This window comes from Telmatherina bonti (assembly GCF_933228915.1).
Source record: "Telmatherina bonti genome assembly, chromosome: 9".
NCBI classification, from domain to species: Eukaryota; Metazoa; Chordata; class Actinopteri; order Atheriniformes; family Telmatherinidae; genus Telmatherina; species Telmatherina bonti.
The window spans coordinates 10,595,618-10,667,706 of record NC_136627.1 but is presented as its reverse complement, the minus strand read 5'-3'; the positions used below and the strand labels follow the sequence as shown (position 1 = coordinate 10,667,706).

The 72,089-nt window shown below is 42.1% G+C and overlaps 1 protein-coding gene across 1 annotated transcript; it reads right to left on the bottom strand.

Annotated features, from left to right (window-relative positions):
- Nucleotides 1–12,240: 12,240 nt before the first annotated feature.
- LOC306760325 (SPRY domain-containing SOCS box protein 4-like) lies at nt 12,241–69,159 on the bottom strand. The gene is made up of 4 exons (XM_079246131.1): nt 69,008–69,159; nt 49,070–49,158; nt 25,608–26,495; nt 12,241–12,374 (listed from the first exon to the last, which is right to left on the bottom strand). Exons 3-4 carry the CDS (start codon nt 26,314–26,316, stop codon nt 12,247–12,249), a joined length of 837 nt encoding a protein of 278 aa, XP_079102257.1. The 5' UTR covers nt 26,317–26,495; nt 49,070–49,158; nt 69,008–69,159; the 3' UTR covers nt 12,241–12,246.
- Between the last annotated feature and the right edge of the window lie 2,930 nt (nt 69,160–72,089).

The following is a 72,089-nucleotide window of genomic DNA, read 5'->3' as shown; positions in this document are numbered from 1 at the left end:
TTTGATTGACAGGTACCCAATATCCCGCTTCAAGGAGGAGGAATGTAGAACAACCCTGGTTTTTAGCTGGTTAACAGTGTAATTTAACCCGCCAATCTCCGTTAGCTGGTTAGCTCCTGTCATTTCCAGGTTAGCTTGGTTAGCTCTTTGCTACAGGCATGTCTGAGTTTGATAGATGTCAATCATCCACCCCCACACTCACAGGCCCCCGCTCTTTGCTCCTTTTTGTATTTTGAGAGACACTGCCAAGATGACGATAGTAGGAACATCCAATGAACTTCAATTTAGCTCTTCGGAAACCTAGAGGTGGCTCAGAAACCACAGAGTCTCCGTCCATCTTTTATATAGTCTATGGTGCAGATGTGGGCAGCTTTCACATCTGTGAAGTTCCATCCCTGCTAAAAAAGCAACATCTGCTCCCATCCAGACGACGTCTCTTTCAGGGAAGACCTTGCAGATTTAAGCAAGACGATGCTGAACCACATTCTGCATCCATCACAGCAGCATGGTGGACCAGGAGAGCTGGTCTGCCTGCAGTCCAGACCTTTCACCAGTACAAAACATATTGAGCATCATTGAAGCAGAAATCCAGCAACAAAAATCTGTAGAGCTGCTGGAATCCTGCATCAGACCAGAACGGGGCAACAGACCAGAAGCTGGTCCCGTCCCTTCCCAGAATGTTTACAGACAGATGTTAGAAGCAGAGATGCTACACGTTGATCAACATCCCACTGGAAGTCCTTTTTAGATGTGTTGCTGCTAATAAAATCCGCTCATGCATTCCACACAACAGTCAAATGTCTCGGTTTCATCATCCGATATGTTCTTCATCTTCTATTAGGAATAAAATGAGTTGGGAAGTTGTATGAAATGTAAATCATAGACTGGTATATCTCAACCTTTTTTGGATTGGGGTTGTAAAAACTAAAGACGATGACGCTGCAGTGTCCTTCCCTCAGTGAAAACCGCCATCAGGTTGGACTCAGTATCAGCAGAAAAAAAAAGACATAACAGCTAAAAAAAAAAAAAACATCCATTTTTTTTTTTTTTTAGCTCTCTCCATCCATCCACTTCTCTCCTTCCTGCTGTTACCTGTCCTCCCTGAACTCACCTCGTCCTCCGGCTCATCATTAATCTCCTCTCTCCTCTGGTTATCTGCGCTGTGTTCCAGCTGGAGGAACACGCTGTTCAGGTAGCGTGTGACGACTCTTCTGAGCTCCGTGCTGATAGCTGATTTTAGAGCGCCGTCACCGAAGTAGAGCTGCTGCAAACACTGAACTCCAAGCTCGATGTGATGCTGAAGCACTTCCTGGTAATCCATCAAAAGACATCTTTCATATAAAACTTCAAAACTCATGTTATAGTTGCTTTTCAATTCATAAAAACAGCCTCTGATGGAACTGATGGTTTTTCTTACGCAAGTCGAACTTTATCATCTTCCACTAATGAGCAGATGGTGTCTAATCTAAAACTCTAAGTGGAATTATTGGATAAAAATGTTGAAAAATAAACTTGCAAAACCAAACAAGTCAAACTACATAAAGATGTTTGTGATATTTCTTTTTCATATGGTTTGATCTGATATGGAGCGAGACTGTTTTCTTCTTAAGAAAGCAACATTTAAGGCTGGAGTAAATAAATAAAACGTTTTTATCAAAAGGTGCACAACTCAACGATGCTGTCATCTGCAGCAACTGGTGGGAGGAGGATCCGTCCCAGCACAACATGGTTCTAAACACATGAGAAGTCGAGTGCTTTAAGTGCCTGTGAGGAAATGTTCTGAATGTGTGCTTTGTTGGTGCGAGACAGACACTGACAGCTAAATCTGAAGACAGTTGGCAGTTCGAGAATGATTGGCAGCATTTAAAGTTCTCTGGTGAAAAATAAAGCAAGTTTTTCTGGTTTTCTACACTGCAGAACCAGAAGAAAGGCTCCCAACCTGAGCACACATTCACATCAGTCTGTTTGATCCGGATCCCAGTCCGTTTGCTCGGAAAGTCCGCTTTGTTTGGGGAAATGTGAACAAATTCTGATTCAGATCAATGAAGCTGACTCGGTCTTCCTACAAACACAGGTCTCAGTCCGTTTCAACAGGACCAAATACAAGAAGCAAACTACGAAAAAATTCACTTCCTGCATTTGGCACAATATTGCATTCTGGGTAGCAGCCGCGTTAAGGGTCCTCAGCCTCGTCTGTAGATCATACTGCGCATCTTGTTGCAGTGTATTTCTGCAGTGAACTTGCATAAGACAAAATAAAAACCCAAAACAGTGATAAAGCGAAGTCCCAATAGGACTGACTCTAGAGGACTATACTGATAAAAAATGCCCCCTGAGAAACACCACAAATGCAGAATGTTGTAACTACATCCATTTAATATCTGTTGATCTGAGAATCCCCGCTCCTTTGGGGTCAGATTATAACTCATATCTGTGTTTATTCTGAATGTAAAGAGTTGATCGTCGTGCTGTCAGGAGGAAAACAGGTAGAAAACAAAGAAAACTTCAGACTTCTAACTTTAATTTAATCAACAAATGGCTCTGTATGTGTAGTTCCTGCATTAAGCGTATATAACAGGAAGTGTGATCATGAGGTGTAATGACTCTTATGGAACCAGCTGCCATTTGGTTCAGGAAGCAGACACTTTTTACACAACTTTCCAACCTCAATGTGATACATCCCTGATGTACACTATGTAACACTCCTTGGCTTTGTTGCTCAAAATGGCTGAGAAACACTGGTCTGGAGAAAGTACTTAATCACTGATCATGTGCATTTCTGGAGCCGCAGCTGCCCAGCAGCGTCCCGAGGTTGAGGGACTGCACTATATAACTTTTACATCTGGGACACAACGTGACACTTTTTGCTGGCTGGAGAGAGCTAACAGGTCAGGTAGGATCCAAGCTGGATGCAGAACCAGCCGTTGATAGGCGGCGCGTGACGGGGAAAATGGCAAAGGTTCAGCTGTGTGTCTTTAAATGTTCCCTCCTGTTTCTTTCTCCAAACTTCAGCTGAACAAACTCTGCTCAACTTTGGTTGTTTTTAAATGTGCAATACAAATACATTTTATTTGAGTTTGATTTAAACTGCAATAATAAACAGCCTTGCCCTGCGATGGACTGGCGAACTGTCCAGGGTGTACCCCGTCTTTCATCCTAAGACTGCTGGGATAGGCTCCAGCTTCCCTGCGACCCTTCATAGGACAAAGCGGTTAGGATAATGAAGAGATTAATAATAAACAGCCTTTGGACAAAAATACACAAAACAAGGTTTTATGTGCCGATTGTAAGGCATCTGCTTGTAAATTGCACACCTGTAATAAAACGAGTTCATCTCTGCAAGTCATAACAGGAACAATTGTGTGTGTGTGTGTGTGTGTGTGTGTGTGTATGTAAATATCAGTACATGTGTTAGTGGTGAATAAGTGAAGATGACACATAGCTCAATAGAAAAAAAAAAACACATACTTTCATAAATATTTCTTAGGAATGATGCAGCTGTGGCTGCATCAGGGTCCTGCAGGAGTTCCAAGTGTCCCCGCTGCAACACACCTGATTCAGATCAGTGTGTTTGTCTCAGTCTGAGTCAAGTGTGTTCCAGCAGGGACACCTGGAAAACCTGCAGGACACCGGTCCTCCAGGACCAGGATTGAGGATTCCTGCTCTAAACCAATCAAACCATTGAACAACATGTGAACATCATTTCTGCAAAAATCAATCCTGATGAAGTGAAGCAAAGAGGTTTTAGTCCAGTTTTGTCTCACCATAAACGCTCCTTGTTCTGGGACCTCAAGTTGTAAAGCAAACTCCAAAAACTGTTTGAACAGGAAGAAATTCAGCTGCACCAGTTTATGTCTTGTTTGACAGCTGTCATTTAATCACTCTTCTTCCTGGTCAAGCAGCCCAACGGAGTGGCTCAGAGGATTGGTGGTTTGACTGGGATGAAGCAGGATTCAAACTGTGTTTTCACTTCTCCCACTTTGCCTCCAGTGTCAGCTGCACTGGTGTCTGAATGTGAATAAATGTTTACTGGTAGCTAAAGAGGACTAGTATGGTGTGTTCCCTTCAATCTGCCTCAGGGCAGCTGTGGCTGCACATGTAGCTTACCCACCCCCCCCACCACCAGCAGCACCACCACCACCAGTACCACCACCACCAGCACCACCAGCAGCACCACCACCACCACCAGTACCACCACCAGCAGCAGCACCACCACCACCAGGACCACCACCACCAGCACCACCACCAGCAGCAGCACCACCACCAGTACCACCACCACCAGGACCACCACCACCAGTACCACCACCAGCAGCACCACCACCAGTACCACCACCACCACCACCAGGACCACCACCACCAGTACCACCACCACCACCACCAGTACCACCACCAGCAGCACCACCACCAGGACCACCACCACCAGCACCACCACCACCACCAGTACCACCACCACCACCACCAGGACCACCACCACCAGTACCACCACCAGCACCACCACCACCACCACCAGTACCACCACCACCAGCAGCACCACCACCAGTACCACCACCAGCAGCAGCACCACCAGCAGCAGCACCACCACCAGTACCACCACCACCAGTACCACCACCACCAGGACCACCACCACCACCAGGACCACCACCATCAGTACCACCAGCAGCAGCAGCACCACCACCCGTACCACCACCACCACCAGTACCACCAGCAGCAGCACCACCACCAGCACCACCACCACCAGGACCACCACCAGTACCACCACCAGCAGCACCACCACCAGGACCACCACCACCAGTACCACCAGCAGCAGCACCACCACCAGCACCACCACCACCACCACCACCAGGACCACCACCACCAGTACCACCACCAGCAGCAGCACCACCACCAGTACCACCACCACCAGTACCACCACCAGGACCACCACCACCAGCAGCAGCACCACCACCACCAGGACCACCACCACCAGGACCACCACCACCACCAGGACCACCACCACCAGTACCACCACCAGCAGCACCACCACCAGCACCACCACCACCAGGACCACCACCACGACCAGCACCACCACGACCAGCACCACCACCAGGACCACCACCACCAGTACCACCACCACCAGTACCACCACCACCACCAGTACCACCAGCAGCAGCACCACCACCAGCACCACCACCACCACCAGGACCACCACCACCAGCACCACCACCAGGACCACCACCACCAGTACCACCACCACCAGTACCACCACCACCACCAGTACCACCAGCAGCAGCACCACCACCAGCACCAGTACCACCACCAGCACCACCACCACCAGTACCACCACCACCACCAGTACCACCAGCAGCAGCACCACCACCAGCACCACCACCACCAGTACCACCACCACCACCAGTACCACCAGCAGCAGCACCAGCACCACCACCACCACCAGTACCACCACCAGCAGCACCACCACCACCAGCACCACCACCACCACCAGCAGCACCACCAGGACCACCACCAGGACCACCACCACCACCACCACCAGTACCACCACCACCAGCACCACCACCAGTACCACCACCACCAGGACCACCACCACCAGTACCACCAGCAGCAGCACCACCACCAGCACCACCACCACCAGGACCACCACCACCACCAGTACCACCACCACCAGGACCAGCACCACCACCAGTACCACCACCACCAGTACCACCAGCAGCAGCACCACCACCAGGACCACCACCACCAGTACCACCACCACCAGTACCACCAGCAGCAGCAGCACCACCACCACCAGGACCACCACCACCAGTACCACCACCACCAGTACCACCACCACCAGGACCACCACCACCACCAGTACCACCACCAGCACCACCACCACCACCAGTACCACCAGCAGCAGCACCACCACCACCAGTACCACCACCAGCACCACCAACACCACCAGTACCACCAGCAGCAGCACCACCAGCAGCAGCACCACCACCAGCACCACCACCAGGACCACCACCACCTGTACCACCACCACCAGGTCCACCACCACCACCAGTACCACCACCACCAGGACCACCACCACCACCAGTACCACCAGCAGCAGCACCACCAGCAGCAGCACCACCACCAGGACCACCACCACCAGTACCACCACCACCAGTACCACCAGCAGCAGCACCACCACCAGCACCACCACCAGGACCACCACCACCAGGACCACCACCACCAGGACCACCACCACCACCACCAGTACCACCACCACCACCAGCAGCACCACCACCAGCAGCACCACCACCAGTACCACCACCACCACCACCAGTACCACCAGCAGCAGCACCACCACCAGTACCACCACCACCAGTACCACCACCACCACCAGTACCACCAGTACCACCACCACCAGGACCACCACCACCACCAGTACCACCACCAGCACCACCACCAGCACCACCACCACCAGTACCAGCACCACCACCACCACCAGCACCACCACCACCAGTACCACCACCAGTACCACCACCAGCACCACCAGTACCACCACCAGCACCACCAACACCACCAGTACCACCAGCAGCAGCACCACCACCAGCACCACCACCACCACCAGTACCACCAGCAGCAGCACCACCACCACCAGCACCACCACCAGTACCACCAGCAGCAGCACCACCACCAGTACCACCACCACCACCAGTACCACCACCACCACCAGTACCACCAGCAGCAGCACCACCACCAGCACCACCACCAGCACCACCACCAGTACCACCAGCAGCAGCACCACCACCACCACCAGCAGTGTGTGACCATGGGGTGAATGAAAAATGGATTACATGTAAAACACTTCCATTGCCCCAAACAGAAAACTACAATATAAATCTAATCAATGATTATTAAGTATGTATTGGTCATTGTCCAGTTGAAAGACAACAGGTCCCCACTAAGTGCATCGTCATGCCAACCGGCTGCAGGAGAGGTGCTGAGGGTGTGCCTGCAGTGCTAAATAAGTCAGTGTTGCCAGCAGGGAACATGGCTTCACATTCGCTCATATAGAATGTGAGGGTGTGTGGCAGGATGGCGCCCTAACCCGTCAGTCGCCGTTGTTGCCTGGTGAACTTATGCAAGATGACGAGGAAATGAGGGAGAAAAGGAAAGAAAATCAAATCAGATAATTTTATAAGCTAATCCTTCCAGTCCTTGTTGTTATGAGTGAAGAAAAAAAAAAACAAAAAAAACAAAAAAAAAAAAAAACTTCCAGTAGGAATTTAGGATTCCTGCAGGGGAAACCAGCCTCCCAACAAACAGGAATATGAGAAAAAGAAAGCTGCATGGATTGTAATTTTATTTGTGGGGGAAAAAAATGGAACCATTTTGTGATTTCTGCTGATTACAGGCTGTAGCTTCTGTTTTGACATGGTGTGAATATTTCCAGTGAGTGTTTTTCCTGCATACCAACATTACCCAGACATGGGAAATGATGGTCTTTAAAGCATTAAGATGCCAACAGTCCATGTAATTACCTGCTGACACGACACACCTGTTTGCTGGAAAGCATGTCAGCAGATTTTCTCAGGAGGTGTTTGGAAGAATGAAAGGAGTCTGCTGGGCTGTCGAGGCAGAGAGGAGCTGCTTTCAGATACGTTTTCACTTCACCGTGTTTTCATCCGTTTATCTGAGGATGGAAGTCCCAAAACAACCACGAGGTGTGTCTGAACTTAAATAACTGATCATTCCCTCCCCAGTAGTTTAACATTCACTAATATTTTATTTAAGTTTCAGTGGGAATGCAGAAAAACTGAGCGGTTGCTGAAATCTATCCATACATTTAAACTTTTTGAAGATGGTCAGAAAAAAGTCCCATTTTTAAATATGAGGTCAAGTTTACAGGAATATTCTACGATGTGAGGAAAAAGCCAAAGATAATTCTCTGAGTGTTCACCCTGGACGACAAAGGAAATGAAGCTGGTGCACGCCTGGGTGTTTGGATCCATGATGACCCCCCCACCTTTACATGTGGGAATGTTTGAGAAGAAGCTACAGCTAAAACTGGGTTTTTACTTCAGGAATAACGTTGTGTTTTTGTTTTAAGGTGTTGCTCCAACTTTCTTGTCTGTGTTGGTTTCTGGAGATTGGCTGTACATGACAGCACCTGCTCAGCGTCTTCCAACCCCTCCAATGGCTCTCCCAGGTTTATTCCATCCATCTTCTACCACTTATCCGGGGTTGGGTCCTGGGGCAGCAGTGTAAGTAGAGAAGCCCAGACTTCCCTCTCCCCAGCCACATTTGCCAACTCTGCAGGGGGAACCCAAGGTGTTCCCAGGCCAGCCAAGAGATATAATCCCTCCAGCGTGTCCTGTCCTCTGGAGGGTACTGGTTCCAGAGCCCAAGCCATGCGTCGAGGTGAGTCCAACTATATCTCGGAACCGCTCAACATCGCGCACAAGTTCAGGCTCCTTCCCCACCAGAGAGGAGACCTTCCACGTCCCTAGAGCCAGTTTCTGCAGCCGGGGATCGGACCGCCAGGGTCCCCGCCTCTAGCTGCTGCCCAGCTCACACTGCACCCGACCCCTACGGCTCCTCCGACAGATGGTGAGAACGAGATTGTGAAAATCGCAATTTAAATCGAATCAGGGAAAAAAGCACATCATCTCAGCCCCACAGTTCATCCTGACATCCACAAAAGCAGCTTCAAGCGCCGTCATGCAGAGAAGCAGCCTTGTGTGAACATGACACACACACACACACACACACACACACACACACACACACACACAGCAGCCTTATCTGGACCAAAGCTTGTTCTAAAGGATCCGAGGAAAAGTGGAAAACTGTTCTGTAGTCACACAGATATAAATCCGACTTCATTTCAGAAACATAAAGACGCGTCCAGCTTGCTGTGAGTGGACGGCGACCACGCCTGCCTCTGATGGCGGGGGGCCGTGGCCATCTTGTCTCTGTCAGGTGAAAGAAGGTCAGAGGGCAATGAAGAAGAAAAGTAGAAGAATCTGTAGCTGTACGTCGTTCTGCGAGAAGTTCTGTGAAACCCTGACACTTCTGACGCCACGCTGAAGGGAGGAGTGTGTGAACTGACCTCAGGATGAAGGCAGACGTACCAACCCCGGCGTGGCTTCGCGGCGTCTTTACGTCCGTCTGCATGCAGACACGCCGAACGAAGGCCGCTGCCTCCTGCTGAAAACCTCCAGAAACAACTTCAGATTGTTTTATTTACCCTTGCTGGTTTAAACAATCCGACTAAACTCTGCTGCTTCCTACACGCAGCTTTCACTTCATTAATTTCACATCCCAAGGGTGGGTTTGGTGTGCGTGGGAGGCTGCATAGCAATCCATCTTTTTGATACCACACGAAGAGATTTTCAAATTCTTTCTTCGCTGCCATGAATGCATCTGTTTTCACCTACTAACACCAACATAAGCGCCTCTTCCAACGCCATTTAAAGCCGAGATGTGTGTCACGCAACACCCCAAAACCCTGTTAAATCATTTCCGTTTCAAGAATAATCAAAGTTCAAGAGAACGCCGTCCAATCCTTATCTGAAGCCCCCACAAAATCCTTAAGTAGGTCAAAAAAAACACCACTTACATTGAGAGGAATCGTGTCCTCTGAAGATGTCTGCATGCAGCTGGAAGAAAGAAAATATCAGCCTTCAGCTCACCATGCACACAGTATTTTCCCCCATAAATTATAGATCTCTGCCTGTCAGCGTAGCAAGCAGCCTCTTCCTCGGCTCACTTTGCACATCTCCATACATACATATGGATCGTGTAAGTGGATGGAAGGGCATGCAGGAGGAAGAGGATGACGAAGGAATACAGCTTCACTTTTAGCAAATGCTCCTCATGGCTGGAAGTGAGAGGAAAACACGGCTTCATGTGAAGTCTGAGTGTCAGGAGCGGCTAAATGTTGATCCAGCAGAGTCAAGTCACTTCCAACTAAATCAAACAAGTCATTAGCTTCGACCTTCTGGCTGGTTCAGTGGGCTGCTCCCTGCATTGCCGCGCTGCAAAAAGAATTTATTAAACATTTAGCCAAGGAGGCAACATGAATTCCTGAATTTCTTCTTTTTGTGCTTTGATATAAAGAAACTTCATTAGCTTGTTTCAACGGTTTTGTCTTTATTGCTGCAATAGATTTCCACATTCATTTGTCTTGCATTAATGGTCATCTTCCTCTCAGATGGAGCTAAAAAAGAGGCGGGAGAAGCTTGTCGGCGGCTCTCTGCTGTCCAACAGTAGCAGCTTTTCTGCTGGGAACGCCAAGAAAGCTAGCAGAGCTGGACTCTGATCATACCAGCAGCTTTGTTTCCGTGTTCACAGCCCATCCTGGGATGGGGAAGCTCATCAGATTTTAAACACCAGAACAAGCCGGAGGGCTCCGACAGCAGCAAGGGATTTATGTTCTTACTATTGTTTAAAAAAAAAAAACACAAAACAAGACTCGAACAGAGAAACTGCTGCAGCCTTCATTTAATACAAGTATTTTAGGTCTTTCTGAAACATCTGCAGTACGCTTGTTGCCCCAAACCGGCTAACTTTCAAAGTTAACCGTTTTAACCAAGCGGCAACCTCTGGCGGTTAAAAGTGAAGCCTATGCTGAAATGCATAAAACTGCAGTTCTCCGTTCATCCACTAGGGGCTGCAAAACAGAGCTAATCTCCATAGACTCCCATGTTAAAAAGACCAACTTCACAGCAGAAATAAACATGTTTACAGCCTGGTTCAAAAATCCATTTTAGGTTTAATAGATCAGGTTTACCTTCATGACAACTAGAGGGGGAATTTTTTTCTAACTCGCCCGTTTAAAAGTAATTTAATCTCGAAATTTGGCTTTTTTTAGGGGCGGGTCTTTTTGATTGACAGATACCGATCTCCGGCTTCAAGTCATAACGTAGAACCCCGGTTTTTAGCCGGTTAACAACGTGACTTAGCTTAAGCCCGCTTACCTCCGTTAGCTGGTTAGCTCCTGTTATCTCCGAGTTAGCTCGGTTAGCTCTTAGCTACAGAAAGCTCGAAGTTCGCTCGATGTCAATCATCCGCCATGACGCTCACAGCCCCCCTCTCAGCACCACCTCTTTGCTCATATTTGTATTTTCCGGGCGAGATGACGTGCATGACGTTGCCAACATGGCAATGGTAGGAACCGCCCACCGAGCTTCAATTTAGCTCTTCAGAAACCTATGGGTGACGTCACGGAGGCTCCGTCCATCTCTTTATATACAGTCTATGGTTTTAACACAAACCATAAAAACAGTCACACACAAGTTAGTTCAACTGAGTTTGTTTTTATTCACATTTAAAAAGATTTTCATGGCAGCACATTCATCAAACTATGCATGCGAGATGTCGCGTCCCGCAGACACAACCTTTAATCAAAATAAAATCAAATAAAAAAACAAAATAAAAACCAAAGTATTAAAACCGTAAATGAGGGATAAAAACCAACAGTAAGACGCTGGAAGAGATGGACAGAAAAGCAGCATTTTAACATCGTGGGAGGAAAAGAGACTTGATATGATGGAGCTGCTGCTGGGTGCTTTGAATGGATTCTGGAGGCTTCAGGCACATTAGCAGTCCAAGACGCAGCTTCACCGCTGGACCAATCCATCAGCGTTTACAGGAGCCCGACAGCTCCGTGCTTCCACCTCGCCGGCCTGACGGAGGCTTAAATCAAACGGGAACAAGTGCAGGAGATGTGTGGACAGACAGGAAGAAGGCTGGACATGAAGTTTTTCTGCCCTGAAGGTGGCTGTGTGTTGCTTGCTGCAGACAGTGTGGGCTCTGTTTCCATACACTCATGACACAGTCATACACTGTTTATATATGATGTGTGTGTGCTGCAGTGTGCACACAGCAGTAAAAATAGAACTCTTCCTCTCATGCTTACTGGCTGGGATTGCTGCGTCTCCACAGAGCCTGCTGTGTTGTTGGGACTGCAAACATAAATACCAACATGTTTGAGAGGAAAACCGTGGAAAACCCACAGCGTGTAAAGGCCTTTCTAACCGAGGACGTGTGCTTCCACTGGGAATGTTAATCGTTTCGCCTCTCACGCTCCTCGCCCATCAGCTCCTCTCCAACGTCGGCAGCAAAAAATAAACCATAAAAAAAAAAAAAAAGCTTAAAACCAGGAGCTAAAAGCAAACTGAAAAGCCCCCCAAAAAGTGTAAACAAACCGCCTTGCGGGACTGCAGTGAAGTTCATGAAACGGGTCCTGATGTCTGTCTGTCCGGGTCTGCACGTGTGCCGTCACTGGTACTGGAGGTAGTTCTTCAGAGTCTGCGGCAGTGGGAGTGTGTCGATGTGATGGATGCGCTCTCTGCCCAGGGCGAGGCGAGCGACTCGTCTGCACAGATCCATGAGCGGGAGGGGCTCCGCTGTGGGAGGAGAAGAAGGGAGGCGCGTTAGCGTCCGAACAGAGCAAAAACACACCTGCAGTGACCTTTCTGCTTGTTTTCCTCGGTCAGACATGACGAAGCAGGTTCAGAATGAGCTGTGTAAGAGAAGCAGGCGCTGCAAGCGTGATGAGCGCTCCTGCTGAGCTGCAGCTTCATGAGGGAGTTTACCCGCCGACCGACTCTCTGAACGACCATACGGAAGGTCGTCACTCACATTAACACAAACATGCTGAGCAGCACGTAACAAGCTTTAATGGAGAGTTATTCACCCAAGCTGCAGGTATTTATGCACAGAGTTTTCCTTCCACCATCACCCTGAACACCACACTGGGAGAGGAGAAGGGTTCCATCAATGGTGCACATAAAACTGATAATCTGCAGCTTTATGTTTCCTACATGAACTTTACATGTGTTTTACTGGTAAAGTCCCATTTGTTATGTACATCCCTGGAAGCTCTGCTGCCCAGTCAGTCGCAAAGCTGACCAACCACACCAGTGCTGCCACTTTATTTAGAGAGTTTTTAGACCCCTCTAGCCACTCTTTTTCCAACTAGCAACAAATCTAGAAACTTTTTCTGGTTTTATTGGAGATTTTTGGTGACTGGACTGAAAGCAGCTTTCTTTTATTTGTTACCAATCAGCCGTGGCGCTGTGTAGGCCCCTCCCACATCAAAAGCCCCTCCTAGTTGCAGTCAGAGCAAGATGATCGCCTCTGCTCCACAATCAGGCTGAGAATAAAATGCACCAGCTGCTACTGGCTGATCCCATCCTGGCTTACCAGCACATGTTAATGTTTATGAAGGAGGAGTGAGAAGTACTGCAACATGTTGTCGACTGACTCAAACAAAAACCAAACCAAATAAAAAAAATATATTCATGGTGTCAGAATGTTAATTATTCTTCTGCACAGCAGCGTCCATTACAACTACATGTACCAGCTTGATTACCATAGACTGTATATTAAAAATTAGACGAAGCCTCCAGCAGTTAAAAGTGAGGCCTATGCTGAAGTGCATAAAACTGCAGTTCCCCTTCCTCCACTAGGGGCTGCAAAACAGAGCGAATCTCCATAGACTCCCATGTTAAAAAGACCAACTTCACAGCAGAAATAAACATGTTTACAGCCTGGTTCAAAAATCCATTTTAGGTTTAAAAGGTCAGGTTTTCCTTCATGACAACTGTGAGGGAGTGAATTTTTTTCTAACTCGCCCGTTTAAAAGTAATTTAATCTAAAAATATTTAGGGGCGTGTCCTTTTGATTGACAGGTACCCGATCTCCCGCTTCAAGTCAGGTGAACGTAGAACAACCGCGGTTTTTAGCCGGTTAACAACATGACTTAGCTTTAGCCTGCTTACCTCTGTTAGCTCGTTAGCTCCTGTTATCTCCAGGTTAGCTCGGTTAGCTCTTAGCTACAGATAGCTCGGAGTTCACTCGATGTCAATCATCCACCATGACGCTCCTCTTAGCTCCACCTCTTTGCCCATATTTGTATTTTCTGGGCGAGACGAGACGATGACTGTGCCTATGGGTGATGTCATGGAGGCTACGTACATCTTTTTATATACAGTCTATGTTGATTACGCAAACTAGATGCTGACGCCATTTAGCGACTTCCAGAAACAGTCAAAGGCTTTTGACAACGTTGACGGCGCCGTGCGACACACTAGACAGGATTCACATGAACACTGTCTGTTACGCAACGGGAATGTTTCTGTAAAAAACCAACGGGACATGAATGGAAGGTAACGGAGCAGGAGTTGAGAGCTTATGCAGGCCTGACTTTTACTGGCAGAGCTCAGAGAAGATGATTAGTCATGGTCACAGCGGCGCCAACATGACAAAATCTGACAAAGTTCACTGACCATACTAGATGGCAGCTGAAGCCTAACGTGCACTCTCCATGCACAAGGACAGTGGAGTCCTTACATCAACACAAATATAAGGTGCACATGTGTGGAAAATCTTTCTGCAGCTGATTCAGACATGACGTGTAGAGAAGAATGGCGGTGCTGTCCCATTCCCACCATCCCGTTCCTACTGGCAACAGTGTGTGATGTCCGAACTACAAGGCGGAAGTCCCTGCAAGCTCACATCCGGGATCATCAGCGGTTTAGGACTTCCTACCGATGCATTACGCCACACAGCAGTGCTGAAGCGGACATGAAGAAGCAGTAAAAGAAACGCTCTCAGTCCCTTTCATTACACCGCCATCCCAAGTGAACCTCGCCACTTATGAAAGCGCGCCAGGAGATCAAGCCAAGCTCTCTCCTGCTAGTTTTAAAAGCTAAGAGGTGTCTGGATGTCAAACTGCTGCCCTCTATAGAAGCAGAGCTGCTCCACCTGGATGCAGCATGTGGTGGAGCAGGCCTCCTGCTGCTTGCACAGCGTTTGAAGGACACGAGGAAAGTTATTCATGCTTGCATAAAAAAACTCCTTAAACATCCTGGAAAATTTGATTATTACTGACACTGAAAACAGTCCATTTAGCCCTGAAGGCATCATTTACTGACAGAGAAAACACTGGCAGACATCCTGAACTGGTCTCATCAATAAATCATCTGCAGACGTGAGACTATCTACTTCTGATTTTTGACTCGGCGGAGGAGCTAAATGACCCTTTCTCACCTCGTCCTACAATAATCATAATAATTTCACCCATAGCAGACCTTGTTTCCCACTTCTCAGCAAAACCCTGGCTGACTTGTCACAACTGGGGTACAGACAGGAACTGGTTTTTTAAACCTCCCAGTAAACTCCAGTTTCACAGCATGAACAAAAACAGGAGCTCTAATTAAGATGGACACAGTCATTATTCTCACCGGTGCTTTTCTCCCTCTGATCTGTCCAGTGTGCTGATATGTTTGTTACGTCAGACTGGGGGTGGGGGGGTTAAAATTACATTCTTCTGTACAAACACACACCGCATGCAACAATCCAAATAAGCCCACTCCTGACTGACGAAGCCATTTCTTAGTCTACTGAAAGTGCCAGCAGAAGCACAAACTGGAAGCCAAACAAACATTACGCAAATATGTGAACAGGCCGAGACCATCAGAAGACCCTTCCCGTCATCAGCTGCCGTGTTTGACGTTGAAAGGGGGGTTCAGCTAAGATGGATTCGGAGCTGAACTCGAACTTGAATCAACTGAGAATCAGAAGAAAAAAAACAATAAAAACTAAATAAAAGACTTAAATCTGTTGTCCTGCTTGGCTTCGGTGTGTCCTCTGCACGTCCAGTGAACTCCAACTTCTGCAAAACAAACCAGCTTAGTTTACCATCAGCAGAGGGGCTCCGATATATGGACAGTTGCTATAGTAACCAGATCCTCACACCACCAGTGTGATGTCACGTATGTGAGACAATACTTGTGTGCATTCAGGAGAAATATTGAAGCGCTTTTATTTCCTGTCATTTTCTGCTCCAGCATTTCACCACTTCAGCGTTGCTGCATGAAAATTTAAAAAAAAAAACAAAAAAAAAAAAAAAAAAAAACCTCATCACTTCACGACATAATCCACTCATTCACAGTGAAACACTGCTAACACACACACATCAGCATCATTCCTGGCGATGCTTTCCTGAGGGAGGCGGCGTGGTGATGATTCCACAAATTGAAAACCAGCCAATCGCTGCTGGCACAAGCCGTCTCCGCGGTGAGGGTTGCCTGGGGCAACAAATGGCCCCATCAGACACTGCTGATGAGCACCAACAGGAGGTGCACACTCCAACTGCTACAATTAACCAACAGTAATAATAAGTGGTCCCTGATGTGGCTACAGACTCATGTCAGTCGAGTTTAAAAGTGAAAATGAAATGTGGCTCAGCGTCATACGGTGGAACATTTAACACGTCGGGCGTTCTGCGTCAACATCTGTAATGGTGGAACACCACAGATCCATCAAATCTGGTCAGGCATCATCATAAATAAAGTGTGTACTGGTGAGAAACATGATTCTGAAATGACCCCAGTTGGAAAAGAAGGAGAAGTTCTCTCGTAAAGCTGCGCTTGGTGTGTATCATAAGAGTATTTGTGGCCCTTTTACACATTTCTTCACACATCTTTACCTATACTTCCAGTTAGGTGAATAGTGGAGCGCATCTACCCTCTTCTTCCTCTTTCCTTCAATCCATCATGCAACCGTCAATACGCTCCTTCTTCTCTTCCTCACCAGCCCTCATATCTTTTCCTAAATGGCCAGCGACCAGCGTCTGACAGCTTTACGGCACACTAAAGAGGAGACAGACTGTGGGAAAGTGTGCTTCAGGAAGACCAAGCACCGGATGTTCCGCTGGACTAAAGACACTGGCAGGCTGGCGAGCTGGCGCGCACACCTACCTAACACTTCAGCGAGAACAAAGTGGAGGAACGGGATGTAAGGTCTGAGGTGGCGGCGCGTCAGTTTGTCTGTCCTCACGGAGCTGAGACAGCCAGTAGCCGAGTGGTGATAGTTCTCCTACTTTCACACCTGCAGCTCAATGGCTGTGTGTGGTTATGTGTGCACAGCGCACACACACATCAGCTGGATATGACCCAGTTATGTCCTACTTAGAAATACGAGGGAGGCAGTCCCATCTTTTCAGTACATGTTCCAATTTAGTGACCCTTTAACTCTCCCCGCTTTCTCCAAGAGCTGAACCATGGTAACAGATTCAGGTGTAGGCTCCCAGCGATGCTTATCCAACATATTAGCATAAGACCGCTGCGCCCGTCTGACCTAGTTTTATTAAAAGATGGGTGCGCAGGTCTACAGCCTTGAAGATGCAGAGACACCTCCAGTTGGAAAATGCTGCTCACCTACCTACAAGTGAAAGAGAGGGAGAAAAAAAGGAGGAGGATGATATATTTAGGGATGGACTGAATCAGATCAGTGAATTTTGAAATGAAGGCCAGAACAGAGGGAGTGAGTAAGAGCACATCAGTCCATGCCAATGTGGAAAAAAGAGAAAAGGAGAGAATAACTTGATTAACTAGTTAAAAGAGGGGGGAAAAAGTTCTCAACTAGTTAGTTTTTACAAAGACACCCTAAATTTAGTTTGTCCTCAAGAAATGAGCAAAACAGAAGGAGATCAAGAGGAATAATGTGATTAAAAACAATATGTATATGTGAGACTGTAACTTGTCACAATTATGGCTTATTTTAATTTTTTATTTAAAATAATATTCTTTAATGCTCAATAGTCTGTTGCTTCCCCCACTACTTCCAAGCAATGTTTAAGTCCCACTGCTTTCTGGTAAGGTAGCTCCGTGCAGGAACTAAACACTGGATGAAATCAGAGACTTCCAAAGCATTTTGATGACCTGCTACTGAATTTGTATCTGCTCAGAAAATATTTGGTGTTTATGAATAACAACTCTTTCATCCCTCATGCCCACTTTCTGTATCAGAGGCATGATGTGTAACAACACTACCAGGTGAGCTGCTCTGTCTGCCACATGTTGTCACACACATGTGGATTCAGAGCAGTGCCTACCTACGCTCTGAGCTTCAAGCCAACACAGATACTTCCAACACCCTATTGAATGTGTGTCAGAAATGGGCGTTGCTATTAGAGACGTAGATGTTGATGTCATTCAGTCATGATTAATCCAATAAACAGATACATCTCAGTCACATGAAACAAAACGTGTCACTCCTGGTCTAAGTCCTTTAGTTGGGATTTAATTAGGATGTGGATGTGCCGGTATAGCTGTTTTCTTTGCAGCAAATTCAGGATGAGAAATTATATATCAGGATCAATACACACACCCACTCCCAAGACATTTGACATATGGTGAAACCAACTTCTCTGGAGGTTTCACTGGAAAACAAAGTTGAAAGTATGTCATTTTCACTATTGTAAATATTATGAATTTATTTAGCCATACTACTAGCAACCAGAATTACAGTTATATAGCCATGTTACTAGCAACCAGAGGTACAGTTATATAGCCATGTTGCTAACAACCAGAGTTACAGTTAAAAAGCCATGTTGCTAGCAACCAGAGGTACAGTTATATAGTCATGTTGCTAACAACCAGAGGTACAGTTATATGGCCATGTTGCTGGCAACTAGAGTTACAGTTATATAGCCATGTTGCTTTCAACCAGAGGTACAGTTATATAGCCATGTTGCTAGCATCCAGAGTTAAAGATATATAGCCATGTTGCTAGCAACCAGAGTTACAGTTATATAGCCATGTTGCTAGCATCCAGAGTTACAGTTAGATATCCATGTTACTGTCAACCAGAGGTACAGTTATATAGCCATGTTGCTAGCATCCAGAGTTAAAGATATATAGCCATGTTGCTTTCAACCAGAGGTACAGTTATATAGCCATGTTGCTAGCATCCAGAGTTAAAGATATATAGCCATGTTGCTAGCAACCAGAGTTACAGTTATACAGCCATGTTGCTAGTAACCAGAGCTACAGTTATATAGCCATTTTGCTAGCAACCAGAGTTAGTTATATAGCCATGTTGCTAGCATCCAGAGTTAAAGATATGTAGCCATGTTGCTAGCAACCAGAGTTACAGTTACATAGCCATTTTGCTAGCAACCAGAGTTAGTTATATAGCCATGTTGCTAGTAACCAGAGGTTCAGTTACATAGCCATGTTGCTAGCAACCAGAGGTTCAGTTACATAGCCATGTTGCTAGCAACCAGAGGTTCAGTTACATAGCCATGTTGCTAGCAACCAGAGTTACAGTTATATAGCCATGTTGGTAGCAACCAGAGTTACAGTTATATAGCCATGTTGCTAGCATCCAGAGTTAGTGATTTAGGCATGCATGTGCTTTTTCTGAATCATTATGCCATGCTGAGACAAAGAGAAAGATCAATGGCCTGACATACACAACTACACAACTCCACCCCACTGTTGCAAACTCATCAGTAAAGAAAGTAGCTATTGGCTGTTCTAAAAGTCACGAGAAATGACGTCAAAATGGCATAATTGGCCATGCAATATAATGGACCTTGTAGGAGAGAGGAATAAGTTGTTGGAGAAACAAAAGGTCAGCCAAAACCACTCTAAATATGTTTAGTACTATGAATAAACTTTTTCTAATGGTTGGGTTTTTTTTTTGCCACTAAAACAGGCTATCAATTTGAAAAATAATTTTGACCACCATCTAGACCCACATTGTATCAATCAGCTTTGTCCTGCTTTGTTAAATGATTATCAAATATCAAATTTAACCAAAGAATTATGTTGTGTGAAATTGCTAGCTGAATGTCCAATCCTCCTCCTTTATCTGGGCTTGGGACTGCCACAGTGACTCAAAAATCACACTTTGACAGAGATACATTTATTTATTTATAATATATATATTTTTTTTTTTGAGTTTTCTTACTTTTAGATTTTTATTTATTTATTTATTTATTTTTATTTATTTATTTTTTTTAGCTTTAGCTTGCTTTTGCTTGAACTATTATAAGGCTTTGCTTTATGGATATATTTTTTGAGTTGTCATGTGTAATATATATATATTTTTTTTTTAACATAACAGTTTAGCGTAGAAACCCGCCTTATAATACAGGTAGTCTGCCCTCGTATAGTCTCCAATAAACAGCTTTAGCAAGCCTTTGAATTCAGGGTTTGATTCCCACTCTTTTCTGTACTTTCTAGAGACATGACGAGCTAAATAAATATTTAGCTTGTGTCACACACACATTGGATGAGGTGAGTAAGTGACAGAGGCTGTGAATGTAATCAAATATAATTAATTATTTTGGCGTGACGTAAAAAACAATGCAATTTACATCCCACTCTGTAATCCAGGGTGGGATCAGTGGCAGATTTGCACATACGCTATTCATTTTGACTGTGTAGGTGGAGTCGTGCAGGTGTCCTCTCTGCTCCTCTGACTGGTGCACCTGCAGCCAACAGAGACTGGCCGCATGTGAGGGCTCCCGCTGCTCATTCGTGAAAATAACTTTACAATATGTGCTTTCAAATCAGTCGCCAAAACACCAGGAAAGTCTCCAATAACTCCAGCAAAAGTCGCTAGATTTGTCGCTAGTCGCTTTTTCATTCATAAAAAAAATCGGCAAGGGGGGTTGGAAAGTCCCCAAGTTGGCAACAGTGCCCCAACCCTTTCAGCAACAATTGAAATACAGACACCAATCACCAAAAGCCTCACAGGACTACTGCTGAGAACATTTTCAAGAATCAGATTTTTGCCCTAATATTTTAGACTTTATCCTGAAGTTTCTCCAAGATATGAATTAAAAAAGTTTTAAGATGTTGGATCATCTTAGTTTTTTTCTTCTTCTGCATGCTTGATTTAATGTCAAGTTTTGTGAGGACAATTATATTTTGTTAAGTACACTAAGTGCTGGTTGAAGCTTTTGTTTGGAATTTTTTACACTAAAGAGAGCCGTTTTAGAAAACTAGAGCTGCATAAGCTAACAGAACAGTATATAATTAATTTTTCCTACGCCTTTTCTTATACTTATAAACATTTTTAATGAATTAAGATTTTGCTTGTGTGTTATTCTGACTGGCTTTTTTTTTCTTAAGTATTCTTCTTCTGTAGTAATAAAAAAAAAAGTATCAAGCTCCATCTTTAGTAACAAGTTTGAAATTTTTTGTATCTTGACTATCGTAATTAACAAAAGTACCAGTCATTTTAAACCTGTAGCAAAAATCTGCTGTTACCGTCACCGACACCTTTGAACTGCAGGCAACTACTCCTTACGTTTACAGGGCAAGTCACAGGTATACAATGTAGTAAGCAGGCTTCCTGATCAACAATTAACCACCCACCTATCCACAATACAGTCAGCTAAACCGTTTCCACAGCAACTTGCAGAGCAGTGTGTGTTTAATCTATGAAAGAAAGGATTACTGTTGACATGGAAGTAGAAGAAAAGAAGATAGTAAAAAAAAAAAACAAGCAGGTGGGAGGAGATAAGACAATGAAAGACGGAGACAAATAGAGTTCATTTGCAGAAGGAGAGGTAAAACATGTTCTCTCAAGTTTCCTGTTCAAGTGTAAATCAGCGTGGCCAGCTTGATGCCCTTACAGGTCGCTGTAAGGGCATCAAGCTGTGAAGCTGTGAAGGCCTATTGTGGTGAAGAGAAAAAATATGGCTTTCCTGGCATGATCCAGCAACCCCTGCATTACTTAAAGACCAAAGCAAAACAGATGTTAGAAAGTGGATAAAATAAGGTCCCAGTTTTACGGGCCCTCAAGCATCTCTGTTGGATTGAAAGCCCCAGGACTTAAGTGTTGAGTGCAACACAGAAAAGGTGAGATAACTGCATTAATGTGAGGCATTAAGGAACCACAGTGACAGGAAAAAAAAAAGAGCTAGAATACTTATCTATTCTCAGTTCCCCAGAAGGAAAAGACAGAATAAAGGAGGCTAAGCAGGCGGGGTTGGAAGTGATAAACCGAGAGTCAGGAGAGTGAAAATAAGTTCACTTCAGATCAAATACTTCAGATAGGAGCCATCTTCACATACTGATTCTCCTTTGTAAACCTTTAGTCAAATATCAAACCCCAATCTTAAATGCTGCTTCTGACAGAGCACAAGCTTCAGTTTCATTATCAGACTGATACTGTAAAGATGTTACAAGGCAATAATGTTTACGCGTTGCTCAATCTTTGAGATGTTTGTGATAAACGACCCGAGTTCATGCTCATTACTTGGCACCATGAGTCATTTCCATCAACCGCTTCCCATCTTTAAGCCTCATTAGTCCAGCATAAAACCTCATTCATCAATCCATACATGCAATGTGTACACAAACGACCTCACAAGATTCAATACAAAACATTAAATGGAAAGAATGACATTTGTCACTGACATACCAGTGTAGACTGTTTAATATTCTGCACTGGGAGGCTTGTAGCTGTGATCTAGGAAAGTTTTGCACACAATCCACACTGCTAACATGACAGGTGCTTTGAGATCTATGCACTGAAACCAAACTGGTACATTTCTAAGTAGAGAGGAATATTTCACAACTTTATGTTGCAGACGTCTTGATTTAATCCGTTTTAGTTGGGGAATTGAACTTTGGGAATTTGTGAGCATTTCCAATGCCACAACATACCACTCTGCTGTGATTTTGATCATTTTTAAAAGATTGAAATCCACATTTTCCCAGGAATCTCAATTCCTTTGAGAATCTGCTTCTCATGCGTATCATTCTTGATCAGATCTGGTATGTAATGATGTGGAAATACTTCTGATTTGATCTTTTTCACAGCAGACTACTAAAGAACCAACAATTCTGCAGATCAGTCTGGATTTGAACCCCATCTCTGCACAACAGGATCACATATACAACTCTAAACCTGAACAGCGATCTTTCAGTCAGTACTGATAGCTCATTCACACAGGCCCATTCAAACAATCGTGTTGGTGCATGCTCCCCAACCTACATATGAACTGGCCGGCGCATTTAGACAGAAGAAAACCGTTATAATACCGAAGAATGGTTTTTTCAAGGAGAATCAAATCTCCTTGCCACACCATGGCAAGGAGATTTCAAGACTCCTGAATGAACCGTATCGTTCTGAAAGCATAATGAGAGATGTCTTGGTCATCCCATCGGTTTTAACACCGACACCTTGCGCTTCAATACACTTCTAGATGACTGGATCTTAGTTTGTGTCCTAGTGCAGATGATATGTCCCTTTTCTGCAAACAAACATTACAAAAAACTCAACTAGAAAATTTATGGCGAGAGGTCTGGACGTGTACTAAGCATGAGAAATGAATGGAGAGGAAAAATTGTAAAAACTGTCTTAATCTGCTTGTGTTTTGTTCTACATGCAACATGAATAAACAGCTGCTGAGTCCAGATGAACACACTGTCCTGCTGCACACGCTCAGTGAAGACTCATGGACTGACAGCTATGCAGTTACTTCAATCTAGTGAGGTTGCATTTAGTCGTTGAAAAGAGCGCCTACATCCATGTTTGCAGTGTATTTTTGTGGAGCAGGATGATAGTTGTTCTTTTGTGAGCTGAGCTGACAGATGAGTGACCCCCAACTCTGACAAGAGAAGTCATATTATGGTTTAACACGTTAAACAACGACTACATTCCACTACAGATAGATATGCTGATATGCCGGCGTGTAAGTCCTGACTCTGTTCAATATTTTGTGCATATTAACTCCTTAAACCCAGATTCTGATGCTTCACTGGCGGTTCTTCAGCTTTTAAGCTTCTGATGGCTGATGAAACAAAATGTCACTAAACCAGCCAGACAAATTATAGCTGAGAAAATGGATAAATAAGATAAACAATTAGATAAAAGGAATATATCCTAAAAGCAACCAAATGTGCACTATTTTGGCAAAAATTAGCTCTAGCTGGAAAAGTCCTGCAGCATGCAAGGTAATCTCCTGTACTGGTATTCTATATTAAAAGGTGGGTTCAGTTTGAAGTGCAAAACTCTGCTCAAAGCTGGAGATTTATTTAATTCTGTTTTCCAGTTTAGCATCATTCATAATCTCTTCTAGTCCAGGCCTAATGGTTTTCATGTAAAAACAACTGAGTGGCTGTGTGACGTGAGGGGGGGTGTAATCAGAAGAAACCAAGAACAAGATACCCGTCTTCTCTCATCTCAGTTACCACTTCTCCATCTCTTTCCATCCTCAGACTCTCTCATCACCATGGAAGCGAGATCTGTTTGCAGCCTGACGAGTCCGAGCAATGCCCTTCCACCAGCAGGTCCTGGTCGGTACAGGATGGTTTGGTGCAGAAAATTCATCTCTGCTGCGTTTTCAAAATGATTCAACAATTCTTTTTCTTCTTTACGTTTACTGGTTGCTGACAAAAACAAACTGGTGCATACCCCCACCAACTGGTTTGGATGGTGGAGCAGAATATTTCCAGGAGGCTGAGTTGCTGAAACATCAGTACCTGCGCTACATTTTCCCAGGCCCATCCCATGTCCCCACGCCGCCCAGTTTGAGAATCACTGCGCTACATAAAGCCCGACCCTGGTCTGCGAGGCACACTGGAACATCATCCAGAACTCCTTAAGTGTCTGCCACCGTGGACATGGTGACCATGCCACACTCTCAACACTGCTCCAAGCCTACCTCAGGTCTGCAGAGAAAAACCAACATTCAGGGAAACTCTATTAAGCTGGAATAATGACATTATAGAAGCAGCAGCAGGGCTTGAAAGAAACGCTGGAAAGGACGAGCAATCAACCACAGATGTTTAAAGTGAAAAGGAAATTCCTCTTACATCCCAACACAATGAGGTTTTCTTGTTCTGCTGGTCTTAATGCAGCAGCATGTTGAGGTTGTTTCCCATCGAAGCAGCAGTTCCTACATCATTGTGGCTTTTCTACACCAGAAGGATGCACTTCTTTTTGATAGCATGACTATTTTAGCACTGAAGCATTTAGCTTTGCAGCAAATATGATGACAGTCAGTGCCAGGATGGGCTATCTGGACCATTACCAGTTAAAACAGTTTCTAATTGTACTAATAATCAATGATTACATCAAGGTATCGTGGTAAAAATGCTGTTTGAGTGTCACAATGTTCTGTCTGTACAGAGAACGTCATTTCACGTAGATGGACAAAATACTGGCTAAATTGACATCAGAATTAAAAACTATATAAGCAAACAAATGGGAAATGGACTTATTAATGAAAGAATAAAAAGTAATTAAACAGCAGAAAGACCAAGGAGATTATAACAGGAAACCTTCCTCATGCACTCACACCACAGAACATCCAGGGCTCAGTCACTGAGACAGAAGTCTCATTAAAGTATTTGGGTGTAGGGATGTCACAATTAAAGATTTTATTGGTGCGATTACTGTCAGAAATAATCCAGATGCCTTAATATATGCGTTAATATTATTGTACTAAATAAAGAGTTTAAAGCATGCGACTGGTTTTGCCTTCCACCATCCCTTTAGCAGAATAGCTGCCAATAAGAACATGAATAAAACTGGATAAGAGGAATAAATAGAAACAGTAAATATGTCTCTTTTACAAACCGCTGCACACAGAAAACCCTTCTCCAAACATAAACACTGTGGTGTTTAATATTGTGGTGAGTTGTAAATATACATTATGCTAAAATCTGTCAGTTGTAAATAACTGTTACATCCATTAATAATTAAATGTAAAAATGTATACCATCACTGCTTAGAAACTTCATAAGTTTAAGTCACTGTGTGTGTGTGTGTGTGTGTGTGTGTGTGTGTGTGTGTGTGTGTGTGTGTGTGTGTGTTTCACTTACGATCCAGTCCGTTTACGTAGCGAATCGACACTTCACAGTGCCCCCACACTGCACTGACGATGGGAAACAGCCTCTTGCCCTTTAGCCCCCTGAAAGCCACTCCCAGATACTGTCCATCCACCATGAAGCTCAGCGTCCCTTCATCCATGTCTAGAATTACTGTCAGACAGTCTGGGAGCACAAATGACTCATCTGGTTCCAGGAAACAGGGATAAGTGGGTGCTGATGTGGAAATGGGCCTATTCTTTCCGTCATGGTAGAGTCTATTCCGGCCCAGGTCCCAGCCCCAGGACTCAGAATCTGAGCCCACCAGGGCTGTGTAGCCCACGGAGTGTAAAGGCGCTTCTGCGGTAGCAACCCCAACGACAGCATGGGTGCCTCTTTGTCTGGCGGGCCAGTGAATCCTCCATACGTGGAGGCCCCTGGTGTAGCCCACTCTGCCTCGGATGCAGTCTGTGCTCTGAGCGACGGGGTGCCGGTGAAAAGTCAGCTTGTCGTCTTCTTTCACAAAGACGTTGAGCGATCGGTCGTCTGGGTTCCATGCGTGGCGAAGTTGCGTCTCAGTGCTGGCTGGCGGCATGTCCAACAGTAAGTCGAGCCTCGGAGGCCGACAGAAGTCAGGGCCCCGTAGTTCGCGGCGCACTGGCCGATACGAGGGCTCCCCACGTACGTCTACCGATTTGATGCTGCCCGAGATCTTCTGGCCCATGGTTTAGTGGGTCAAAGGGGAGGAAGGGACAGAGGGGAGGGAGAAAGGATGGACCAAGGGTGGCAAAGAGGGCCCAGCAGGTCCTGATGTTACCTCATGGGCGCAATGGCAGCACTGCGTGTTGTGGGTGGAACGATGCTGTTCGACACACGAGGTCTTCAACCAGGCGAACTGCACACCTAAAAAACACGTAAAAACACTGCTTCAAAGTTCCCACCATTTACGTTTTCGGTTAAATATCAAAACATTAAATTGAAAATAAAAAACACTGCACAAAAATTAACCTACACTGCAAAAAAAATTGTATGTTGTTTAGTCAGCTTGGTAGCTTAAAATATTGTGAAAAACCAGATCAGATTTTTAAAGATATCACAAGATTAAAAAGAAAACGATTCAAGCAGGAATATGGACCTTAACTTTCCAGGGCAAGCTGTGAGAGGGGAAATGAAGAGTTTCAAAAGCACCATTTTAACCAAAACCAATTCTAATGAAGTTCTTCTGTATATTAGTTTCCAAAAAAAAATCACATCAGCTTTATAGCATGACTTCCAAGTCATTCTAAATGTATCTGTAAGACAGCCTTTTTATTTGAGATGAGAATACCAACCAGTTACTTTCCCAAGTGGGTCACCAGGCGTGTTTCACCACAGATGACCGTTCCATATTATGTATATTTGATATTATAAAGAACAATATACTTCACACTAGTAGAAGTATTCAAGCCACATAACCTTTTACAAACGTTTTCAATGTCGATATCATTAGTTTTTCCCCATCAGTAGTGATACTTCTTGCCTCTTAAGGGAAAATCATGATTGTACAGTTTACATTAATTCTAATTAATTTGACAGATCCAAAGTGACTTACATGTGAGAAGTGATCAATCAACCAGTAGTTAATCTAGCATGCATGTCTTGGAAAAGTGGGAGGAAGCCAGAGAGAACACGAACACGAACACGAACACGAACACGAACACACACGAACACACACACACACACACACACACACACACACACACACACACACACACACACACACACACACACACACACACACACACACACACACACACACACACACACACACACACACACACACACACACACACACGTCGGAAGAACATGCAAATGCACACAGAAAGGCCACTGTTGGATCGTACTATACATGTCCATCATGTAAATTTAACTTTCCCTGGCTTCCATGTAAACATAACAGCTGGAGTCTCTATCAGATTGATTTCAAGTGGACAGATGAGGTGTTCGTCCAAGTAAACACCACTAATGTTTCCCCTGTCGTCACACCAGAGGATAGCTTGATAAGGCGAATCTACTCGTCATTTGAGGCATATTACGGCTGAAAAATGTATTCAATAATCTTTGCAGTCTTATAATGTCCAACAGTATCTGATATCTGTACTTTAATGACTAGAGCAACCCCACTCAGTAAATTAAAAAGGTTTTATTCACCTTATCAAGACATTTCAGAATTTGAACGTTTTTCATCGTCAACTCTTCTTAGGACAATAACCAAGTTATGGAAAATTAGTCTTCAGGGAAATGTAAGGCTGCAACAAGACTTCACCGTTTTAATCACTACCTCTGCCAAGGAGGTAGTTTTGGCCCATATTTACCAGTTTGTCAGCAACTTTAGATAAAAACTACAAGACAAATGTTGTTGGGAATATTTTTTCTGAGAATGGGTTGAAGTCAAACTTATGTCCGATTAAATTTTAGTGGCGATCCGGAAGTAATTGTGGACTCAGGAATTTTAATAAAAGAATTTCCAAAGATTGTAAGATAGAAAGTAAAGGGGAAAACATTGTCTATTTCTATACATCCATCCATAGATTTATATATATTAAGACAGAATATTTAAATCACAAATGCCACGTACGTTTTGATCTACAGTGTACATAAACTGAATGCAATGACCTTGGTGAAGGTCAGTGCTCTGTGTGCTTTTATAGTTTTATGCATCATCACGTCAGTCATAGTCAGGCTGTAATGCTGTGCTAAGTGTGAGGCCTGTTATAGATACATTGTCTATGGATACATTATTAAGCAAAGTTAATTTTAAAGGTTCCCCACATCTACGTATGAAACTCACAATGATTAATATCAACAGAAAACAGTTTTATACTATTTCAGCATGGGGTGAATGTACTGTCCTCCCTGCCTATCCCTTATGACATTCCCCCTGACCCAAACCTGTCCATGCTACGAACATAACAAAATATTTTATCTCAAGTCTATAAGAAGATGCAACAACCAGAACATCCACAGCAGGTAAACTGAAAACTCCAAGCTAAGCTTTCATTTCCCTTGTATGACTAAGCTGTTCCAAAGCTGCAGCACCGATACTTGTTCGTCTACATCTTCTGTGTATGTATGCAGCCACTCCGGTGTTTGACAGTCCAATGCAGTCTCAGAACAAGTCTTACATGTTCCACTTGAACTAACAAGCAAGTCAAAGGGCTTAAATATGTTCAGTAAAGTTTTGCGACAGTAAGACAGATGTTCCACTCTTGTCATCAATTTAGAAAAGTCTTCAAATTCAGTGTTTTGTTACTTTTTTTCCCCCAATTCTATGTAACCCCCTTAAAGAGTGGCCTGGCATGCAAAAATCAAATCTCATGACCCTAGTACACCATGCCATACACTCACACATGCACTGGAGTCCTGAAATGTTCCAGAGATGCAGCATGTGACAATGCAAATGTTGTCCAGTGAGACAATGTATGACGACGTCAGCAGATATCCTGAAGCATCTGTGTGCTGCTGGAAGCCTGTGTGTGTGTGTGTGTGTGTGTGTGTGTGTGTGTGTGTGTGTGTGTGTGTGTGTGTGTGTGTGTGTGTGTGTGTAGCTTAAGAGTTTGCCTTTTCTGCTGAATTGCATGCTGCTTTTCACTTATTCCCTGCTGGGCAGGAGCCTCGTCTGCTATTCTCAGTGTGTTTTTTTTTTTTAAAAAGTGATTTCCGAAGCCTACTTTGATACAAACGTTAATTTTAAACACTGTTTTTGGCAGCATCTATAAAAATACCAACTGACTAATGGCTGACAGTGTTAATAAATGTAGCTCCACAGCTACACAGTGACTGCTAACACAGCTCTATACAGCAGACTGGGCAGCATTGACAGATGCAACTGGGAATGTAAAAACAATAAAACAGAAGGAAAATGCTGAATTCATGTTCTTCCTATACTGCTTTGGTTTTATTGTTCTCCATTTAGTTCAGCAGTTTAGAAGGACTTCACTGGCATACTTAAAAACACTGGTCAGTGTTTAGCTGGTCTTATTGGATTACATAACTATTCCCAATGTTGGGCTCTGGTTGGAAGCCTTTTCACAAAACCATCTGTAGAATTTACTCAGAGCCAGATCCTAACTTAGAAATAATTCACTTGCCAATTTTATCTTACAATAATTAGGGCCTGACCAATATAATTTTTTTTTAGGTTGATAATGACTATAATATTTGGCAGAAAAAAAAATTAGGTCAACCGATAAGTCAGCTGATTAATTTAAAAATGTTGCCCAGCAACAACACATGCTGGGTTGCTGTTCCAGACTGTGGCATATTATAGTGTTTTCTGACAAAGTAAAACATGACGACGGCTGCTGAAGACCATCTGATTTGAATCATTTTCAGCTTTTGGTCCTGCACTGAAAAAACACCCTACCATCTGCGTTCACACTGCTCCTCTGAAAAACTGCCTCAACACGCAGCTGATGGAGTGATAAACATCTCTCTGTACTCTTAAATATTTTGTACACTTGTGTTTTTCCTGCAGGCTTTTAAGCTGTCAGCTAATGCTATGCTAGGTTAGCATAACTACAGTGATGTTGCTATAAAAGCCTCTTTTGCTAACAAAAAGGACCTGACCAGGTTGCTCCACTTGATCACTTATTGTGATGAGTCATTCTTCCAGTCATAGATCAAACTCACTGACGGCATCGCACAGATAAGATTAGTATCAGTGCAGGGCACTCTATGCTACCGACAGGGCGTAACACCTTAAGCTAAGTTTAAAAAACTTTACCAATGCAATGTAAATGAAAAGCACTTGTCATTAGACATGGCACGGAGAGTCAAACTAAAACTGGAGACATGTGAAGTCATTTCTTTCACAACATCATTATAAACTTACCTATCGGCAAGCTTCGCTTTGTTAATGTTGCTTAACTGTAGCTTTACTCCTGTACTTTTCCAAAGAAACACCGATTAGGACTGAAGATTCAATGAAATCAGAGCGACATTTACTGGACAAAAGCTGCAAGTAAATAATTATGCATGACTCCGACACTTAACAGCATTTATCATTTTATGAGAAATTACGAATAAATATGTGTTTAATCAACAAAACTGGCCGATTTATGAATTGTCATTTTAATTAGCCGGGTCCTACCAAGAATCATTAATAGTTTAACATTTCTGACTTTCTAAATGCAGCATCTTATTCTTGCAGATCATCCTAGTACCTTGCTTTAAAGCAACACAACTGAACAGTGGTAGATTATCACTTCAAGGTTAATTGAGCCTTTTCATTCCACCCTGTCTCTGCTCTGAGAGCTCTCCAGCTGGTAAAAGTCAGTCCAATATTTTTTCTCATGTATTCTAACAAGCTGTCAATTTCTCCCTTTCTCTTCTCTCTTCGTCCAATAATTTCCGCTTGTATTTCTTTGATGAATCAGCCATGGTGCATGTCCACACCAGCTGGTGTGTTTGTGTGCGACGCAGTGCTGTAAAGCAAAAATGCTGTTGCAAAGTGAAAGGAAAAAAAAAAAAAGGAAAAAAAAATGGCAACAACGGCTTCAAGACTGTACATAATGAATCTCAGTGTGCCACTGAAACAAGTTTTAGGCACAGAGGTAGAAGTATGGAGAGAGAATGTAGTATATAACCCACAGTTTGAGATTTATACAGGAATCTCAAACTGTGGGTTTCTTGGGCCACTGCCCAATATGTTTTACACGTTTCCCTGCTCCGACACACATGATTCAAAGTAAAGTAAATCTAACAGCTTATGAAATTATACAGAACAGATTTCTGCCTTAAGACAGTGTTTCTAGCAGTTAAGTCAGGAAAATAAATGTTGTATCTTTGGTTTCACACTGCTCTTTACTCAACTAGACCAAACTGTCTGGAAAACGTAATGTAATTACAACAACGGCTCTCCAAGTGTGACATTGTCCATAACAACCACAAGCTAAGATAGAAAAAGCACAAAGAAGAAAAAAATTCCAGTTCATTCTTGGTCAGGGCCTAAAATTGATCTTTCACCTCAAGTAAACAGTAATACAAAAATAAAACATTTTAAGTCACTTCTTTTTGGTTTGTAGTCCATTTGCTTTCACTGTAAGCAAACTGCTCCAGTAATCAGTTGTAAGTGAAAGGAGGCCTCCAGTTTTAAAGCTGACAGGGATTTTGCTTTTTTGGTCAGCATTAGTGGGAATGAGCATTCATACTTCTCCAAACAGTGAAAGCAGACTAAAGTTTATTTAAAGCAGAACAAACAGTGCCAGTGGGAATGCACCTCATTTACTTTATTAAAAAAAAAGGAGATTTTCACAGAATGGGCATTTCAGAAAACACTGGGGGAGGCAACTTGACGAGAGCTTAGGAGGAAATTGTCTTAACACAATGTTAAATGAATGGCAGAATGAACTATTTGATGACAGGGTTGTGAATTGCAGCTACTCAGGTGGCTCAAGTTTTACATATAGTGCATCTATTGTGGAAAGATTACAGTAAAAAAAAAATCTTCTTTACATTCATTGTTTTATTGAAATATCATAGTGTATGTCAAAACATAAGAGATGGCTGATGCAGAAAAAAGGCAACAGACCAGGACATGATGAATGAGCAACTCAGACAACAGCTCACAAGGCCGAGTATTCACAGGGAACCCACTCACAGCCACTCAGACAGAAATACTGTCTCATGACCATTAAGAGTGACAAAATCTGCATTTCCACATGAGTTTCGCCAAAAATGACACAAGATAGAGCCATTTCAGGCAAAAATAAGGTGCCCATTTATTATCCAACACAATGCTTTTGCATTGTGTTCACTTTCTATTGGCTACCCAGCTGGCATCCAACACACATGCACTGTCCTAACACAAGGATAGATCTAACAAAGATTTATGCATGAAGTGCTAAAATGGCAGGTAAGTATTGAAAATGTACATTTTTTTCCTCAGTAAATAGATTTCTAAAGGTACAATTGACAAGAAATTTCCACCAGATGTCGCTAACAGCAACTCACACATGCCAAGAAATCAAACAAAGTGTAAAATAATGGATAAGGGGGAAGTATCGAATACCTTGCAGAAATGTATTTAATACTTTGTGCAAGAGTTTGTTTTAATAACCGCTTCAAGAGGCCTCCTCAATGGAGAAATTGATGACATGCATTGGCCAGATATGATTTCAGCCCACTCTTCCATACAGTCTTCAAATCTTGAAGGTTGTGTGGGGTCTTTACTAATTGGATTCAAATCAGATGATTGCCTGGGTCAATCTAGCAACTTTATCAATTTCTCTGAAACCAAGTTTCCTTGGTAGTGTGTTTGGAATCATTTGCCGCACTTCCATTAACTTAAGATTTGTGTAAAACTTAGAGTTGTTTTTGTATGTTGTTTTTTTCAAAAAAAAAAAAAAAAAAAAAAAAAAAAGGAGGGGGGGGTGACAAGGGTGTAACAATACATCGGTCTATATTGATATATAGATCATATAGTCAATAGGCCAATAACATTGATCTAAAATACAAACATTGTCCAAACAATGTAGTAAGCATTTATCAAATTCACTACTTTAAAAAGGAAATAACTGAGTTCAAATACCTGTGATATGATTTAATATTAAATCGGTGCATCCTAAATTAAATCAAAATCAGATAGTGAGTAAATTTGAGATATCAGTAAACACCCAATCGTTAGCTATAAAAACACCTATTTCTACAGTAAAACTCCTCACTTGGGGGATGAGAACATAGATGAAAATATCATTTCATTTTTATGCGCATGCTACTTTTCCTTTTGCTGCTGGAAATTTTAATTTCCCTGAGGGAGTCATCCCAAAGGGATCATTCAAGTCAAGTTCAAGTTTAAGTCAAAGTCATAATATTGTATTATGATCAAAATGGCTATTTACGCCACTAATTTTAAAGAAAAGATGGTTTCTGAAATATTTTTTCTGATCTCCTGATAAGGAAGACAACAGCAGTAGTATTAGCAAACTAAATTATCTACTCCAAAACACAAGATGTGGAAAGTGAAATCATAAAGGACAAGATTTTACAAGAATTGCAGCTTATCCCAAATTGCACTTGTTCAAAATCTTAGAAATATTGAATTTATATTTATTTTGTGAAAACTACAAGAGATGCAGCTATTATTCTGCCAAATGTCCATCCCAGTTTTATCTTGATCATCCTGGTAGATAGCGGGAGATTTATATCAGAAATGTCACAATGTATTTTCCATTAATCTTTCCTTCAATCACAAGGTTTGCCAGTATTGTACGTTCAAAACAGACCCACAAAATGACGTTCCCACGTCCAGACTTTGCTGTTTGGGGGGGTGGTGAACAGTGCCACTTGGCTTCCAAAAATGGTTATTAAATTGGTCCCATCTGACCAGGCTTTGAACCAACTTAACATGAATATTCTTCGGCAATGGAGTCTTGGCATGGTGAACATGAGTACAGGCCATATACGGTCTGATTTCTTTGCATGTGTGGATTGTACCGATGTCACCAACATCTGGTGAAAATTTCATGTTGATAGCACCTTTAAGATATTTAGTCAGAAAAATTGTGACATGTTCAATACTTACTTTATCCGCTGTATGAGTGAGTGTGTGTATCACATGTGTCATGTTGAAGTCAATAAAAAAAAAAGAAAAGAAAAAAAAAACAGAAATTACTAGTTAAAAACATGTAATATAAATGAATTTGGATACTGGATGTATCAACAATCAGGACAGAGAGACAGTGAAGCGGACACTATCTGGAAAACCCTTTTGGGAATATTTGAGGTCACCCCCATTGAGCTGCTAACATCAAAAGGCACTTCAAGCTGCTGAATATCAACCATCAAATAAACCTGATTGACAGAACTCTCCATTCCTTTGAGCACAGACCTCTCTTAAGTTAACTTACAGACTGATCAATACCATCTTCAAAAACCATCAACAAAGAAGTCTAACATGTCATCCAGTAAAACTGGAGCAGATCTTCCTACAACACATGTGAACAAACCCTACAGCTCTCAGCCAAAATGAGGCTAACCAACACTAATCTGATATTTAACAGTAAGTTCAGAGAAGTTATAGCACCTTAAATAAAAAGTATTGACTGTTCTTTCTGCCTTTCAAACACAGCTGGCAGAGCTGGTGCAGTTCAGTACATCCATTTCTACATTTTCTGCCGTTATTGAACTCTGACGTTAATGTCAGCAAATGCTTGCAGGAGCGCAGTCTGATGCAAGAGGTGCTCAAAGCAAACATTGGATGACAGTAAAATTTGTTCTGAGGAAGACGTACGTATAGAGATGTCACTGAAAACAGTCTGTCACCATCAAACTGCAGAAAATAACATGAAAATGTGGTATTATGTTTTAATGGTTTGCAGGAGAAAAGTCATTACTTTGAAAACTACTTGCAGTCATCTCAAAATAAAACAATTATATAAATAATTTTGACAGCACATAATGCAGGTTTCCCGGCCTAATTAGCAGCCATTGCTGATGGTGAAGGTAAAACAGTTTACCTGTTAGTGCAGAGCAAACACATGGGCATTAGGTATATGCGAGCTGTTGGCCTGATAAACAAGAGTGTGAAGAGATCAGAGGCAAGCAGAAGTAACATGACTGAAAATGGATGATTAAGGGGGTAAAATGTAAAAAAAAAAATAATAATTAAAAATAATTTTAAAAAAAAGAATAAAGAAATAAACATTAAAAAGGCAGGGTGAAAGATGGAGGAATAGCAATAAAAAAAAAAAAAAAAAAGCAAAACTACGGAGATAAGACCCATCGACTGAGAAGCGCAACTACCTCTTCAGATAGAGAGCTCAATTCAGTGGGAATGTCAAGAAGAAAACATCATGTTTGACTTTATCTTTAGTTTCTTTCACCACTTAAAAAAAAAAAAAAAAAAAAAAAAAAAAAAACCCATCCTAACATCACTTCTGCAGTCACCCGCAGATCAACACAAGAGCTGAGTAAAGTCCACCTGGACCAAAGTACGACACAAGCTTGTCATCTCGGACCAGGGGGGTGTTGACATGGACTCCAACCCAAATGCACAACACAAATACACACTCATGCTGCTCAAGGGAATGTCAACGCAAATATTCATGCAGGGACTTTGAAGTAACAACAACTTAAGCATCCAAACACTGATATCTACAAAGCCGTGCTGAAAACATCCGCTGCAGGCAATGATAACAAGGGCCCAAGCTCATTTTCACAACTGCATGCTTTCTAAATAACCAAACCTATATTTACCATCACAGTAACCAAGACTGGGAGGAAATAGAAGGAATAGAGTGTTTTGCTGGGAGTTTGGGTGGTGAGAGGTTTACAGAGCTGCTAAACGGTGATGAGAATACATAAGATTTTGGAGATTAAAAGCAAACAGCAGTGGGAAAAGGAACATAAAGTATTAACAGTAACTTCTTTCTCTTTAAGAGGTGATCATTTGTTATTTAACAGCAACCAAAAGCTGATGCTTCATCTACAACCTCAGGTTGTTGAGGGAGGAGGATACCGGTTGGTCAGTCTGGCTCTGTGGCTAAGCACATGCTACATACAAGTAAAACAAGTATCAAATGTATCAACAATTTTCCTGTATACATACCTAATGGGAGTAGCAATGTGAATTTTTTCACCAGATGTTGGCGACAACCCAAGAAATCCAAACCCAAGCAAATTAAGTCCCAAATGAAATTATGTGTAATGAATGTGAGCAATTATGTGATTGACACATGGGAAAAGTATTGAGCACATAAAGAAAAGGAGGTACAAAAAAACAATGGAAAGGAAAGCCATCTGAAATGTATCAGTAGTTGGAAAGTAATCCTGCCTCTCGCCAGTGCAAATTAATATGAACTGGTTCGATGCCAACTCACAGCCAATAAAAGGTGCCTTGTGTTGTATGCAAATTAATTTCAAAGCACACTAGCCCTTATAAAAGGATCCGTTCACATTTAAAAGCCCTGTTTCCAGTTCTGTAGTGGGCAAATCTGTACACATCCATGGTCCCAAAAAAGATAAAAGAAAAATAAATGGGAAAAGAAAAAAAAAAAGAAGAAAAAAAAGGGAGGTGGGGGAAGTTGTTGGAAGGGTGGTTAATTTAGTTCTTCCATTGGGTCCTGATTTTCCTGACACAGCAGTGGAGCTTGACACACTGCAATCCATTGGCTGGTCAACAGAGTCATCCCTTCCTGTGTGACTCGGCAATAAGATCAAATCAGCAACCTCACTGTCGAAATATTTTGTTGATTTTTTTTTGGTTGGATCTTTCTAATGTTATCAGGAATGTAATTTCCAATAATTTTTTTTTCCAATTGAAGTTTTTTTTTTTATGGTTTTTCCATCAAAAGTAAAATATGATTGATTAGAGTTGGGGTTCTGAAACTGGGGGTCGGGACCCCTATGGGAGCTGCCTAATTCTAAAAAATATATAGCCAACAAGTATTAAATAGTATTTTTATATGTACTCAAAGTTAACCATTACTACAGAGATAAACCTGTGAAATTATCACCTTAATGAAACACATTGACCAACATTCAACACGTACCATAATAAATTATCTCCATGACAACAGCTGATTTTGATTATCTGGGTCCCTTGTCACAGCAGTGAACCGAATCTACCAAAAGCCACTTTATCCTCCTTTTTTATGAGCAGTGACGGCTTTCCAGTCTTAAGGTGGGAAAGCATTACAGAATGATATGGCCAATTTTTCCTCATTCTCTCTCCCTTACAATCAAAGTCAGCAAAGGCCAGATTGTCAGATGTTTGCAAACATTGTGTCTGATTTTCCTGTGGTGTGCGTTGTGTTAATAATAATCCAATCTGCTTGGAAGGAGAGATCATAAATTATGAACATGTTTAATATTTGCAACTACAACTCCTGTAGTGTGTGTGGTGTTCCAAGTGGAGCTGAGCATGCACAGTGTGCAATGTAATAATCACTGGTAGTTTGCAATGATAGCAGTAACGTTTCTAATATTTCTGACTCGCCTGCACTGCTGCTGGAGTCTAACACATCTAGCCGTTCAGACCCAAATGTTTTGAGTTTGGCCCAGGGGGGTGGAGAGGATGGAGAGCACAGAAGTTAACCTGACACCCAGTGTGTCAGGTTACACCAGCCTTTCCCAAACTTGAAGGTCTCATTCCCACAGAGGTCCCAAGAAAATTTCAGGGGGTTGCCCTACATTTTTCAAATAAATATGGGATTTTTTTTTTTTCCTTAATCGGGACTACTAACATAAACAAGCTGATACGAAGATTAACATTGACGCAGCTAGTCATCTGACTTCGGCATGATGTCTGTGAGAGAAGTCAATTTTGGACATAGGTAGGTTGTTACAGCGGTGAATCAAGTTCACCAAAAAACCCCGTATCTTCCTTATTTATGAAGATTCTGACACTTTCAAGCATCTTTTTAAACAAAATATGATGTGAAAACCAGATCAGGTGCTATTTAAAAAAAAAGAAATCTTAATTTGGCACCATCCTGTCAAATTAGTTGATTTTTAGTATACGGGTACTATCTATCTATCCACCTTAAGAAGATCCGGCACATTTCCGGCCTTACATTTAGACGATTATATATATATGTATATATGTATGTATGTATGTATATATGTATATATACATATATATATATATATATATATATATATATATATATATATTTATATATATATATATATATAGGATTTAGATTACTATGCAGGAGGAACCTGATAATCTTCTGAAGGATGGTGTGCTCCATAGTGCCGATTAGAAAAAATCTTTCTATCATGAAGCGTGTGTTCTAAATCTGAGAGGATGGCTGCATCATGACTCATTTAATATATCACAAATAAAAATCACTCAGTTGTCGTGTGAGGGTGGGGGTCGTAAACGCCAATGTATCACGGAGGATGCGGCTCAATACGTTACGAGTAAGTCCAGACTGATCCATGTTTTCTGTAAAAGAAGAAACCTCCATAAAGTCACTGCTAAAATGCTTCCTCTTTTACCCCAATCAGCATTTCACACAACACTCTTATCCTCTTCCTCCCCCTTTTCTCCGATTTCACAATCTCCTCCTTTCTGATTCATCAAAACATCCGCAGTTATCAATGCTGGATTATTGCTTCATCTGCAAAACTGCGAGGTGTGCAGGTGGGTGATGACGTACGAGTTGCCACCCCCCCTCCCCTGTATCCTTCTGCATTAAACTACAAACAAGTCAACACTAGAGCTACCAGAGAGGTATGCTATGAATTAGAGCTCTCTTTGTGTATCAGGCCGATGTGGGAGACAGACCAAAGACAGGTCATTTCGTAAGGTTGACAATAAAAGGAGATAAGTTACAGCTGCGAAAGCTTGTTTTGTCTAAGCTGATTAAGGAGAAAAGGTTGGAAACTTTCCTCCATCCTTTCTCACTCACGTGCACGTAAAAGCTTTTCTAAAAGCTTTTGGAAATGTAACACACATGTTTAACTAAACACCTTCGAGAATACCGCTTCAATTCAGACCAATAATCCACCAACATCCTCTCCCACTTCACTCCACGATGAGGCAGATAAGCTACGATGAACTTTTACCCTCTTTAATACGTTGACAACCTATAAAAAGTATGATTAAACAATACGACTCATCAGTATGACTGATCTACAAGTCATTTCAACTTGTTGGAAACAGTCAAGAATTATAAACAGACTAACAACATTTTAACAACTTATTTAAATAATAGTGAGATTAAAAAAAAAAAAAAAAAAAAAGCCTGATGAAGTTGTGACAAAGATTTCTGAAATCAAAAGGAATGAACTCAAAAGCAGCTTCCAAAGACAGGAGGAAGAGGCGCAAACAGGTCAAGAGGCGACTTACCATGAAAGCATTTCTATGAAAAGTCAGGCGGTTCTCACACAGCAATGTCAATGTAATCACAGCAGCCAAGTAGAATAGTGGAAATATTTGCTCCTCAGTCCGTCATCCAAAAGCAGGTCAGAACACAGTCACCAGCCAGATGAGTGTGGGACAGAGGAGACAGACAAAAAAAAAAAAAAAAAAAAAGAAAAGTGTGTTTGTGCGTGTCGGTAAGTCGATGAGTTCCTGCTTGTGACGCGGAGACGAGGAAAAACACATTGGCTGCAGTTCCCAGCTAAGACAGGAAAACAGCTGCTTGGGGGAGGAGGGTGAAAGAGGGAAACACAGAAAGAGAGAGCGAGAGGAAGAGGAGGGCTCACCATGGAGCACGCTCAAAGTCTTACCCAAGCAATGCAAACCACCCACTCTCACAGAGGCACTAACTGCCTTCCTTTGCAAGTGAAGACACACAGTTAAGCATTAATGGCTCGTCTCCATTTGCACAGCGAGTCGGTCAGGAAAAGGTCTTGAACCAGTCATTATGAGTGTGTTATACTGAAAGCACTGACTGCATCTCAGTCTAAAACCAAGCATGTGAAAGTAAGGGGCTGCTGTGGCTCTGAATCAAACACAGCAACTGGAGTTGGGACCAGTCTGCTCCTGTATCACTATCAGGTTCCTCTACTGACGTCACCAACTGATTGGACATCACATTGATGTCATTAAGCAGATATAACAATATGATGCTTTTACCAATCATAGATAGGGTGTAATGGAAACTCAGCACATCCTGCATTTGGAGATTTTTCACTCTCATAAGAGAAAAACAAGACGGGAACTGGTCTTATTTAAGGAAAACTTTCCAAGGGTGGAAGTTTAAACTTGTGGAACAAGTTTAAAATAGTAGTTTACCCTTAAGACTAAAGAAATCAGCAAGAAATCTCAACCAGAGAACTCAGTCAGACGGAGGTGTAGCATCATCAGGAAATTTACTGGGAACCTTTGCTAGCAAGCAGAGCCAACATCCAGGTTACCTTTTGGTTTTCTGCCTTTTTATCTTACCCATAAAGATCTTTACATGTACCATAAGGCTGGTTTACCATCGACTGTAATACAAACAACCCATGTGCATGTTCCTGTAAAACCAGTGGAACTGGCATCAGACAATAGTCATGGATCAGGAGCTGCATGTTTCCTGCTAAGAGAGGAAACAGTCCTGCACAAATAACTATAATATTTGAGTTAACACAGACTGAAAGCTACACAGCTGCTTCAGTCATGACAGGAGGGACGCATATTCGTAGGTGTAACAATTTATAGTTGTTTGCACCAGAAGATGTTAGGTTTCCAGTATGAAGTTGCCATGACAATAAGTTAACCAGCTATGAGGCATTAAAAAGCCAAAGCTGAACCTGAAGAAAGCATCTCACTAAAAACACTAATCCTACTTTATATCACAAGTCAGAGTCAAAAGTACCATCTGTGTACTAAGGATGGTTAGATTATTTTGTGGTGGGTGGGGTATAAAGAGTAGGGTGCTATCCTTAGTTCATATATATCTCCTGATCCCTGTAGAGAAAATTTGTTTAATCACTGAGACATCTATGCAATGATTACAAGACATACCACCCATTTTCCCTCTTCCCTTCTCTATATATGAACATAAGTTTTGTCCTGTGCTTTCTTTGCTCTCATCTTTCCCCCGTGGAGACGAGGAACCTCGTTACCTCCCCTCAAAGGCACAGCTGCATTCCTTTCTGCCTGCTTGTCTTCTCCACTATTACTAATTCTTTATGCCGAGATCTGCAACAGATTTGTTCAAAATGACTGCAGTAAGAAAAATGACCCTGGAAACGTCTAGTTTTATAGAAGTACTGAGAGAAAGCAGACCTCCAGCAAGACATTGTACTTTTTCTTGCCAATGACTGGCCTTTATTTTTCATTTAATAACTAAATGGCATAATCATCGCTCATCTCCTCATAGTAAAGAACCCTTTAAAAAATTCCTGAATCCAGGTAGTGATAAGTTGTTCCATTTCTGAGATTTCCTGAAAATGTTCAAATGTGTCCATAACCATCTGAGTTATGTTGCTGACAGTCGAACCAACGTAGATGAGCACATGGCTTCCGCCTTGGTAGAGGTAAAGAAATAAAAATGTTATCCAAACACTTCCCACTAGTGGATGAACTGACTCAACCACAACAACATAAAAGAAGAAGTATGACAGCGGTGACGTGTAACGTTTAAAAACCAGCGTTCCTGTTTACATAGATAAGGGAGCTTAAAATGGCCCTTAAGCCTCGTTTATGTTTCCTTTACGTAGATCAATAAGTACGTTTGCTTCAAATGTTAAACATCACTTCCCATGTGTACCTTATGTTGGCATGGTTTTGATGCATAATTTAACTGATTCTTGGAGATCAATGATTGGAGTCAAGCTAATTAAAACTGATTAGTCATGACATTAGTATTTTGACAAACATAAAATATGATATTTCCACAGTGAAATTATGGAGTGTGCTCCATGCACAAGCATAATTTATATTGTTTATGAACATTTTATGAGCTTTAGTGTCCATGTAGAGTAGATAGATGGATAGAGTGAGTCAGGGTAAATCGCCTAGACTGAACCTGGGTTGGCTAAATCAAGAGTGTGTAGTAGCTGATAGGATTATAAATGCATTGTTAAGCATACATGAGGATGCTTAATGGAGTTAAGAATCCTCTTTCTAGTCTGTTTTTCATACTATATCCATTGTTGCAGTGTATTTCTGCTATATAGTTGCATAAGACAAAATTTAAAAAAAACAAAAAAAAAAAAAACTTCATGTGGGTCTTCTTCTCTTTTGCTAAATACTAGTGCAGTGCCACCTCTGGTGAGAATGGGGATTTATTATTATGTTTTGGCTCTTTTGACCAAAGTGCAGTGTGAACATGATCTCGGTCTGCATCCATACACCCCCCTACAACTGAGCCAAATCCCCAATCGGACAGAGTCTAGCAGACTATCCTGATGTGAATGCACACTTAAACAACAGCTGCAGGACAGCCCATTAGATATATCTAATAAGTCTGTTTTCATTCTGTGCGCAGCTTGTGCCGATATGGTTCAGACATAAACTTTAATGAAAAGTGATGATGGAGGAGGAATCTTGACAATTACCTAGTTGTGGCATTTAATGCTGCATTTACTTATGAAGTTATTGTGACATCACTCCTGCTAAACTCTCAAAGTCAACTTCTTTCTTCTCCAAGCACTCTGCTCTGACTCGGCTCTCTGTACACTGAAACATAACTCTCACCCAAACACAAGTCGTCAGCCTGTTAAAAATGGATGACCGTACCATTTTAACTAGCTGTGTCAATGTCGATTTTATTTATATGGTACATTTAAACAGCGACAGCATCCACAGTGCTTTACATAATCAAAAAAGTAAAAAAAAAAAAAAAAAAAACTGTAAAAACACTAAAATACAAGGAGAAAACACGAACACACATAAAAAGTCCAATGCTGTGATCATGATCAGCCAAAGGCCAAAACAAACTCAAGTGTTTTCAGCCTAGATTTAAAATTTAACAAACTCTCATCAGACTACACAGTTTGAGGCAGAGCGTTGCACCTTTCGGAGCCACAACTGCAAAAGCTCTGTCTCCTCTCGTTCTCAAATTTTAGCATGGAACCTTCAAGACCATCCGAATGGCTGACCGGAGGGCTCCAGAGGGCCGATACATTTGTTAATAAGCTCAGACAGATACTCTGGGTCCAGTCCATTCAGACACTTAAAAGAATCTTAAAACCAATCCGGTACTTAACTGGGAGCCAGTGGAGTGAAGAGAGCACCGGAGTTATGTGCTCACACTATTTTCGTACCAGAGAGAAGCCGGGCTGCTCCATTCTGAACAAGCTGCAGGCGCTGATTGTTTGGTTCCTACATACAAGGAGTTGCAGTAGTCTAAGCGAGAGGAGACAAATGCGAGTATGACTTTAGCTTAGATAGGGCTTAACCTTACTGGTTAGTCTTGGTTGGAAAAATCAAGACTTGACCACCATGCTAACCTGTTGTTGTGCACTGTAAGGCAATACCCCCCCCCCCAGAGGGCAGTGCACAGTGTGGAGTTCACTTATGCATTAATTCTTATATTATACAACAGCAAACATGACAGTGAAGGGGATCATGACAAGGCTCTGACAGCTCTGGTCTGTACAGCCATTAAAAATGCTGCATGGTCGTTCTTTTTGCAGGTCACACTACAGCTTTACCACCAAATACTGCCCCCACAATTTCCCTTGCTACTGCTTTGTCTGGGGATAAACAACAAACTGTAAAAAATTGGTTCAAATACACATAAAAGTCACTGAATATGTTCAGAAGGCTGAGTAGAACAAAGTCAAGGGAATGGTACCATTGATTAAATCATGTGTTGATCTGAGCTGAGACTCAAAATTTAAATTTTTGCCTATATTTATTTGTGTAGCTGAGATCGGTGAGGTTTGTTGAAACTGAATAGCTGTGAACAGCTTTTAAAACACCTGGTACTTGCTGCTGAAGGAAACAACAGGCTCAAACAGAACGCAAAGATCTGGAAATCTTCCAGATGAACTGTTTTATTAAAAAACTAGACAAACAACCCATGAGTCAGCCAGAAAACCAGCTCCAAAGCCGCACAAAACACTTTCCAGGTGTAAAACCACATGCTCACTTACAGGTAAGGGAAAGGAAAGGCCAGATTTACTGTGACCAAACTTATCAACCCAAACTTTGAGTGTCATGTCTAAAGAAAAATAACGTCAGCTCCCATGTGGTGAGTCACTCCCTGCTATGAGAGGTGAACGCACCAGCATACGAACATGACAAACAGGCTGCTGGGTTCAGCTCAACAGCAGAATGACGCTGAAATGCAACACTGAGGTTACTGATAAACCACTACTTAGACTTCCTGTACTTACTGGAAGGAATTATTGATGGGAATTTGCTACCTAATTTACATTTTATATTAGCTTTACATTTGGTTTGTGTTCTTCTAAATGTTGACCAAAGGGATTTAAACCTGTCCTCCATGTAAATTATAAAACACGAGGTGGGATTATGGTACAACTATAGACAGTTTTATCATTGAAAAATACTGGAGACATTCTTCCTGATGCTTACATAGCACTTTCTGAAGTATGTGCTGCTTCCAGGAACAGATTACGATGGCTGAGTAGGAAGATTTATTATTCATTAGACAAGTTAAATAGTTAAGATGACTTCAACAAAGAGCTTGATCTCAAATGTTTCGCTGACCAATGGGTACTTTTCAGTCTAATTTCCATGACAAATTATTTAAAAATGCCATTCTATCAAAACTCCAGTGATTGTAGGAAAGGCTGCGTTTGATATTCAGATTAGGAAGGCTTGTAATTACTTCTTGTATACTTGTATTTGTGTATAAAAGAAACATACAGATAAAAGGCTCTGACAGAGTTCAACATCTGCTCCTGATAAAAGCTGTGAATCTGTGCAATTAAAAATTAATTTCAGTGTTTCACAGCAAATACATCCCAAGGCACAAATAAAAATAGATACAACCACTAGAGCTGCACAGCATTAATGGATTTGGACCGAATGCGACAGAAATTTACTTCCCCGTTTCACCGCTCCGTCTGTGCAGGCTCCTGAGCTCAGCACTGCAGCAAGGACAAACGTTTTCCACACTTCAACACACTTAATCCTCCTAGTCTACCCTGTGCTTTAGAAGTGGAAATGCATAGCTCATACCAGTGCTGGAATTATCTTTTAGCTCCTTAAAGCAGCCTGCTAACCCTTAAGGGTCAAGAGCATTTGCTCAAAAAGTGCCTTTTTTTTTTTTTTTTTTTTTATAAACCAACAGTAACGTTTCAGCTTCACACACAACCACCTTCACATCATGTATGAATGACTTCAGGCCCATTTTTGCTCCTTTATGTAGATAAAAGTGGACATCCATTTTAAATATTGTCATACGCCTCATACTTCTTTTACGCTGCCATAGTTAAGTCAGTTCATCCACTAGTGGGCAGTGCAGAGGTCAGAGTTCTCTTCAGCGTTTGGACACCAGCTGGTAACAGTAATGTACCACAACAAAGAGTCATTTACAAATCACTGAAAGTATAAAACCAAAAAGTTGTTTTTTTTTTCCTGTTATCAACTTCTGTATCTCTTCATGTGCTTTTAATTTGCTGGTTTCGTTTTCTCCTGGTTTCTCTTCTTCTCTGGTTTGTTCCTTTTGCTGGTTGTGTATCAACTTAACACAACTTAACACTGCCCCCAGTGGCATTATCCAGTGGTATTATGCCATTTTCTGCATCAAGTGACAGATTGCCAAACTCCTTGAAAATTGAATAAATTAAATGACTCATTCGATGGATGAAACTGTGGGTCAGCCTTCTGCATCAAGCATAAATGAGTTTAGGTCTGTATTTTAGATACTAACTGGGGAACAAAGAAGGTAAACGGCCTTATGGGGGAAAACGTCACTACCTGAGGCCTTCAGGTACCAACTTAGCTCAAGTGTTCCTTACTCATCTCACACAGTTACACATGTAGAACCTTTGGTAAAAGTGAAACAGATTCCTCTTAATGTTTGTAGAAGTCCAGACACTGTTTGCCTGGTTGCATCCATTCATCGACCAATAATGAAGAAAATGTCTTAATTAAAATCTACTGAATATTTGGTGAAGATAGGGAAATGACAGGATAGCTTACGGTTGTCACCAAGTTAAAGTTAACTCTGCCAAGTTGGAAAAAGAGTAATGCTAAAGACTTAGATGGTGCTGAACAACAATGAACGAGGACTGGCCTCTGAAACATGCAAGAGTTTTATTTTTCCTGCTTGGGAGAATTTTTCTACTGAAAAATGGTCAATTATGAAGCTGTATATGGATGTTCTAAATGCATGTACTGGATATTTACTTTAACATTTATGGTTGACACAGAAGACAGATATCCAGACAGATGGATAATTTTGTTTATCTCCTGCATCCAGTACATATGTACTTGTATTGGATGCAGTTGTCCATCACTTGATGCAGTAAACAGATCAATAAAATAAAAAAATAAAAATCTGGAAAGCACACTGTGCTGAAATTTATTGTATGAAAAGTGCTTCATAAATTAAGTTTGATTTGGTGGATGAATACACTGAATACACTATGGCAATGTTAAACATGGAAGTATGAGGATATGAATGGATCACACGGATGTTTCCATTTACATATGTAAAGGAGCAAAAATGTGCTTTACCAGCACACCAAGGCTTGAAAAGGACAAAAAAAAACCCAGAAATGGTAAATTTGTTGGAATTCAGTACTAAAGTACCTCCACATGCCTACTTTCTATAAGAAAGACTGGGACAGAGAAATGGCTGCCATTCATGAGTAAATCACCAAAACCTTCCCCCACTGGCCCAAATCTTCTCAGTCAAACACACTTTGCCAACTTGGTCACAGAAATTGCAGCCTTTTCATTCCATCCATTACCAGGATCAGTTTATCATTAGCTTCAGGAAGTGTGTAGACTGATGGCTTCTGAAACCATTACTTTGTTGTTAAATAGGTTGTGTTATATTATTCTAGGGGATGCAACACATCTGTTTCTATTTAGTTAACATGTTAGGGTGAATGTTGCCATAAACACCAGATCTATTCAGTTTAGTATCATTAAATGTCCATCTGAGTTAAATGTATGATTTATGGCTGCAGATTTCCTGTTGTCACTTCAACTGTTGCCCTGCAAGGTTTACGCATTACCATAGAAACTGCAGTCACATGGTTTGGTTGATCTGTGATGCTTTGAGTTGAGATCTACATTTTTCTTTTAACCTTGGACTCAAACACCCACATCAGAAAAGTGTCACAGGAGCTTTTGAATCCCTGTAGTGTTGCACACTTGAGATGAAATAAAATCTCTATGTCGGGAATCCTGTAACATCCTCCACGAGAAGGGAGAACTTTTTTTTCTTGTTCTCAAGGCCCCGACAAGAAAATGACATTTTGTTCTCGCGGATGTGGTTGAAGACAGTTTTTGACGCAACAGGCTGGCAGAACTTCTTCTTGTGGGGTTCCATGAAGTATCATGTGATTGGTTGGACATCTGAGGTGGGCGTGGTTAACATGGCGAAGCGTTAAGTGGACAGTTGCCGCTAGGCCTGTCACAATAAGCAATAAGTCAATTGATCGCAAGATGAGAATAAAATGTTTGCCGGATGTTAACATTTCTTTTCTGTATCGAGTGCCGCATTTGTTTTAACTCAATATTAACTAACATTATTAAACACGGCAATACAACAAGCTTCCATCTGCACATCAACTGCAGTTTTGCAGTTGGGGAAAAAAAGATCTTAAACAGGCGAGCTCCATCTTCCCAACAGTCCACGATCACTGCGGTGTTTAACCGACAGATTGAACACAAACAGGACAGTGCAACATGGCGTGCACTCAGACAGCGTGGTTGGTAAAGTCATGCTGCCCTTTAATATTGTTAAAAAGGCGACATTTTGAAAAATGTTGCAAACATTTCACAGCTAGTATGAATTACCTGGATGAACATACGTGTTACAAACGGCAAATCCACAACTTTACAATGACATGAAAAATGACATACTGAAGACGATCAAAGACATTCAATTTTACCATTCCACCTCTGGTCAAGTCCAGACATGTCCCCCTATATGAGCTTTACCATAGACTATGTAACTGTGTTACATGGTGTTTAGAGACCATACGTTCCAGATAACCATTGCCAAAACCCCAGGAGAAACCTGAATCTGTTTCAGCAGACTGGGGACTGGATGAGCATAAACTAATCTGCACATCAGGCTAAATGTTCTTTAGAAATTGAAGTATGTTGATCTTTGAAAGGGTGTACTTGCATTATTATGGCATTATTGTTATTTTAGTTGAAAATGGTTTCAAAATAATAATAATCACTTAGTGCAATATTATCGTTTATCGCAATAATTTCTGAGACAATTAACCGCATGGAAAAATTTGTTACCGTGACAGGCCTAGGTGCTACTTCAGCCTTCTTGCTGTTGCAGGCAAAACGAATTGTTTTGATGAAACAGCTGATCAAGGTGGTGAGAAAGTAAAACATTTTTCCAACATGTGGCATTAAAACACATGAACGCAGCCACGTGCACAACCTGCTTTCTCGTTAAAAGGTGAAAAAAACGGGTTTATAGCACATAAAAGCAGACATAGCCACCTGCAGTGACCCCCTCCCTGCTGCAGGCGAAGCTTCTCGTGGAGGACAAATGGACCTGACGGAAAACAATTTTTTTCTTGTTCATGCGGCTTCGAGAGCAAGAACAAACTTTTCGCTTCTCGCTGAGGATGTAACAAGCTTAAAACGTCATCTCTGCATGCTGCATTCACATGTACCATAAGCAGTTGGTTAGTGACAGATTCCCACCAAACAAAACCTGAAGTTGTTGACAAATATCTACTGCTTTAAGTTTAGACCTGTTAAAACATCTACTAGACACCTTGGCTTAGTTTCTCCCTTCAGTTAAGTCCAAACCAGTATGATCAAGTTTCAGCAGCTTGCTTAGTACATTTTTACTCGATAAGGTAAAAGTAGTTTTTACATACTTTTTTTTTTTACAATCAATCAATTCCTAAAAGACGGTGTAAAGACTAACCTCTTAGTCCATGTAGTCGCAGGTATCTTAAGAAAAAAATACATCTACCAGCAGGAAGTGGCTTCAGCAATCAAAGCCCTCAGTATTTCCTGTTGAGGAAAAAAATGTCTTATTAAAACGATGCCAGAACAAACTAAATAAGCATTTGTTCTGCAGACCACCACATACTATTTGGTTTACAGCAGCCACAAGGAAATGGTGCCATCAATATGATAAATGATGGTTGACAGAGCATGTTAATGAGCTCAAACACTGAACACAGCACAAGGAGAATAAATGGTCTGACACAATGGTATGCATTATACATGCAATAAGCACTGCTGGTGCTGGTGGAGTTTCTCTTGAGAAAGGCTGCATTTGCATGGGTCCAACTAAAATTCATGCCAAGACCAAGCAATTCCAAAGTGGTGGAAAGCAACAAAGACAGATGAGAAAAGGGGGAATACAGTCAAAAGAAAGGCCCAAATCTTCTGAATATTAATGAGCGTGTGCAAACTATGCTCATTAAATGTTAAGACAACCCATCAAAGATTAAAAGAAATAATAGTTTTAAAAAAAGTATGCTGTGGATGCTCGACTCCACTACTGCAGTGGAGCTGTTCATAAGCAGAACTCGAGGGATGGGATCATACAGGAAACAAACTCCTGATAATCAATTTGGCATTTTAATTGTGTTTTAATGAAAACTGAACTAAATTAACTTGGTTTTGCTGCTCATTTCTCCTGCAGGGAGACATAAGAAACAAGCTATAAATGTCTGGAGTCTTGCATTATGATGCCTCCATTCAAACCGAGTTGTTTTTATAAGAGTTGAGTAAGGTGCAGCAGCCCAATGAGAGGTAAAGTAACGATTACATAATCCTCAAAAGCTTCATGAGTCATAACTTCCTGCATTCCCAAGTTCATACGCAACCCAGCAGCAGCCCATCCAGTCATTTCCAATAGGTGACTGGACTGGACTACTTTGTTTTGTTTGTACAATGAAAAATAAAGAAAAAAACATGTTTGCAGTGGATTTTTGGGGACAAAAATAGGTTTGTCCCCAAAAATTAACTGTAGGTTAGGATATTCATTCATTTTCACCCTGGACAGGTGGCCGTCCATTACAGGGTCAGTACAGAGATAAGCAACCACTCAACAATTAGCCAACATGTAGGATTTTGGACGGTGGGCAGAAGCTGGAATAACTGGGAAGAACATGCAAACTCCAGCCACTGTTGGAACTCCAGCCCAGCCCAGACCTGAACCGTGACCTTCTTGCTGTGAGGCTGCAGTGCCAACCGCCACACCCCCATGTAGCCCAGGTTTGGACAATAAAGTAAAAATAGAAAGTCTAACTTTCTGGTTGCTCCATTTCTTAATGCAGGGAATGCAGAGGAAGGATTTTGTTTCTTCTTTCTGCTTTTATTCTTTGTGGTCAGTCGTCATTTTCGACAATGTCGCAGACGTTGGAACTTCATGACAACATTCCAGGCAGGTTGGTCCGATCGAGTCAAGTGCAGTGTGAAGTGGTAAATGGACTTGTACTTATATAGCGCTTTTCCAGTCAAGCCCTTTACACTACTTGTCACATTCACACGCACACACATTCAACACACTCATACCCCGATAGGCACATCGGGGGACAGCTTGGGGTTCAGTCTCTTGCCCTAGGACACATCGGCATTTTAGTAAGGGGAAGCCTGGAATCGATCCCCCCAACTTACCCGTTGAAGGATGACAGCTCTTCCTCCTGAGCTACAGCCACCCAGTGTGAAGTAAACCAAACTAAAGGATTTCCCAGCCTAAAAGACTCTTCAGGACTGTCCTGAATGGTTAAGAAACGTTCAGAGCCGCCGTTCAGTGTTCATGGGAAAATAAATGCAACATGAGATGGAGAATTACCGCAGGAGATGACATGAACATGAGCTGCTCTGTAACGAGGAGGTAAAGCTGACATGTGAAAGGCGTCCCAACTGCAAGCTGCAACCTGTTAGCACTGAGGGTTTCATTTCCTCTGCAACACATTTCTACTGCAAACACTCTGTTATTTATGTTATTTACACCACAGAAGTCATTCCTTTCTACGCTTCACACGGCAGTTTCACACAGATGCACGCACACACAAACACGCGCATGCAGGAGATCAGATTTCAACCTGCAATAATGCATGTTGGGAAAGGTTACTTCAGCCAACTGACAAGCAGACAAAAAACGAGTTTTTTCACAACAACTGCCAGGAGCTGAAGATGGAAACGCTTCACGTCCATCACTGAGACGCAGCTGAATCTACAGTCACTCTACGTCATCACAGATCTGGGATATCCACAACCACTTCATCATTTCACAAGTTGGACTGTTTTCATCAGTCATGGTGGATTAGTCCCTGGTGGGGTTTGAAAATGTGACATCACAGGTGAGTGTAAACGTCACATGATGACTAAATTACATGAGAGAAAGATGTCAGGAATTACAACTGAAGGAGTGGGTGTGAGTAAAACCGTGAATGTTGCAGGTCTGAAACCTGGATCAGATTAACTTTTTAAACATACAACTTAATTGTCTCCTTGCAATTTGGTTATCGCAACATTTTAAATCCTTCTTCTGGCTTACAAAACAATAACTCAAACGGCTCCCGTCTACCTTCACTCCCTATTCCAGGCCTACACTCCCTCTCAACAGCTACGTTACACCAGTGAAAGACGCCTCGTGTTACCACCAATACGTGGGACTAAATCACTGGCCAGACTCTCTGTTGTGTTGTTCCTCTGTTGTGCCACGATGGCGGAATGATCTACCAAACTCTGTCCATTCTGCTGAGTCCCTGTCTACTTTTAAGAGCAAGATGAAGACCCAGCTCTTCAAGGAGCACTTCAACACTAAGTATAGCTACATTTATTGGAAAGTTGGAGAACTTAGCCCAGTTCTTTGCAACAAACTTTATGGTATTAATTCTTTGTATTGTAACATAGGTGATATTATATGGTGGGAAGGGAGTAAACAAAAAAAAAAAAAAGCCTGTAGCACTTCATGGAAGGACCTGCATCCAACTGGACAGTCCACTAGCACCTTCCTACGATGTCCTCTACTCTGATTTCGTGCTTGTGTTGTTCTCACTCATATGTAAGTCACTTTGGATAAAGGCGTCTGCTAAAAAACTGTAGAATAGAATAATTTCTATATAAAATGCATTAATCATTCAGTCTTAGTGTGGAAGCATCCACATACTGCATGCAAAGTGGGTCAAACACCACATTTTACAACAGAATACCCACAGACAAGCCTCCTGTCTTCTATTGGACTACAAGTCTTGTTTTGTCAGAAGAGTTTGTGTTGATGCAGAGGGATGCATGGCAACATGATGGTCAGCACCGCTGCACTACGGCACAAACTGCCGGTCAATTAGCTATTCTAAATGGCTTCTGGGAGTAGGCGCTCATAGCCGTTTTTCCTCATTTGTCCAGGATGCAACCTGCCTTCTACCCATTGGTCGCAGAGACGAGCTCCTCAAACAGGACGAAAGAAGGCTGTATATAGGGCTGGGCGATATGACCTTTTAGTAATATCCCGATATTTTTATGCCATGTCACGATATACGATATACATCTCGATATTTACCTTAGCCTTGAATTAATGCTTTGGTGCATACAATCACATTAGTAAGATGATTTTGTGTCTACATTAAAACATAATTCATACTGCATTAAGATATGCTGATTTTAAACATTCATGCCAAAAGGATGAAATTGTAACGAAGCAAACTGATCAAAACCGCATTTACTGAACAGTTAAAGCAGTGGCAGAAACATGTCATTTTAAAACAAAATAAAGTGACTTTGCATGATGTAATAAATGCAACGTATGAAAATACATGCTCTGGGGGGGACTTTTCAAATGATGAACTATTATAAGACTTTGCTTTATGGTTACGTTTTTGAGTTGTCGTTTTTTTTTTTTTGTTTTTTTTTTTTGTTTTGTTTTTTAAATCGCAGAGTTTAGTGTAGAAATCAGTCTTATAATACAGGCAGAATGTCCTCATATCGTCTCAAATAAACGGCTTCAGCCAGTTTTTAATTCAGGATTTGATTCCCACTCCTTTCTGTACTTTCTAGAGACATGACGAGCTAGATAAATATGCTTGTGTCACACACACAGTGGATGAGGCGAGTAAGTGACAGAGGTTGTGAATGTAATCAAATATAATTATTTTTGCGTGACGTGAAAAACTTTGCAATTTACATCCCACTCTGTAATCCAGAGCGGGATCAGTGGCGGATTTCATTGTGACTGTAGGTAGAGTCGTGCAGGTGTCCTCTCTGCTCCTCTGACTGGCTGCACCTGCAGCCGGAGCGACTGAGTGCTTTAGGACGGGGAGAGACTCTCGTTCTGACAATAACTTTACAATATGCGCTTTAAAGTCAGTCGCCAAAACACCAGGAAAGTCTCCAATAACTCCTGTAAAAGTCGCTAGATTTGTCGCTTTTCACAAAAAGTCGCCAAATTTAGCGAGAAAGTGGCTACACGCTGCCTCTCATGACGTAGCACGTAGCTCACGTTATGTACGTAACTAGGTGCGCTTGCTTTAACTCTCTGTGCAAAGCGGTGCAGAGTCGAGGAGGAGTGAGAAAACCCCGCCCACAGCTAAAAACACCTGCATGACAACAGGATACTCGAATATGACCAATATAGGCATTTTCTATATCGCACAGGGGACTAGCAACGATAGAGTATATTTGATATATTGCCCAGCCCTAGCTGTATAACATGGATGGAATTTACAATAATATAATTTATAATTAATTAACATCTCTAACATAATTAGATAAAAGTGACAGATTTTCAGAGAGGATAAGGATGGTTTCTGCATGGGAGAAGCAGAGCCTGCATCTCTTCCAAAATGACAGGCGTGGAGATAAAGAAACACACACACCCAACTGATCCAGTCCCGGAGTGTGTGGTCCGACCAAACAGCAGGCTGGCTTACACAGTAGTCTTCTTTCCACTTCCCCTCCACCCCAACACACACACACACACACACACACACACACACACACACGGCTCCGGTATCAGTCTGTCAGCTGGTATGTAATGCTGGAAAGAAAAGTAGAGCTGAGGTAATCGGAATGGCAAACATTCATCCGTATCAAAGCAGGACCACTGAAGTGGACTTTTGTTTTAAATAAAACTATTTTCTTGTCATTTAAGATGTTTTTGAATATAAATAAAAACTTTTCATGTAACTGCAAAGTAAAAAAGTCAAACTTGCAGCATAGAGAATAACATTTATAAATGAGAAATGTGTGTGTAAGGGAGGACTCCTTTAACCACCAGCTGCACTGACATCTGCAACAGGTTTGGATTATCTGAATTTAACGCCGCCATGTCTTTGCATGTCATCATTAACGGGACATTTTTTTTGCACACGATTCCAGTTTAGCTCACTAACATTTTGTATTGCAGTTTGACGTGCTCCCTGGAGGCGGCCGCAAAACGTTTCCCCACCAGTGAAGATGGTTGTAATTATGGAGCTTTTAATGGTTTGACATTTTTAATGAAGGCTGCGGGATGAGAGAGTGAAGCATCCACAGCAGAAAACCGCTGGGCGACCGCTGGGAGCCAGAAATCATTTCCAGTCTCACGTGTTTCCATCCAGACTGGGATGACACTTTGCACTTCACCTGACTCAAATGAAGTAGTTCTGCAACAGCTTGCTGGAGGCCAGACTAGCCCAAGGAGGAGTCGGACAGTTCCCAGTGGTCTGGGCAAAAAGTGGCCTACATCGGTGCAGCTGATGGGCCAGCCTGGTACCAGCATCCACTGAGCAAACCATTTGTTCTTGTCAGCTGTCACTAATAATCTGGTCTGGAGCCTAATCCAGGTTTTATTGGGGTTTTTTTTTTTGTTTTAAATTAAATCAACATGAGCAAAGCGAACAGAGGCGGAGCAGCTGAAAAAACCTTTCAGGATGAAGGAATAGCAGCAGTCAGCAGCAAAAGGAAACGAGTTGACTGGTTAATAAGTGGGAGATATATATATATATATATAGATGTATCTGCAGACTGGTTTAAAGTCTCTGTGATCCTTTTTATGTAGATGTAACGACAACTTTGCTACTACTTCCTGTCAAAACTTTATCCTGCTGGTGCAGATCTGTTATATCTGCTGTTAGCTGAAACATAAAGACACCGGTTACTCCAACATTGGCTATTTAGCAGCTTACATACAGGATTTCCATGTATCACAGTTACATATTATCTAATGTGCGGCGTTAAACTAACAGGTGGATAATGTGAACGTTTGGACTGTAAACAGGTCCACATCTGTCCACATCTGTTCTTGTCTAACTCAGAAAAAGCAGTGAAATAAGGGTCATTTTATTAGTCCAGGTTAAATGTTGATGAGGGAACCGTTTCACCTAATCAAATGGTTTATCTGACATTATCGCAGCTTTTGATACTTTATGGCTAAAAGTTGATGCAGGAAGTTTTAGTCAACAGCTGCATAAAGAGTTGGTAAATGCAAACTAATGTAAATATGTCCTTTATTATAAAAACGCTCTGGGAACAATATTACAAATAAAATAAATAACTGGCAAATTTCCAGTCCTTTCCGAGAGAACCAGTAAAACAAAGCAATGGCTTTCAAAGTAAAAAGACCGTGTTGAATTAAATACTGTCGCAGCAAAAACTTCAAGGGTTGCTGGTTGCATCGCTGTTTTTCCTTTTGCTGCTTCTTCGCCAAGAAAACACGAGTGTCAACTCGTTTCCTCGTCAGTCCGGAAGGTTCAGTATTTTAGGTCAGGGCGATTAATCAGATTTTAATCTCAACTACGATCTGGATTTTCAACGATCATAAAAATAAAAGGGTGTGATTATTTTTCTCTCTGCAGTTTCCTCTCCTGCTGTCTTCAGCTGCTAATCGAGCATCTCTGGCGTTGCAGCGCTGTGCTGTAAACTCCTCCCACAGCCGCTTTGCTTTCATTCAGACACTGTTGCCAACTTGGCGACTTTCTCGCTAAATCTGGCGACTTTTATTGTTAAAAGCGACAAATCTAGCAACTTTTACTGGAGTTATTAGAGACTTTTCTGGTGTTTTGGCGACTGACTTGAAGGCACATATTGTTCTGCAGTTACTGTAAGGAAGGAGCAGCGGGAGCCTCTCCCGTCCTAAAGCACTCCCAGGCGGCCAGTCTCAGTCGGCTCCGGCTGCAGGTCGATGTAGAATAACTGCAGTCGGTTGTGGAAGTTCACCTAAACGTAGTTTATACCATTGTCAGTGACAACTGGCTGCATTATTTTCATAAACATAGTTCGACGAGTTAAACACTGTCATATCCCTCCATCACCGGGCGTTACCATAGCAACGCGTTAACCAGCTGGTTCAGATCAGCTGTCTTTTAACAGGTGAATGAGAGAAACGCGCTGCAGCCTGACAGCGGTTGTTTGGCATAAAACGTTCATCGAGGCCAACGTAAAATAGTTCCTATATAAGCAGTAAAAGCAGATTAAACAATTTGGAACCGTGCATTAGACGGTTATAATGCGCGACGCGGAGTCTAGAACACCACGACGTGCAGCGTTGTTTAAAAATACTGGATAATTGTGTTAAATAATCCAGGTCTCAATTTCAGTCTAAATAATCGTGATTATGATTTTTGTCATAATTGAGGAGCCCTACAGTCTTTTAAATCATGGTTATTTTAATTTGAATACTGTTACTTTATTCTACTCACTCATAGTTCAACAATTTTGTGCTTTAAAAACTATACAGTAAAATATTATATGGACATAACTAGAAAAATAAACTTGATATCTAAATAAAATATTGTAAGCTATCAGAATTGGGTTTTCTAATGTGTTGATTTAAAAAATCATTATCTGTGCCTGAGCCCACTATACCAGTAAGTTCCTTTCTGTAGGTCAACTTAAACAATTTAAATATTTTATAATGTAAATTGTCTTTTTTTTTTTTTTTTTCACTTGCATTTAACCATCGACATGTTTAGCTCTGTGTCTGCAGGTTACTGTAGTGTCACTGCTGGACTGGGAGAGGCTTTGTGCCGTTTTCTTCCAGATAACATTTCATTGAACAGATGAACCACATGATCACCTGTCCATCCACGTTGTCTCTTCTAACCCCGTCCGTCTGGCTGTAACGCGACTTGTCAGCTCACGTTACGCTTCCGCCTCAGCAACTACTTCACACTTGCTGGCTTTGCCATGCTTAAAGACACAGGTTCCAATTTACCAATTCTTTTACACACACACACACACACACACACACACACACACACACACACAAAAGTACCGTTTGTTTGTAAATGCTGGTATCGTACCATTTTTATAGCTCTAGTATTGTGGTACTATACTGGTACCAGTATGTGAGGAGCATGTTCCAAACACAGCGTGGAGTTGATGATCTGTGCTGTGCTGCTGCTCCAGACCATCCAGACTTGTTTACAGCTTTTACAACAGAGTGTTGTGCTTCTGTACCATCAACAGCAGGAAGAAGCAGATATGGAGAACAGTGTATGTCAGATGTTACGTGAACGTTAAATGAAGATGAAAAACGCAGTGAGCCTTTATCTGCGCACTGGCAACGTCTTGCTGTAGCTTGGAGTGTTACTCTTTAATCATCACAGCGCCCTTCCACAGCATTGTACTGTAGTACGCACCACAGCAGTTTCATGGGGATGCCAAATCCTTTCTGCTTGATTTTGTCACCATTTCCCCACCTGCACCAGCTTCAGCCCCGTGTGGACACAGCGTTAGGTGTGTTGCAGCAGGGAAACATCTAACACCTGCAGGCCCATAAGGTCTTAAGTAGGTGATTCCTGACCAAAAGCGTTTATGCTGCATAGACAACCAGTTAAAAACTACTTTTAACAGCATTTGGCCTTTATTTAAAGATAACTTGACACACGCTGGTATGGGATGGCTCCGACGATGAGGAGTTTAACTGGGAGGCATGTTAGTAGATCAAACGTGTCATGTCATGTTTCTTAGCAGCTAAATTAGCTCAATCTGCCGTAGCAGAGCTTGTGGCCTCATCAACACCCCTGATTATAAACCATTAGCTCCAGTCAAATACAGCGTGAATTTACCATGATAATTAATGGGCTGCTGTGCTTAAGGACCTGCAGTTTTAATTAAAAGTCCAAAGGAAATTTTGGAAAAGAGGTGAGAAAAGACATTGATGTGAAAAGTGTCCGTTCCATTTTCCCATTGCTTTGATCTCAGACATTTCTGTCCAAGAGTCCCAGAAACATTCCTCCTCAAAGCTCCATACGCAGTGGACTGAAAACACTCCTTAGCTTAGTCCAATGAAGAGTCGCGGGGAAGCTGCAGCCTATCCCTGCCATCTTTGGGCGAAAGGCAGGGCACACCTTGGATGGCTCGCCACTCCACTTCAGAGAATATGACCCACCTAACCCTAAAGTAACTTTAGTCATCTTTAGATGAACTATTAGAGGGAACAAAGATTTCAGCACCTTCCAGGGAACCCAGTAGGCATAAAAGATGTTTAGCATTGCCAGCGCAACAGGATCCCTGTAGTGCACGTTGATGTGTACACGGGACAAAATGTATTATTTATGTCAACGCAGCGTAGCTAAACAACGGCTAAACTGATGGACTGAAACTAAAGGAAGAGTGACAGAGCCACTCTTACTGCCTAAATAAACATGTCATGAAAAGAGAGTTGCAGTGGGGATTAATGTGGAAACCTACACACACTGGGAGCTAGGGAAAGTATTCTTTGAAAACTATCCCTAACTGGTTTGTCAACAAGTGGATTAAATAGTGCTTACAATCCTTCACTTATAGCACCTGGTATGCAGTAAATAGCCCTAAACAACTGCAATCGTGTACATTATGCAAGCAAGACAATGAGATTTTGATCCATCTGGACAAGAAAGTTACCTTATTGTTGGTTCAGAGATGAAAACTACATTTAACGTGTGAAAAATCAGACCTTTGTGGTCCAGTTTCTGCTAAGATTTCATAAGTTTATCAAAATAAAATATGTTTGTTAATTTATAGGTGAGGGAAGGTGCAGCAACATGATGAAATACATTCATCCTGACTTTATGGAGAAATGCCATTTATAGCAATGTAGCTGATGATTTTCAGCCATAGAGAAACATAGTGTGTGTGTGTGTGTGTGTGTGTGTGTGTGTGTGTGTGTGTGTGTGTGTGTGTGTGTGTGTGTGTGTGTGTGTGTGACCAAAACTTGTTTTTCTAACCAACATACTTTGCCCAACTGCAACAGCATTCTGCAGCAACATGCCATCCCATCTGCTTGACACATAATGGGACTAAAACTTGTTTTTCCAACAGGACAGTGACCCAAAACACACCTCCAGCCTCTGGAAAACTCATTAAAGTAAGGAAGTGAGTGAGTAAATGAGCGCCAGGCGATTTGTGTTCCTACCCTCACCTATGGTCCCGACCTGTAAGTAGTGACCCAAAGAACGAGACTGCCAATGCAAGCAGTTGAAATTAGTTTTTTCCTTCCACAGGCTGGTCGGGCTCTCCCTTAGAGATATTGTGAGACGCTCAGAGGAGAGCCAGCACTCAAGCATCTGGTTAGGATGCATCTTGTGCGCCTCCCTCCAGTGGAAGGATCATAAACTGTGTATGAAAGATGGACGGAGCCTTTGGTGGTTAAAATTGAAGCCTATGCAAAGTGCATAAAACTGCAGTTCCCCCTTCATCCGCTAGGGGTAGGCTACAAAACAGCAATAATCCCCATAGACTCCCATGTTAAAAAGACCAACTTCACAGCAGAAAAACATGTTTACTGCCTGGTTCAAAAATCCATTCTCAGTTTAATAGGTCAGGTTTACCTTCATTACAACTGTGGGGGAAGTGAATTTATTTCTAACTAAAAGTATCTATCTAAAAGTAATTTAATCTCAAAGTTCGGCATATTTAGGGGTGTGTTTTTTTGATTGAAAGGTACCCAATCTCCCACTTCAAGTAAGAAGAACATAGAACAACCGCGGTTTTTAGCCGGTTGACAACGCAACTTAGCTTTAGCCCGCTTACCTCCGTTAGCTGGTTAGCTCCTGTTATCACGCATGCCCCTGCCAAGATGGCGATGGTTGGAACCGCCCACCGAGCTTCAATTCAGCTCTTCAGAAACCTACGGGTGACTTCACGGAGGCTATGTCCATCTTTTTATATACAGTCTATGGGAAGGATACATGAGGGAAGACCCAGCACATGCTGGAGGGATTATATCTGTAGTCAAGTAGCTAATAGATCCAACTTGTAGATTTAATAAGAGTTGCATTATGAGGCATGTTTAATGACAGTGAACCTCAACAAGAGGACACACCTCAAGTTCATGAACGAGCCTCCACTGCAGGACAGCATCCCACAAATGTGGGCGGACGTCATGGAAGAGAACTGGGAAAAGAAAACTCTTCAGGGTGTTTTTAGCTCTATTGGTAAAACATGAGCTGATACAACTGTTCTTAATATTAAAAAAGCAAATTGCACAATAGACAGAAATTAGACCAGTATGCAGCAAGAGTTACTATTTTAACTGGTTCACCAAAACAAGATCAATAACAAAAAAGAAAAAAGCTTACACTTGAAGCCTGGATGCATACACTGTACTGCAGTTACACCCCATTCATTATTTACTAGACATACTGCGATGTAAAACTGCCTTTTAAACCCCTGCATGGACACATCTCTGGATAATGGGTCATCTGAGGTGAGATGATTGGGCATGCAGACTCTTCCCTCAGTCTGACCCCATGGCTTTGGGTACACTGTTTTGCATGGCTGATTGTTGTGGCAGGAAAATAGATGAGGATGATGGGAAATAAATCACTTCGCACGCAGATAGTCAAATTTTCTTACTGTACAGTGAAACATCTCAATAGCTGCTCTGTGCCGCTGCCTTTAAGGTTAGAAATATGCAAAGCTACATTGAGTACAAACGTCATTTCTTGGGGGGGGGGGGGGGGATGGAGGAAATTACTGTCAAGTAATTTTCATTCAAAGTAGTTTGTAGCTCAAAGCAGCAACTAATGCAAACCCTCAGTGTACCAGCATAGAGACATGTGGGTGGAAGCTTCTTCCAGGCGGAGAACTATACACCACATCCTTCTCAGATGTGAAAGAAACGCAACCCCACTAACTTGTGTCTCTTTTTAACATTTCTCTGCCGAGAGGAACATCCACCATCAGCTGAAGAGTGTGATGAAGATCCTGTTCACCGCAGCGACAGGCTTTACATGTGAAGGGACTATTTCATACCTGCCAAGTATCCCGTTTTGGCCAGAAAACTCCTTTTTTTTTTTTACCCGTCTTTCCTGCATTGTCCTTTAAATCTCCCAGGTTATGATATAGGGAGAAAATAAACCAATATGAGGAGATATGCTGGAGAATTTCCCTTATTTTAACATCAAGAACTTGACAGGATTGCCTTATTTTGTTTTACCCATTCAAACTTTGCCAGATGAATAACAGGACTACAGCTGGTTTTAAATGGTTGAATTACAACAGAAACCCCTTTAATAGGAAAAAGGCTTCAGGCCAAATCTAAACGACAGTGAAGCCAGAGGTGCTTTGCTATCATGAATGGGAGAGCTCGGCTCTTCTAATGAGGCTTTCAAGTTGACAAAGCCAGCAAAATACCCCCACCTGCTAGCCAGTAACAACTGGGGGACAGAGGGGAATTGCTACCGCTATGAGGCAAAAAGGAAACAATAATTACCAAACATGCAGTGGAACTGCTCCCGATCACTGACGTTTGCCTGAAATCATTCCAGCTTCCTGAAAGAGCACGTAAAACATGCATGGCAGGCGAGTAAAAAGCAGCTCAGTTCAACATGAGCCATGAAGCTGCAAGACCTGCTAACACTGCAAACACTCCTTCGCTGCTGGCCTTTTAAAATGACCTGCTGTCCCGCGGAGCCCAGACCGGGCCCTGCTCAGCAACGGATAGATCTTAATGGGATTTCACAACATTAACATTCTACTGAGTCAGCATCAGACACACCGCCCCCCCCCCCCCCCCCCCGCCTTCCCCATGTGCTGAAACAGCCTGTTCCTCCAAGGATGCATCTTTACTACTGTGTTACAGTGAATCAGAGTGTGGGATTGGGAGGAATGACTGTTTTCAGATGTGAGACACATGACATTAACAGCTTCATTCAGACATGCATCTTTCATTCAGACATGACTGGACAGCACATTAAAAAGGTTGCAGCATCATCAAACTCATTAAAAAGTCATTTCTCTTACAGCATCATGATCTTCGCAAAACAATTCATATAATCATGTTAGGTGTACCGTGGCTGGTGTTTTAGAGAACTCTGCCATCTAATTATGAGGGTTTAACACCACTGAAAGACAACAAGGTTAGTTTCTGTCATTTTAATGAAAGCAAATACATGTCTGAAAGCGGTTTTAGACTAGAAAAAGGTGGGTATTAGAGGGGATTTGCTTGTAGAGAAATCCCTTCAAATGTGAAGTGAAACATGGAGATGCAGCAAAGGAGACTTCTGGTGGAAAATAGAAAGAAAAAAAGATGTTCTGATCAGATGCAGAGTTAACATTTATGAGAGGGGACTCCTGCAAAATGATATGGGTGTGTGTGCAAGCTCAGAGTTCTGCTTCTCTGATTTATGTACAAGGACGTGTCTGAAATCTCTGCAAGTGGAAACATTCATAAGGACAAATTACGTCTGCATAAACCAGAATAAAGCACAGTCAAATTTGGCTAAATGTCTATGTGATGGGGGTCCAGTGTTGTGACTACATTTGGACCATCTGATTGTTTTCTTACACAAAACAGTCAGGTGTTGCATGCCACTAAAGTTAACTGGAACTGTGTTTTCAGTGCAACCACCTGATGGGTTATTACCATCACAGGTGTCCTGCAGAGTCAAGTTTGGTTGCGGTGAGAGTGGCTGGAAATTACTTATCACCCAAATCTGGGTTCAAATCATAGAATGTATATAGAGATTGACGGAGCCTCCGTGACGTCACCCATAGGTTTCTGAAGAGCTGAATTGAAGCTAGGTGGGCGGTTCCTACTATCGCCGTCTTGGCAGGTGCATACGTGTCGTCTCACCCAGAAGATACAAACATGGGCAAAGAGGTGGAGCTGAGAGGGGGGCTGTGAGCATCATGGCAGATGATTGACATCAAGCGAACTCCGAACTGCCCGTCGCCAAAAGCTAACCGGACTAACCCAGAGATAACGAGAGCTAACCAGCTAACAGAGGTAAGCGGGCTAAAGCTAAGTAACGTTGTTAACCGTCCAAAAAGCGCAGCTGTTCTACGTTCTTCTGGCTTGAAGCAGGAGGTCGGGTACCTGTCAATCAAAAGGACACGCCCCTAAATATGCAGAACATCAAGCTGAAATTACTTTTAAATGGGAGAGTTAGCCCCAGCCCCTAGTGGATGAAGGGGGAACTACAGTTTTATGCACTTCCGCATATGCTTCACTTTTAACCGCTTGAGGCTTCGTCCGTCTTTTTTATACGGTCTCTGGTTCGAATTCAATAAATAAAAACTTACAGCCACTTCGGCAAGCGATGAATTAGGGATGGGAGCATCATGCGGCCAATCATATAAAAGGAAAACTAGCATCTAAAGTTGTCACAATACTAACATTTCCAATTTGATGCCGATATTTAAGGATAAAAAAAAATCATCAGTCAGTCATTTTCTGAACTACATGGTTAAATTCAGGGGGGTGGGAAGCTGGGGCCTATCACAGCAATCACTGGGCAAGAGGCAGATACACCCTGGACAGGTCACCAGTCCATCAACAAGGCCGCACAATAAAAATAAATGCATTATTTAAAACGGTTTGTGCAGAAATTGTCGTCATAGTCTCAAACAGTGTTCACTCACCGTGGTGAATAAAACAAAAACTTCAACAGCGAGTTAGCCTAGTTATTTACATAGGTATCCCTTTCTTCACAATATTTGCAAGACAATCAAGTAAATAATAAAGAAACCAAAATAGTTAACGATTATCTACTTTAAAAATAAACTAGAATTCAATACAAACCTTGAATTTGAACCTTGAATTTCCCCTCGGGGATGAATAAAGTACCTTTGATTTGAAAAAAGCATTTTAACAGGTCTGCATTTTAAAAAGACAAAAATATCTGATTTCAAACCAGGTGATCATCCAGTAGCAGCTTCACACACACACACACACACACTTCATTTTTGAGCTGGTAATTGGAGCAGAAGGCTCCTTTTCCTCCTGCGTCTCCTTCTCTTCCTGCACCTTGGAACTGAGCTGCTGCTGCTGCGCTCAGAAGAGGCTCTAGTGAGCACCTCTAGATGGGGGAGGGGTCTGCGGTAGCACATGCAACTCATTTAAAAAGGTAAACAAACCATTTCCACGTCAGTCTCAAAGTCCCCAGTAACACCAGAAGAAGTCACTAAGAGTGCATTCACATCAGGATAGTCCGCTAGACTAGGTCCGATTCGGGACTCGGCTCAGTTGTAGGGGGGTGTATCCATGCAGGCTGAGACTGAATTCATGTTGCACTTTGGTCAAAACGAGCCCAACCTTTATAATAATATATCCCCATTCCCACCAAAGGAGGCGCTGCACTAGTATTTAGCAAAAGAGAAGACAAGACCCACGTGAAGAAGAAACTGTTTCCTCCATTTGCGAGTTAAACATGGAGACAAAACTTGCATTTTTGAGTTTTTTGTGTTGTCTTATGCAAGTATACTGCAGAAATATGAAAATATGACCGCAATATGAACAACAGACGAGGCGGAGGACTCTTAATACGATTGCTATGCATTTACCCACAATGCAATGCTACGTCAAACACAGGAAGCAATACAATTTTGTCGTCTGCTTCTTGTATTTGGTCTGCTAGAAACGGACCGAGACCTGCTTTTGTTGGCAGACGAAGCCGCTTCCTTGGTTTGATTCAGAACTCTTGTGCTGCATTCACCTTTCCCCAAATGAAGCAGACTTTCCGAGCAAACGGACTCGGATTTGGATCAAAAAGGCTAATGTGCGCTAAATGTAAACCTTGCTGCTTTTTAAAGAGTCCCGGTAGAGGAAAAACTCACCAATTGTGGGTGGTGGGGGGCAAAACAGGCACATCATATCATAACTAATCCTTTAATATGCTGCAGTAATAAATTAATCTTTATTCTATCAGTGCTACACGCCATCGCAACAGGTATCTTTGCATTCATCTGGTCAGGTAGCCGGGGGGGGGGGGGCGAAGGACTGGTCTGGCTTTCCCCACTGACCTTCCTTTGTGCAGATCCATGAGATTATTCAAGGCTGTGTCTGGACAAGTTGATAAGTTGGCAATACAGTAAACAGTGGGTCCTCCAGGGAGATGATGTGGGGGGGGGGGGGGCTGCCCGTTGCAGTGCCTGTTTAAATGGGTAAAGGTGACTCTGCTGTGGTTCTGTGTTTGGTTGGTTATTTAACTCATTGGCTGCCAAAAACGTCCTGTCATTTCTTTTCAAATCTGAACGTTTCCTGCCAAAGACCCAATTGTGAGGTTTCTGTTGTACCAGAACTCAATGTTCTGTGGGTCCTGACAAATTTGCAAAAATGCTCCAAAACACAGGCAGTACGGCACTTTCTGCGACAACCATGGCTGCCAGCCAACGACTTGAAAGTTTGGTTAAAATGTTAAACAGTACCTTTATGCTTGTCTATATAAGTTCAGGTTTTAGGGAAACGCTGAATAATAACTTGATGACAAACACAAAAACTATTCATCATTGCTAAACTGGAATAAAACTGGCCCTGATAGATGCTAAATGCTGAATCTTTGAATAAAAGGTCAGACCTTCATCATTATGATGAATGAGGCTAAATTAACTGTTTTCCACTTTGTATCATCCATCCATTGGCTGCTTGAACACAGTTCAGCTGAATGAGGAGAAAACTGTGATCAGAGTGGGATGTGTAGAAGGGGAAAAAAGGATAATGTAAATAACTCTGCAGATTAGAAACTGCTTAGTAAGTTACTTTAATCTTTGCTGGAAACCAGAAAGTTGATGTTGCACATGCCATGGTCAGCTGTTTTACCTTACCGTTTCCAGCTGTGTGTCATTATGTCGTTTATTTCCTCTACAGTGACTGTGTGGAGTGGCGTGCTGGGATGGACATAAGGCGGGGGTGCGCAGTGCTCAGGCAGAGGTCACTGCCAATCTTGCCACCGGTTCTTTTGAGTTGGGAGTCTCCGGTAGTCCAGTGTTCGATTTTGGTACTTTGGTTTGATCTTTTTGTTTGGGGAGCAGCCTGGATCCTACAGCCCATTGCGTGGCTGGTTTGTGACTGCTCTGTACCGTCCTGCTGCGTTTCCTGTTTAATGGTCGTGGATTTTTTTTTTTTTTTTTTTTTTTTTTTTTTTTTTTTTTTTTTTTTTTTTTTTTTTAGACTGAAGCAGGGTGGAGGCGCTTCATGCCTTACATAGTTTTATACACAGCATAATCACGATATGTCTGCAACTTCTGGACTTAAAATACCTGCTGTTAAAATGTCAAATTCCACCCTTCTGAAAAAGACACCAAAATATTCCTAAAAGTTAAAAACGTAAAAGCTGGAACAGGGTCAACAAATGACTGCAAATCTGTATAAATCTAAAATGACTGCTCCCTTCTTTTGCTTATTTTGGCTGGGGCTCCGTCCTCCTTTGGTTGCCGTTGGTTTCTTTAATAAACTTTTGTTAAATGTTGATTGTTGGCGGTGGTCTCTCTTATATGTTATTGTTCCTATTTTCGAGCTGTATTATGGTTTTGTTTAGGGGCCGTCATAGTTGACAAAGACATTAAATCAAATTTATTCATTCAGTTGCACTTATATAATCTGTATTATTTTCCCTGGTAATAAAATGGACAAATATAAAGTTCTGAATGATAACTTTAAAAATCTACATGCCACACTGGCCGATCATAAAAAAAAGTTTATTTAGTGTTTAAGTTATATTTCCAGCAACATTTGGGATGCCAAATCAGAAACTGGTATCAAAAAGTCCATTCATCAAAAACTCTATCCATATTAAACCCACACCAAGATACCAGTAGCCTTTTATTTATTCCCTTCCCATGTTTATCCCATCCATCACCGTGGTCACAAGCAGGTCAACCAAGCAGCAACCTCCGGCAGTTAAAAGTAAAGCCTATGCAGAAGTGCATAAAACCGCAGTTCCCCCTTCATCTGCTAGGGGCTGCAAAACAGAGCGAATCCCCATAGACTCCATTGTTAAAAAGACCAACTTTGCAACAAAAATAAACATGTTTACAGCCTGGTTCAAAAATCCATTTTAGGTTAATAGGTCAGGTTTACCTTCATGACAACTGTGGGGGGAGTGACTTTTTTTCTAGCTCGCCCGTTAAAAAGTAATTTCATCTCCAAATTCTGCATATTTAGGGGTGTGTCCTTTTGATTGACAGATACCCGATCTCCCGCTTCAAGTAAGAAGAATGTAGAACAACAGCGGTTTTTAGACGGTTAACAACATGACTTAGCTGGTTAGCTCCCGTTATCTCCGGGTTAGCTCGGTTAGCTCTTAGCTACCACCATGACGCTCACATCCCCCTCTCAGCTCCACCTCTTTGCCCATATTTGTATTTTCCGGGCAAGACAACGCGCATGCCAAGATGGCGATGGTAGGAAGCGCCCACCGACCTACAATTCAGTTCTTCAGAAACCTACGGGTGACGTCACGGAGGCTACGTCCAACTCTTTATATACAGTCTATGAGGTCAACTGATGTATTCAATAGCCAAAACAAAATTCGAAATGGACTCTAGGAGGCCATGATTTCCCCTAAGAGAACGTGACCCAACTATCAACATCATAACAGCTAATTACCTTCCTCATCCTGACACGGGATTATCCAGGAGAAACCGCTTACACGTTTAAAGATTATAGCTCATTATGTGTGGGGGGACTGAAAATAAGCCCTCAAAATCACAACAGTCAGCCGAGCCACCACATCAGCCAGATATGTTCTCCATCTCACCATCTGCTGCGCTCCACCCACACAAATCTCTTAAAAACACTTGATCTGGACAGTAGCCTGCCAATGCCCAGCAGGCCAAAGCAGATGGTGCGTTCACAGGCAAAGCACCCAGCCTTGAAAAAGCAGGGAAACTTTGACGAAAATCAAAGTGGGCTCACAATGAAGAACAACACTCCCAATTTCCACAGCTTTAAAGAAAACAAGCCTTCCTTGTTTGCTCACCTGGAATCAAGTCAAACTTCTCTAAATCATGTAAAGCCTTAAAAATGCCTGCGTGCAATTGCCCCGCCAAGTCTTAGATCTTTCCAAACTATGCACAACTTGTCAGTACTTCCACCACAGCCTTGTGTTTTTCCTGATCACATCATGGGAATCTAATTCAGAGTATCATTTCTGCATGAATGATACAGCAGCTGATTGACTCCCATTGAATGAGCATAAGCATCCAACCAAAAGCTCTATTCAGACCCCAGTCATTTGAGATTGCCATAACCTGTGCAAAATGCATAATTTAAACTCATCTTGGGCCAATTCATTGTGTTGTTTGTGCTCATCACTTCCCAACAAAAGGCTGCAAACATGTACAAACATGTAAGCAACTCTTCTGGTGCGGCACCAGTCTTTGCTGTTCAACAGGTTCAAAAGTTGGAAATAAACAAAGCCCAATAAACCAAAATAGTCCTGAATACTCGTTTTGGCTTTTTTTTTTTTTTTTTCTGCCGTGATAACCGAGGAACAGTCCAGTATGAAAAGCTGAGTTTGGAAAAGCTTTATTTTCCAATTGGACGTAAAATTAACTTCATGGTGCCTTCACTGCCCGTAAAGTAAGTTTTAAGGAGATTTGTTTCTACCAAGATGAGAGACAAGTTCTTCCACACTGGGTTGTTTTGATTGTGTTTTTCGTTTTTCTCTCTAACCAGTGTTGAAGCAATGAAGGTGGAGAAAGACACAAACAAACTTACCATAGGCGGTTCATCCAGGCGAGATTCAGAGAAAAGCGACCCGACAGAAGCTCTCACGATGTCAAGTTTCGCCTTTCCTCCGGGAAAGAGACTCCGTAAATACAACACGCAGAGGGACGCCAAACGCTTCGAGGAAAGTGCGACGAAAAAACAGCAAAGCAAAGTCGGTGTTTGTCCGTGTCGTAAAAGTGAAAGGTCGCTTATACAGGCGAGCAGGCGGCTTTCTTTCTTTGTTCCTCCTGCCTGCAGCCTGTTCCGTGGATATTATCACCGTTTATGAGTCCCTGACAGCCCCTGATTGGCTGGAGGGTCGGGATCAAGAAAAGGTGACTGACGTCAAGTTAGAAAGAATAACGAGACGTCCAGGCGTCACGACGTCCACAAGGAAACATCCTAGCAGCAAATACTGCTCGGTTTAATACTCAGTTTGGTTTAATTTGTAGATATAAAGCCGTGTTATGAGGTGGTTTGTGACTTCATGGAGCGTTTTGTCGGTTTTGTGTTTCCAGCAGTGTAAATATGGTTGTTTTCACGCTTTTATTCTGTACCGTCCTGCTGCGTTTCCTGTTTAATGGTCGTGGATTTTTTTTTTTTTTTTTTTTTTTTTTTTTTTTTTTTTTTTTTAGACTGAAGCAGGGTGGAGGCGCTTCATGCCTTACATAGTTTTATACACAGCATAATCACGATATGTCTGCAACTTCTGGACTTAAAATACCTGCTGTTAAAATGTCAAATTCCACCCTTCTGAAAAAGACACCAAAATATTCCTAAAAGTTAAAAACGTAAAAGCTGGAACAGGGTCAACAAATGACTGCAAATCTGTATAAATCTAAAATATCTTGAGGCGAATTCGACTACTAATTGGGTTAATTGACAGCATATCATTCACATGAATGAGTCTAAAATGAGCATTTCAGAGAAGTAGAATCTCTCAGATGATCTAAAAATGGGCAGAGGTTAACCAACTTGAGACAAACTATGTCTAAAAATCCTCAGAAAAATGTTCCTCAAAGTAAAATTGATCCAATTATCTAAATTAAGAGTATATTACTATTTAAAAAAAAAGCCAGAAGGAATCTCTGTGGGCAAGGGGGGGAACCCAAAGGTAAAACTCGACACTCTTGATTTTCAGGCCCCTGTGCAGCGCTGCATTAAAAACACATAATTCTCAACTTTAATTCACTACATGGACTAAGCCAGGCATCCCCAACCCTGGTGTACTGCAGGTTATCCAAGTGTTCCTGCTGGAACACACCTGACTCAGACTCACGCAAGCAAATGACTGCTTCATCCACATTGATTTGAATCAGGTGTGCAGTAGGGACACTAGGAAAACCTGCAGCACACCGGTCCTCGAGGACCAGGATCTCTGGACCAAGCAGCAGTTCCAGAAAATGCCGACTGGTAACACAGCTCATCGTCAAGTCCACAAATGCTAATAAGAAACCATATATGTGATGACTAGATCTTGTTTTTATTTACATTTTACACGGTCACAACTTTTTGGGGGGGGTTTAAGATTGCAGTTTCCTTTCAGTCTTTAGTCTAAATACAGTTACGAGCTTTTCAACTACAGAAATTAACATGAAGGCTCAGTCTCTAATAGAAAATGGTTGAAATTAGGTTCCCTGAGAAAAGTAGACCACCATTTCCCTGAAAAGCTGGCCTCAAATCAATTCCAAAGAGAGCCAGAGGATTGAAGCTGACAGGTTTAACTCAGCAGATATCACTTTCCTGTCAGTCTGCTTTTCCCTGCCTTCTGCACTGAGTCATACATGGAATAGTTGAACATTTTTGATGAGCACAACTCACTTCCTTGCTGAGAGTTAGTTCAGGAGATCAATACTGCTCCCACTTCTATTAAATATGCAGCTACTGCCAGGAGGTGCTGGGCTTAACTTGATAATAGAAGCTGTGGGGCAGAGCTATGTATCTATAAGTTGTCAGTTCACAAGTTAAAAAGCTGATCATAGTAAAACAGAGACAGCTTCAGCTGAACATGACTCATAGCTCTCATGCTATGTGTGTGTGTGTGGTGGATTTCTGGAGTTGTGTAAGGGCAAGCCTTTTTCATATCCATTGTCTGCCAATGAGGCTGTGTCACCCAGGTTAGTGTGTGTGTGTGTGTGTCTGTTTGCTTTTCAGGGCTGACTTCTCAGCAACCTGCTGTGACTGTTTTTACCAGCCTACCAAAAAGTCCCTTCAGTAAAGACTGTAAATCACGATTTCGACAGGTTTATTCAGCAACATCTTGATTTTTTTTTTTTTTTTTAAAAAGCCAAAACAGACAGAGCAATAAAAGTTTGTCTTCAATGGGATGTAACTGGGAAGAGTAAAGGGAATGTATCCTTTCAAGGAAACCATCCAAAAGTTTTCCAGTTAATGACCAGTGGGCAAGACTAATGGTACTTGCAATCAATCACATGTCCAATTCCAACATATAACAAAAGGTGTTTTTATGTCCAAGTTCTCTCATTCACTTTCTGGCTGGTTTTAGGCTACAGCATTAGTTGGTCCAGGTTACAAAACCACCACATTTAGGTCTAAAATACATTCTTTTTGTATTGCAAACAATAAACACTTTATTTTGCAAACCACATGCAGTTTCTCCAACGATCACAAGAGCTCACAAATTTTTACCAATGAAAGTAAAAGTCCATTCAATACCCACTGAGGTTGATTAGTGTGTCCCAAAAGCAGCCATCAGATAAACCTCTGTTTCCAACTTCAATGGACTGTAGGAGAACTGGCTATGAGCGGCGATAAGACACGCATGGTGTCTATGACCCACTGCTGCATGGACGACTTTGGGTTCCAAAGAAACTTTAAGTTATATGTCATTTGTACAATACAAGCTTTTTTTCCCATATTTCTACTTAATATGATTGCAAGAGAGACTCGGTGGAGGGGGGGGGGGGGGGGGGGGGGGTTGCATATTAATCTTGCATTGTAAATTGAATTAGAAATATGTGCGCAAACACATTTAACATTCATTAGGGATGAATAATGAGGAACAGCAGTACGCTGCAACAAAACAATAGTTCAATGACGCAACCGTAATGTCATTACCCGACAGCTTTTA

Excerpts from the sequence above, each read along its gene's own strand:
- LOC306760325 (XM_079246131.1), bottom strand. The coding sequence starts at position 26,316 with ATGGGCCAGAAGATCTCGGGCAGCATCAAATCGGTAGACGTACGTGGG. Across the intron at positions 12,375-25,607 it reads CTACGTAAACGGACTGGATC|CGGAGCCCCTCCCGCTCATG; the intron begins GTAAGTGAAACA and ends CTCCTCCCACAG.